Consider the following 72,089-nt stretch of genomic DNA (forward strand, 5'->3'; position numbering starts at 1 on the left):
AAGGACCTGGACCCATTGCAATTTGCCTATTGTCACAATAGGTCAATGGCAGATGCAATCTCCATGGCTCTTCACCTGGCTTTAGACCACCTGGACAACACAGACATCTACGTCAGAATGCTGTTCACTGACTATAGCTCAGCATTTAAAACCATCATTCCCACAATCCTGATTGAGAAGTTGCAGAACCTGGGCCTCTGTACCTCCCTCTGCAATTGGATCCTTGACTTTCCTAACCGGAAGACCATAGTCTGTGCGGATTGTTGATAACATATCCTCTTCGCTGACGATCAACACTGGTGCATCCCGGGTGTGGGCTTAGCCCACTGCTCTACTCTCTTTATACACATGACTGTGTGGCTAGGCATAGCTCAAATACCATCTACAAATTTGCTGGCAATGCAACCATTGTTGGTAGAGTCTCAGGTGGTGACGAGAGGGCGTACAGGAGTGAGATATGCCAACTAGTGGAATGGTGTTGCAGCAACAACCTGGCACTCAACGTCAGTAAGACGAAAGAACTGATTGTGGACTTCAGGAAGGGTAAGACCAAGGAACACATACCAATCTTCATAGAGGGATCAGAAGTGGAGAGAGTGAGCAGCTTCAAGTTCCTGGGTGTCAAGATCTCTGAGGATCTGCCTATTGATGCAGTCATAAAAAAGGCAAGACAGCAACTATACTTTATTAGGAGTTTGAAGCGATTTGGTATGTCAACAAATACACTCAAAAACTTCTATAGTTGTACAATGGAGAGCATTCTGACAGGTTACATCACCGTCTGGTATGGAGAGGCTACTGCACAGGACCAAAAGAAGCTGCAGAAGGTTGTAAATCTAGTCAGCTCCATCTTGGGCACTAGCCTACAAAGTACCCAGGACATCTTTAGGGAGCGGTGTCTCAGAAAGGCAGCGTCCTTTATTAAAGACCTCCAGCACCCAGGGCATGCCCTCTTCTCACTGTTACCATCAGGTAGGAGATACAGAAGCTTGAAGGCACACACTTAACGATTCAGGAACAGCTTCTTCCCCTCTGCCATCCAATTCCTAAATGGACTTTGAAGCTTTGGATACTACCTCACTTTTTTAATATACAGTATTTCTGTTTTTGCACATTTTTAAATAATCTATTCAATATACATAATTGATTTACTTGTTTATTTATTATGATGTTTTATTTATTTTTCTCTCTCTGCTAGATTATGTATTGTATTGAACTGCTGCTGCTAAGTTAACAAATTTCACGGCACATGCCGGTAATAATAAATCTGATTCTGATTCTTATTTAAATTTAGAATGTTTCGTTTATAAAACTTGCGCCGATGTTCATTTAATCCTGCTGACTCATGTATTAAAGGAATTTGATGTGTAAATATAGCTTTTATATCTGTGAAATATTTAGATATTGCAATTACAGTGTAATTCAGCAGCCTTATTTTTCATTGAGGAAAGGAGGGAAAACTACTGTAATAGAATTCTCTCTTATCAAGTCTGGTTTATTTAAGCACTCAAACAATAAATCAATTCAGTGTGGAAAATAAAGTGAACTGTTCAGTTTCACAAATTGCATTTTCTTCTATCTTTGTCTTATTTTGTTTACAATGTAGATTTTCCAGTCAAATGCCCATTGATGAAACAACGTATCCGGACGAAGATGGAACAACTGACTACAGTTATAATCACAGGTCAGTATTAGTGGCAAAATAAGGTGAGGCAAAGTTAGTTTATGAAGTGAAATACCTGTGTTGAAAACCATGTCTATAGTTTATAAGTATGTACAGTTTTCTGAATACCGTCTATGAAATAATTTTGGCCTTCAGAATGTGGTGAAAATCTGTAAGATCAAGGAGAAAGTACCCCATAACTGATAAGCATCAATTCTCTAAGTAGGGCTGCAGTTTGGAGAGCTCTTTTATGAATGTTCAAATCAAAATGATATCAAACTGTAAGTACTTTGCTTTGTGACGGTATTGGTTTTGCTGACTACAAAGATCTAAACTGAAACAAAGATACTGTACAGAGCTACAGCTACCCTCACTAAAGGGTAACTACCCATTTTTCAAACACTTCTCTGTTTATCCTCCAAAGTGAGTTTAGTTGCCAGTACATGCCATTTGAGTGGTGGGTCCCCCTCCTTACCAAGGAGGAAGTATTTCCAGCTAACCAAGTAAATTAAACACTGTTCTTTTTGTTTGATACAACATGCATTTAAATCAAAAGAAAATCCTTAAAACCCATTTAAAACTCACAGACTCACAAAACTTTTTAGCTTATAAAATACTTCAAAATTACAAATCACTTCTAAAACACAGAGGATTTCCAAAACATAGGTACTATACCTATAAGCTAAAAAAATGATACCAATAAACTCCTCACAGAAATCAAAGACAGAGTCTAATTCACTCTATGTTTCTGTCATTTTCTTGATGTTCCTTAACCAGTCCTAAAAATCCTGGACTGTTCTACATTTATACTGTTTCACTGCCACTTGGGTAACTTCACACACATATGATATTTTTTTCAGATACCTTTTGATACAAAAGGTCTAAAAATTCTTGAGTCAGTGTTCCAGGTACTCATAATTGATGCTGTGAAGCTGACTCCCTGATTACACAACCTTCCAACTATTAACAGATCAGCTATTTGATATACTAAGTCATTATATCAATCCAATTTGCAAGCTTCCTTGAACTAAATAACTTAGCCAGCGTTGTCTGGTTTTCTACAAGCTGAATTAAATAACACATTGTCTTTTACTGCACTTCTTCAGCAATGAGCCAGTTGCTGTGAGCCAGCAAGGCTCTGTAGCACCTTATCACCTACCATCTTGTACAACTTCCTTCCCCCCCCCCACTTTCTTGATCTGACTTCTCATCTTTTTTGCTGCCCTGATGAAGGGTCTCGGCCCAAAACGTTGACTGTTTACTCTTTTCCATAGATGCTGCCTGACTTGCTGAGTACCTCCAGCATATTGTGTGTGTTGCTTGGATTTCCAGCATCTGCAGATTTTCTTGCATTTGCTCTATAGGCAATGCTTATTTGCAAAAGTGTCCTATTAACTTCAAGGTGAGAATTGTTTCCATTTACATTAAGAACTGAAGACTGGCTCCCGTTTACAACAAGCAGTTGAACAAAAGCTATTGGTTGGAAGTTTAACTCACTTAAAAGCAACAATTTCATCTCTAGAAGTGTCTGCTGCTGTGTTTAGAAAACTGAGCTTGGCAAAAAAGAGAGGCACCCTGAATGTGGACCTGGACAGTGAATATCCATCACAGCTTTGAATTATTGTTCTTTGAGAAGTAGTGATATATGAAATGAACACAAGTTTCTTTTTTGAACAAATGTGGGAACAATCCTACTTTAAGATATTTGGAACATTGAATATAAACTTATAAATATATTTTCATGATTGATAAAATAAATACCTGCATCAGTATTCTTTCTCAGATCAGTTATACAGGCTATATGTTCTTTCCACGCATTTTTCTTTGTGTTCTATTTTATCTTCATCTTTTAGGTCTTCAAGCCTTGACACTCCTGATGAATACATGTATGAAGAGAAAGGTAGTGGATCAAGCGGCATGGCAACTTACAGGTCAGTTCCTCCAGCATTTTGTGTGTGTTTCTACTGTGTAATTCAGTGTAACTGAATTTGTACCTTATGGGCAGTTGAGATGTCTAATTTAACTCTGTAATTAATCTATCAACTTCTAAGTGCTCAAAAATAGAACACTGGTATAGTGCTGCTAAATTCAACATCATTATTTCTGTTTTCAGCCTGTGAAAGGGACACAGTAATTCAGATAGCTTAGTGAGAAGAAAGGTCTTGTATTGCATGGGCCTAATTTAGCCACCAACTCTATAACTCAAGTGGTAGTAAGAGGAGATCACACTCAAGGTCAATCCCAGAAGTGAAGCCTCAAGAACAAGAAGTGTTATGCCAATAATGGAGCTACTGTAGTTGAATCTATAACCTCTGCAGCCTCTTGCAATCCTGAACTTTGGAGGCTTCGTCTATACCAGGCTGTGACACAATCAGGATACTCTCCACTGTACATTTATAAAACTTTGTTAAAGTTTTTGATGACATATCAAATAGAGCAGCTAGCATACCTTCTTTGAGATTGCATCAATGTGTTGGACCCAGGATAGAGCCTCAGAGACATTGATACCAAGGAATTTGAAACTGCTCATCCTTTCCACCACTGGCCCCTCAATGAGGACTGATGTGTATTCTCTGGATTTCCCCTTCTTGAAGTCCATAATTAGTTCCTTAGTTTTGCTGACATTGAGTCTAAGGTTGCTTCTGTGACACCACTCAACCAGCTGATATTCTCACTTCTGTGAGCCGTCTCATCGTAATCTGAGATTCTACCAACAAAAGTGGTGTCATTCACAAATTTATTGATGATATTTGAGCTATGCTTAGCCAAGTAGTCATGAATATAAAGAGAGTAGAGCAGTGGGCTCTGAATGAACAACGGTCAGAGTTAGGTCAGAATGAACAATGCCATACACAAAACGGGTGATCTTCACTTACACTTAAAATACATGGTACCCATGTTTTTAAAAAAATGCAAGACTACCATAGTCAAAAATAGTCGATCAGCAGCTAGAACTCCATAATACAGAATCAAGTTGTATAAGATTCTATTCACAATCTTGTTTTTGTGAGTGTTTTCATGTGCATGTAAACATACATAAAATGCACACTCTGCAAGTAGAAGAGAATACACTTATTTTTATTCTAAAACTCCTCATCTACTTTCATTGAATGGTCCTGTTTTGTTCAGTATTTACAGAAAAATATAGTTGTATATTGAAGTTGTTGGGGGTCAGCCACACTTGCTGGCATCTTTCACATGAATATGATTACTGAGAGAATAGCACCTACTTAAGAATGACTCAAGATAAATGCTTAAATTCCTAAAGCAATGTTACTTTAAGTTTGTAAATTTCGCAAAATCCAACAAATACTTAATTAACGTTGTTTCCCTTTTTGTGTTTTGGAATATAGATCTCCTTTTCAAATCAGGAGTAACATAAGGCCAGTTGATACATCCTGCATGATATATGCTCCCAGGTTAGTGTAAATAATAAAGCTGGGTTTATGTAATCAGTCTTTTTGGAAGTTTAAACATGGAACAGAACAACACAGGAACAGAACCTCTGGCCCATGATCTCTGTGCCAACCAAAATGACAGATTAACAGACTAGTCCCATCTACTTGCACATGATTGGTATCCTCCTTTCGCTTCATGTTCATGCATCTACCTAAATGTCTCTTAGATACTACTATCATATCTGTTTCCACCATGTCCCCTTGTAACACATTTACATTATATGTGTAAAAAAACACATCTCCCTTAAATTTTCTCCCTATCACCATAAAGCCTTGTAATATTGACATTTCTGCCTGAAGAAAAAGACTGACTATCTACCTTATCTGAGCCTCTCATAATTTTGTAACATCTAGCAAGTCTCCCCATACTCCAGAGGAAAAAAATCCAAGTCTATCCAAACTCTTCTTATAGCTAATATTCTATCCAGGCAACATTCTGGTGAACAGCTTCTACATGCTCTCCAAAGCCTCCACATCCTTCTTGCATTGGGGTGACTAGCACTGGATGTAACACTCCAAATACAGCATTATCAATCGTAAACACAAAGTATAACATGTACAAACATGCTGGAGGAACTCAGCAGGTCGGGCAGCATCCATGGAAGCGAGCAGGCAACGTTTCGGGCCGAGACCTTAGGGTCTCAAATAGTAGAAATTAAACCTTTACCCAATGGATTCATACAAAGAAACAAATCCACAACATTTTTAATGGGTACCTCAAGAAAGTTTGGTATTAAAGGGTTGATAAAATGTCTAATTTGGAGATATCTAAAGAAATGAGTGTTAGGTAGACCAAACTTTACAGACAATTGTTCAAAAGATGCAAAGCACTTATCTATGAAAAGATCTTCAAAGCATCTAATGCCCTTTCTCTGCCAGTCCAGAAATGTTAAATCCTGCATAAAAGGCTGAAAAAGATGATTATGTAGAATAGGACTAGAGGCAGAAAAACCGTTATATTTTCTGAACTGAGCCCATATTCTCAGAGTGTGTCTGATAACTGGATTAACAATTGATTTAGGCAAATGGCAAGGAATGTGTCATTTCTCTAGATACAGAGAAAGCGTTTGATCGTGTGGAGTGGAATTATCTTTTTGCAGTTTTAGAAAAATTTGATTTTGGACAAAGCTTTATTATGTGGATTAAATTGTTATATTCACACCCCACTGCTTCTGTCTTGACTAATTCTCAGCAATCCCAACCTTTTAATCTTAAACGTGGCACCCAGCAAGGGTGTCCTTTAAGTCCCTTACTTTTTGATTTGGCTGTAGAGCCACTGGCGATTGCATTTTGAAGTTGTGCTGAATTGACGGGGAATTGGGGGGGTTGTTGAGCATGAAGTCTCTCTTTATGCTGATGATCTTTTAATTTTTATATCAAACCCGACTACCTTCTTATCCCCAGTGTTTACACTCCTTAACAAATTTAGCCAGCTTTCCGGATACAAACTTAATTTACATAAGAGCGAACTCTTTCCAATAAATAGAGAAGCACCAATTACTAGAATTTTATAACCTTCCTTTTAAAGTAGTAAATAATCAATTTACTTACCTTTGCATTACAGTAACAAGAAATTATAAGTGTCTTTTTGGAGAAAATTTTACTAATCTTTTAAATCATACAAAACAGAGTTTAGCACAGTGGTCACCCTTGTCCATGTCTCTGATAGGTCAAATTAATGTTGTTAAAATGTATATCCTTCCTAAATTTTTATACTTATTTCAATCTTTACCAATTTTTATTTCTAAAGATTTTTTTGATTCGTTAGATTCTATCATTTCATCCCATCTATGGAAGGGCAAATGTCCCAGATTAAATAAAGTTCATCTTCAAAAACCAAGAAGGGTAGGTGGTATGGTCTTGTCCAATTTTTGTTTACATTACTGGACAGCCAACATACGTCATCTTATCTTTTGGTCTTACTTTTATAATCAGTCTGATTGCCCAATATGGGTCACAATGGAGCTGAACTCTAATAAGAATCTCTCCATCTCTGCACTTCTTGGATCTGCACTTCCTTGCCATTTGCCTAAATCAATTGTTAATCCAGTTATCAAACAATTTTTAAATAGCTTTAGTTGCATGTGCTTCTTTTTAAAAAGCAGTGATTCTTGTTAATGATAGTTGGCAAGAAATAAGCAGTAAGACAATTCTGAACTGTTTTGCTCAGTGCAGTTTCAAACATTGAGGCTTGGAGATGCCAGAAATGACTGGGAGAGAAAATGAAATGATTTGACTGCTTCAACAAGTTAAGAGCTACAGAGAATTTGAAAGTATCAACAATCATCATAAATGTTACAATGTAATTGAAGATTTGAAGGATACAGTTGTTGAAAATTGAATAAAGGCAGCCAATTATCTACACTAGGTGTCTTTGCTGATTTTGTTAATTTACAGTCAATCAAAAGAGCATACACTCAGCTGTCACCTGTGGCTCCAGGGAGCTGTTTGCATGAGACAGCAGGCACAGCCTGGCACATCGCTTTGACAGCTGGGCTATAGCAGGTTAGGATAGCCAGCGGGCCTTCTACCCTGGTGAAATAGGGACATGCCTGTCCTAGCCTGCAAAGTCAGCTCCAGCAGACTGGGTAGTTGCGATCTACAATAAGATCCAATGCCAGGAAGGCAGTTCTGCAATGTCCTGTGGAGAGCAAAGGGCATGACAAGGCACAAAAGAAATCATGGTCAACCACTGCAACCAGGGAAGACCCTAGTTGTGATGACCTTTGTACCACTAGACCTGAACTTCCGAGGTCGAAAGTGTGGAACTGTCCCAATGCAATGGCATTTCCACTTTACAAACTCTCCTGCACAGGTTACCTGTCATTGTTGGATATGACGGACAACCACCAAACCAACTAATAGGAACTAATACAAAGTTTTATAGTACTGTAGTAGTATTGATAGTCTTCTAATTTGTACTGTATTTCATTTAAATACATAATTTGTTACTCCGTTAAATGGTTATTTGTCTTTTTTTATACCTTTTAACTATTTCCTTAAAACTGACTAATTGAAGCAGCTGCTTAATTGGGCCAAAATGTACTGGTCCTGATGTGTCCCAATTAACCAGAAAACACTGTATTGCCATTTATTATGTACATCAAATATATTTGTGTCCTTTATCTTTGTATTTTTCTCACTTTTCTGCCTCTATCTCATTCACTCTGAATATTATTTAAATGTTGCTGCTATCATTATGTTTTCTATTTAATCTCTGGTTGTCTTTCATAGAACATTACAGCACAGTACAGGGCCTTAGATGACAATATTGTGTCAACCTTTTAACCTACTCTAAAATCATTCTAACCCTTCCCTCCGTTTTTTCTAACATCCATGTGCCTATCTAAGTCTCTTAAATATCCTAATGTCTCTGCCTCTGCCACTACCCCTTCAATGTGTTCCATGCATCTACCACCCTGTGTAAATGACATACCTCTGACTTCACCCTGACACTTTCTATCAATCCCTTAAAATTATGTCCTCCTGTATTAGCCATTTCTGCCCTGAGAAAAGGCTGTCAAGTCAATCTGTATATATCATTTTGTATACCTCTATCACATCACCTCTCATATTTCTTCACTCCAAAGAGAAAAGCCTTTCTTCACTTAACCTCTCTCTATAAGACATGGTCTTTAATCCAGGCACCATCTTGGTAAATCTCCTCTGCACCCTCTCTAAATCTTCACACCCTTCCTATAATTAGGCAAACAAAACTAAGCACAATATTTTAAGTGTGTACAGTACTAACAGGTGGTTTTATAGAGCTGCAATTTTACTTCACAACTCAAACTTAATCCCCCAACTAATGAAGGCTAAACTCTATACGCCTTCTTAAGAACCCTATCAACTTGCACAATAACTTTAAGACATTTATGGGCATGGATTCCAAGATTCTTTTTTTCCTCCACACTGCTAAGAATCAGGCTATTAACTCTGTACTCTGCCTTCAAATTTGACTTTACTAAATAAAGTACTTCACACTTTTCTGGATTGAATTCCATTTGCCACCTCTCAGCCTAGCTCTGCATCTTATCAATGTTCTGTTGTAACCTACAACAACCTTCTACACTATCCACAACACCACCAAACTTAGTCATCAATCATTGCCAAAGACCCAACAGTCTCTTCACTCACTTTCTCTAGTAACCTTGGGTATATCCCATCTGGACCCAGGGACTTATTTATCTTAATGTTTTTCAAAAGTTCAAGCACATTCTCTTTCTTAATGTCAATATGTTTTAGCATATCAGCCTTTATTATGCTGTCCTTACAAAAATCAAGGTCTCTTTCACTGATGAATACAGAAGCAAAGTATTCATTAGGACCTCCTCTGACTCTAGGCACATGTTACCTCTTCTATTCCTTATCAGTACTACCCTTACTCTAGTCATCCTCCTGTTCTTCAGGTATGTATAGAATAGCTTGCAAAGGCCTACTCATCCTTTCAAGTCCATTCTTAAGTTCCACCCTAGCTTCCTTCTAATTCTAGAATTACTCTTTCTTTTTCTGTTCTTGTCTTATTTTTTCATCCAGTTCTTTCAACTTCTATTTTCTCCCCAGATCTAATGTAATACAACAGTTTCATAGTCCTCTATTTCCATGATACTGTTGCTAATATTTTCATATTTTTTCCACCCATTCATCAGTCTTTCTCCATATCATAATATCTTATCACTTCTCACCTTCTCTGGTGACTTAGTTTTAGAACATTTTTCCCTATTTTTCCCATGAATTGTAGTATTCAACAAATCTCTCTCACTCCCATCCCCTCCCTCCTCTCCCCGCCCCCATTGTTTTAAAATTTATTTCACAATACTCTTCTGCAAAATTTGCTGCCTTTTCTGTACTCTTTGTAGTTTTACTGTCCAACCATTTTATTCTCATATATGCTTGGCCTAAAGAGCCGAGATCATATAAGAAAATGACAGAGCATTATATGGAAAGTTGGCAATAACAGTTCCAGATTGACAAGGTCAATGAGGGGGAAGGGTTAAGTCATATGGAATAAATTTGCCATCTGCAAAATACACATTATTTTCTTTTCCATATTTTGTTGTGTTCTACACTTTAGGGCTTCCATTCTTCAGTGGCGTGATGAAGTGAACAATGCACAGAGAGACAACACTTCCATAGGTATTCCTTCTTCAGTGTAAGTAGTAAATGGAATGATCAGGTGGATAATACAAGTGCTCTTAATCCCTTTGTAATAGCATAACCTATTTTAATACAACTGCATCAAGTTAAGATTTGGCTGAATTACATTGAAGCTGTGTATGTTGTTACATACTCGTGGGTATCATGTACTTGTCACGTGACCGTGGTGTTGTGCTGCTGGAGATAAGGTAATGGTCTTGTGATGGTGGAGTGACGTCATTTTCCCGCCAGTGAGAGGTCATGTGATAGGTTTTTTTCAACAGGGTATAAAAGGAGGACTGCTCCCTGTGACGCAGAGCAGTCAGTGGTTGACTTCACCAGTGGCACCATGCTGCTGCGTATTCTGATATTATGACGCAGTTTTGTTTAAAAATGGAGTTTTGTTTTCTGCCTTAAGTTTTAAAAGGTTATTGCAGGCAGTTTCGCCATTAATACTGCCAGTTCAGCCATGGAGAGTAAAATTCACCGACATTCAGAGACCCTGAAGAATCGGGGAAGTCGATTTCGACGGGTAAAGCAGGCTCGACCTTGTTTAATCTTCATTCGGAAGAAATTCATTTGCCCTGATGACTCCTATTCTGCCAGAAGAATAGAGGGTCGGGTAAAATTTCGCCAAGGAAAGGTCAGTGCCTTTAAGCTGTTTCATTGTTCGCTTCGTAAATTCTCCGGGAAAAAAAATCTTCGACGGGAATTGACATTAACGCCACGAAAGAGAACTTAAGTTATAAAGGAAAGACTCTTGTTAATAGACTTGGTGAAACTTTGGACTTTGGTAAAACTCCAGATCATAGAAGGCCAACTCAACTTTGTCATATAAATATGATAAAGCCATATTATGAGAAACAGTCTGCTACTATGACTGTTGCAATTAATAATGAGTCTGCTCTAACTAGGAACATAATAGATGATTCATCTGAAACTCAGTCTAAATCCGACATTGTTTCTGTCAGGTTACCAAACTCAACCATTCTGGAAAATATTGGTGAGAAATTAGCACATTTACAGCCAGAGCAGAAACAGCAGATAGATAGATAGATACTTTATTCATCCCCATGGGGAAATTCAACATTTTTTTCCAATGTCCCATACACTTGTTGTAGCCAAACTAATTACATACAATACTTAACTCAGTAAAAATATGATATGCATCTAAATCACTCTCTCAAAAAGCATTAATAATAGCTTTTAAAAAGTTCTTAAGTAGTTTACTTAAGTACATTGAGTCCTAACCCCGGCAATTTAACATATCTTACTCCTGGCGGTTGAATTGTAAAGCCGAATGGCATTGGGGAGTATTGATCTCTTCATCCTGTCTGAGGAGCATTGCATCGATAGCAACCTATCGCTGAAACTGCTTCTCTGTCTCTGGATGGTGCTATGTAGAGGATGTTCAGGGTTTTCCATAATTGACCGTAGCCTACTCAGCGCCCTTCGCTCTGCTACTGATGTTATACTCTCCAGTACTTTGCCCACGACAGAGCCCGCCTTCCTTACCAGCTTATTAAGACGTGAGGCGTCCCTCTTCTTAATGCTGCCTCCCCAACACGCCACCACAAAGAAGAGGGCGCTCTCCACAACTGACCTATAGAACATCTTCAGCATCTCACTACAGACATTGAATGACGCCAACCTTCTAAGGAAGTACAGTCGACTCTGTGCCTTCCTGCACAAGGCATCTGTGTTGGCAGTCCAGTCTAGCTTCTCGTCTAACTGTACTCCCAGATACTTGTAGGTCTTAACCTGCTCCACACATTCTCCATTAATGATCACTGGCTCCATATGAGGCCTAGATCTCCTAAAGTCCACCACCATCTCCTTGGTCTTGGTGATATTGAGACGCAGGTAGTTTGAGTTGCACCATATCACAAAGTCCTGTATCAGTTTCCTATACTCTTCCTCCTGTCCATTCCTGACACACCCCACTATGGCCGTGTCATCAGCGAACTTCTGCACATGGCAGGACTCCGAGTTATATTGGAAGTCTGATGTGTACAGGGTGAACAGGACCAGAGAGAGCATGGTCCCCTGCAGCGCTCCTGTGCTGCTGACCACCGTGTCAGACCTACAGTCTCCCAACCGCACATACTGAGGTCTATCTGTCAAGTAGTCCACTATCCAATCCACCATGTGAGAATCTACTCCCATCTCCGTTAGTTTGTGCCTTAAGATCTTGGGCTGGGTGGTGTTAAAGGCACTAGAGAAGTCCAGGAATGTAATCCTCACAGCACCACTAACCCCATCTAGGTGAGAGAGGGATTTGTGCAGCAAATACGTGATAGCATCCTCCACTCCCACCTTCTCCTTATACGCAAAAAGATGAAGCAATTAATTTTTAAATATAAGGATTTGTTTCCAGATGTTCCTAGGAGGACCACAATAGCTTCACGTGATGTAGATGTTGGAGATGCCAAATCCATTAAACAATACCCATATAGGATGAACATGGAAAAATGTGAACTTGCTGAGAAGGAAATTAAATATATGTTAGAGAATAATATTATTCGACCTTCTAACTCGAATTGGAGTTCACCTTGTGTTATGGTGCCAAAACCAGATGGTAGGTTTTGTACAGACTATCGGAAAGTGAATGCTGTAACGAAAACAGATGCGTATCCAATTCCTAGAGTAGATGATTGTGTAGATAAAGTAGGAAAAGCAAAGTTCCTTACAAAGATTGATTTATTGAAAGGGTACTGGTGTGTTCCATTAACGGATAGAGGTAGAGAGATATCTGCATTTGTAAACCCATCTGGGTTATATGAATATAATGTTCTTCCATTTGGGATGAAGAATGCCCCAGGTACTTTCCAGAGGATGATTAACTCTGTGATTCAGGGATTGAAAGATACAGATGCTTCTATTGATGATTTAGTGACAGGAAATGATTCTTGGGAAGCACACATTATTGTGGTGGAGAAATTATTTGAAAGGCTTTCAAAAGCTAACTTAACTACGGTATTAATTTAGCTAAAAGTGAATTTGGACATGCCACTGTAACTTACCTTGGTTATGTTGTGGGTCAAGGTAAGGTAACTCCAGTTCAGGCAAAAGTTCAGGCAATTTTAGAGATTTCCACTCCAACTGGGAAAAAAAACTCTCAGAAGATTGCTGGGAATGGTAGGATATTATCAAAAATGTTACTCAAATTGCCCTTCCATTAACTAACCTCTTGAAGAAGAATGAGAAGTTTGTATGGACAGTGCCTTGTCAAGAAGCATTTGAAAAATTGAAAACTATGATATGTCAACAACCTGTGCTGAAGGCACCCGACTTTGGAAAACCTTTTTCATTAGATGCTAGCGATGAGACTGCAGGAGCAGTATTACTGCAAAAGGAATGAGGGTGATGAGGTTGATCATCCCATAGCTTACTTTTCTAAGAAGTTTAATAAGCATCAAAGAAACTATTCGACAATAGAAAAGGAATTGTTATCTCTTGTTTTAGCTTTAGAACATTTTGATGTATATGTTGGTACAACTCAAAACCCACTTATTGTTTACACCGACCATAATCCGTTAGTGTTTCTGAGTAAGATGAAAAACAAAAATTGAAGGCTATTAAATTGGAATTTGATGTTACAAGAGTACAATATGTTGATAACTCGTATTAAAGGTAAAGATAATGTGATTGCTGATTGTTTATCTTGATGTTGAATGTACAATGTAATTTTTTTTATGGAGTGATATTTTAACATTTGTAACACTCCTGTGTAATAATTTGTCAGCTGTTGTATGGTATAGTCAGAATACCTGAGCATAACATATAATGTGGTCATGGTATGTGATATTGTTCAACTGTATACAATATTGTTGTTGTTCCTTTCTATGCTTGTGGCACATTGGGCAGTAGCCTTGCCATTTCTTTAGCATTTGTCTTTTTTTTATGAGGCCCAAGATGCTAGTTTGATGCTCAACCCAGCACGGATAGAAATCATGCAAGGAGCCAGCCAGATTCAAACCCTGGACCACTGGCCTCAAAGTCCAGTGCGGATGTCACTAAACTATAGGCTGACACTGTATACAATATACTGTATTCTTATCGTAGAAAGTATATTCAGTCAGGGTGTGATTTACCAAATTGAGACGATGGATCCAGCATTAGTTGAAGTGAGGCTGCAGTAATACTGGAGTGGTATTTCTTAGAAGTCAACTGAGCAGACCAGAATTTACAATCTCAACTCCATTTGAGCTGATTCATTTTGACTTCCAGGATTTATATCCTTACATTATGTGGCTGACATGATGTGCATGAGACAGTCTTAGTGTATTTAAAGGAACGGCCTAGGGATATTGGAGATGCTTAGGATGAATGATTGGTTCTGTGATTAAGTTACTGCTGAGCACAATCATGAAGAGTTTACTCCAGTAGTGAGGGGAAGAAACTTGCAACTCCTACCGAGAGATATTTTTGGAAGTAGTCAAGGAGGTGAGCCCTGATCTTAGGTAAAGTATAAGAAGCATTTTAATGAACCAACTAAGCCAGAAGCACTGAAAACATTTGTTGATTTACTACTACATAGTTCAAACACACTGACTGAACATTCCATATTTGATGCCTCATTGGATCTACAAAACATTCAGCAACAACCTGCTTCAATTGTCCAGGCATTTTGATTTCTTCCTATTTACACATCTACTGCCATCATTCACAACAGTGCAGTGTGTCAGCCTCATTGTTGCCTCACTAAATGCAGTGCATGTGTCAGGTATGTAGCCAAATCATAGATTTGTTTCACTTCATGAAAGAGAGGAAATTGCAAAACATGAAGAACAGGAGCAGGAGTGGAGGTGAGCTGCTATAATTGTCCACCTTACTTATGCGGAGAAATAAACCTGGAGACAGAAATTACATCCCCTTCCCTTCCAGACGAAGGTGGAGATACAGAGAACTTAGTTTAAATGTATTGTCATATTCGTATATATCCAGGGTACAAATATCATGGAAAATTTGCCTTTTGCAGCAGCAGCATTGTACATTACAAATATGACAAACATAAATTAATGTAATTCAATAATATGACACATTAAAATAAACATAACAACATTAGTGCAAGTTGAGAGAAAACAGAAATATAGACATATAGTAGCTAGAGATAGAATTACAAATACTTCTTGCCCACACTTGATGACTATTTCATCAGTGTCTGAAATCTAAGAAGACTGAGAATTGTAATTGTCACTATTATGACTTTGCTGCAACTATATCATATCAACTTGCCTTTAATGACATACAAGTATACACAATTGTCACAGAACATACACAAAAGTAATTCTTATTCCTTCACAAGATGAATATTAGAAAACCTATCTATCATTGTTTTCTCTGGAACAGCGGAAACGGAGGACAGACCTGACAAAAGTTCATAAAAATATGAGAGGCATAGATAGAGTAGTTAGTCAGTATCTTTATCCCAAGGGCAAAAGGTCTAAAACTAGAAGGCATGCATTTAAGGAGGGGTGGGATAGGGAGAGTTCAAAGATGTGCAGGGCAGAGTTTTTATACAGTCGTGGATGCCTAGGATGGGCTGCCAGGGGTGATGTTTGGTCAGGTAGAGGTATGTAAGAGACTCTTAGATAGGAACATGAATTTGGCAAGGATAGAGTGTTATGGATCATACTGTATGTAGGCAGAGGGAGTTAAGTGTCATTAGTTTAATTAGTTTGGCACAACATTGGCTAAAGGACTTGTTGTGGTGCTATACTGTTTTATGTACCAATTTGGTAGATTGCTTATATAGTTAGGGTCTTCATCCAGTAAGTTATATTTAAAAAATGATTTGGGAATTGTCACTCACTGTAGGTACAGTTGTGCAGACTTGCCTCCATATTCTTCTCAGTTGGGCGTAGATATTGAATCTTGGAAAAGATTTAGGAACATAATGTTTGTGGTGCTTAAGAAAATTATTTAGGTACTGATAGATAAAGTCCACATATTCTCTACAATAGAGAAAGGAGGTGTCAAGCTGAATTTCAGATAAGTCTCTCAAAGGAGTTCATGAAGAGATTGATCATGTTTATACTAATTTTAGATTCCAACTTGCCTACCACTTTAATAGGATGGTACTTTATCTGTACCCTTACAATGTGTGACTGATTCACACCAAGTTGGTCTTCAACAATGTGATATGATTGGAGTGGTGTTGGCCTTGTGAAAATGAATTGTAATGCAAGGCAACGTGTAGGTGAATGTTTCCTTTTTTGCCTTTTGCTCAACCTTTAGCCAAAGCCAGTTATGTTGCCTCATTGAAAACCATTTTCCCACTATGTATCTGAAGACTAACTGATCTCAGCATACATTTGCTTATTAGAGAAGAGCAGTTTGCATTCTATGGCACAACTAAGGCTGTAAGCCAGGTATCTGACCAGCCTGCCCTTACGAGTTGAACCTACATCATATGCATCTGATATGTTCAGAAAGGATTTGACAAAGTTTTATGTTATTCTATTTATTTCTCATGTAACAATATATAAAATATATTGATTAGCACTACAGTAACATAGAGGCTAGCATGGCACTATTACAGCTCAGGGTGTTCTGGACTTCAATTCCAGCAGTGTTTGTAAGGAGTTTGTGCATTCTCCCTGTGATTGCATGGGTTTCTCCTGGGTGCTCCATTTTCCTTCCATAGCCCAAAGGTAGGTTAATTGGTCATTGTAAATTGTCCTGTGATTAGATTAGGGTTAAATAGGTGGGTTGCTGGGTGGTGCAGCTCATTGGACCAGAAGGGTCTATTCTGTACTGTAAATCTAAATAACTAAATATCCCTTATCATATCATCTTTCCACTAATTTTATGATGAATATTTCAAATATACTGCACTAATTGTCAATATAGAATAGTGCATGTAGTGCTTAGATTTTCACTCTTTCCAAAGCCTCCACATCCATCCAGTAGTGTGTTGACCAAAACTGCATTCAAAACTCCAATGTTTTCTTGACTTTTATAATCAACAACCCAACCAACGAATGCCTTTTTTTTACCACCCATCTTCTTGTGTTGTCACTTTATAGAGGCTATGGACTTGCATCCCAAGATCCCTCTGCAAATGAATGTTCCTAAAGATCCTGCCTTTCCTCTTATATTTTACCTCTCAAAATGCAGCACCTCACACTTGCTTAGATTGAACTCTGTCTGCAATTTTCATTGACTATTTCCAGCTGGTCTGTATCCAGCTAAATCATTTTACAACCTTCCTCCCTATCCACAACTCTGCCAATTTTTGTGTCATCTGCAAACTTACTCATCATCACACCTAAATTTAATCTACATATACTGTAGATTTCAGCAGTAATCATTGCAGAACACCGTGGCCACAGTCCCCCATGCACCCCTCCACCTTAGCCTCTGGTTTCTATGTACAAGCCAATTCTGAATTAACCAATTCTCCATGGATCCCATTTGCCTTAATCTTCTGGTGGACTGAAGGTCTTTTCTCTTTTAAACAGTGGCGGTTAAGAGACACATAAAATAATAAAGGTATATAAAATTATGACCTATATAGGTAGATTTGATAGCAGGAAGCTTTTCCCCATATCAGAGATAGATAAAACTAGAGGATGTAGGTCCAGAGCAAAGGGGAAGAGATTCAGACGGGGTGTGAAGGAGACCACCATCACTCAGAATGTGCTGAGTACCTTGAATGCCATGCCTGAGCAAATGGTTGAGGCTGGGTCTCTGACAGCATCTAAGAGGTGTCTTGATGAACACTTGAATCACTTTGGCATAGAGGGCAATGGACCAAGAACTGTACTTTCGGGTTAATACAGAATAATCCTCTCTGATTGTCCTGGATGAGCAAGGACTTCACAATCTTATGATCCCACTTCCAGTGTAGCTTTTGCAACCTGGGTGCCTGTTTTTCTCCATTTTCAACCATTCTCTCTTTCCCAGATCAGATGCAAAGCGATCTTAACACCCATTCCATTTACAATGCAGCTCCCTGTTAGAAGATGGAGACTGGCATTAAGCATTATAAGCTATCTTTAAGCAATGCCAGTAAGTATCAATGTTGAGCAGATGTATGTAGCCCGTCTACTGCATTAGTCCTAACTGCACTGCACGGGTTTTGCTAATAATTAGCAGCACACAATGCCATACTGCCTGTTTCAAATGATCACAAGGTAAATGGGCCTTGTGATCCTTGGATTTTTGTTTGGGGATTTTCAGTCCATCAACTTTCTATAGGCAGCATTATTATTTCAACTCTAGCCCTTATTTTAGATATAGTGTTAATAAACATATTTTGATAATTGATTTGACTTAAGAAATCAAAAGACTTCAATAGAATGTGAAGAACCCAAACACAAGATTCTCAATGTTACTTCTATGCTTTGTTTCAGCATGAAGCTGCCTTCACCCTCAATGCAGTAAGTGGTTTAGAAGCAGTTCATTCTGGACATGGCGATGTGGGATTTTTTTTAGCTAATTTAGTTAAGTTTAATTTATTGTCATATACATAAGGGTGTGCTGAAATGCCTTGTGCACATGAAGCTCACAGAGTAAACAGGATACATAATAATAAATACAACATTAAAGACAGTGACAAGTGCAAAACGGCAGAATGGTGCAAGCATGGTTGTGCAATCGGAATCAGTGCAAAATGAAATGCTAATGTGACAATGATGTAATAACCAAAAGAGAGAGAATTTAGGGAGTCTGAGAATTTGGGAGCACCGTCAGAAAGGTGATGTGATAGAGATCAGGCCTGATTGGGAATAGCATGGTTTTGTGCATGGAAAGTTATGTCAGATTAACCTTTCAGAGTTTTTTGAAAGGGATAGATGAAAGTAGGGCAATGGATGTGGACGACAGTGTAAGGCTTATGACAAGGTCCCAAATGCAGGCTGAGCTGGAAGGCTAAATTGCATGGGATTAGGGAGGAACTAACAAGGTGGATTCGGAATTTGTTAGATGCTAGGAAACAGTGATGATTGAAGGTTGATTTTTCAGTTGGAGGCCTGTGACTAATGGAGTGCCCCACTGGGTCAGTGTTGTATCCTCTGTTAATTCATTTCTTATGTAAATGATTTGGATGTGATCATTATTTAGATGACACAGTAAGCAAGTTTACTGACGATTCAAAATTAAGGTGTCTTGTTCCAATGAAGCATGTTGACCTTCAACAGTCAGGGCATCAATATTAGGAATAGGGCATTACATTGCAGTTATACAAGTCATTTGAGAGGCCACTCTTGGACTTCTGTGTATAGTTTTGGTCACCCTTTTATAGGGAAGACATTGTCAAGTTTGCAGAGTGTGCAAGAAAGATATACAAGAATGCTGTCTTGGACAAGAGGGCCTGAGTTACAGGGAGAGACCACACTGGATCTTTATTCGTTAGAGCACAGGAAAATGGGGGATCACATCATAGAAATCTTATAAAATCATGAGGGGTATGGATAAAATCAACAGGCGTGAATGGTCTTATGTACCATGGCACCTGTTTCTAAGACTCAACCTGCAGATTCAGTTCAATCTTTGGTTGAGAGTCAGACCACTTGACCAGGACAGGACAAAGGCTCCAGCTCCCTTCAATGGTTGGTGTGCCACTGTTGTTACAGATAGGCCTTCAGCAGGGCTGCCGGGTTTCCTCCACTTCTGCTGGCAATGACACACCAGCTGCTCAGGAAAAGACTTCTCTTGTATGACAGATGTATCCAGGTTTTGAAATGATAATTGCTTCAAGTGTAGCCTAATGGATGTTTTGAAAACTACTGCCAAACTTTCATCTAGGATAGTTACAATATAAGGTTAAAGTATCCCTAGGTGATTGTACAATATTTAATCTCATTTGCAACCACACTACAAATGAAGTCACAGTAAGTCTCCATATAGCACAACCTTGATGGTATTCAAACAGAGGGTTTGGAAAGAAAGTGGAAAACTGCAATAACATGCTCCCAGTGATCTGGCATGATTCGGGAATATATCGTGCCAGTTTCATGAGAATTATTTAGAAAAACATGTCATTCTACAATGCACACTGGTATTCTTTGCATAAGCCTTTGCATAAACTGTTGTCTGTATGTTATCCCTTATCCTTTAAAATAATGTTTTACATGACAATTATTTATTTCAAAGCTAAAGAATGTAACATGCAGGAAAAAATAAATCCAATGAATGATTACACTCAGCATTATAAATTTCAAAATAAATTTATTATCCAATTACATATGTGTCACTAAATGCAACCCTGAGATTCATTTTCTTGCAGGCATAGTCACAAAATCAATAATAGAATAGTAACAATAATAGAATCATACCAACTTGGGCATTCAACCAGTGTGCAAAATGCAAAAAGCTGTTCAAATACAAATAGAAATAAATAATAATAAATAAATAAACAATAAATATTGGGAACATGAGATGATGAGTCCTTGAAAGTGAGTCCATAAGTTGTAGGAACATTTCAGTGACTGAACAGGTGAAGTTGAACTAAGTTAACTCCTTTGGCTCATGACCTGATGGTTGAGAGGTAATATCTGTTCCTGAATCTGGTGGTGTGAATCCTGAGGCTTCTGTACCTTCTTCCTGATGGCAGCAGAAAGAAGAGAGCATGACCTGGGTGGTGATATATGCGACTTTTCTGCAACAACACGTTGTATAAATGTGCTCAGTGGTTGGGAGGGCTTTCCCTGTGATGGACTGAGTCAAAACCATTACTTTTTGTAAGATTTTCTGTTGAAGACCATTGGTGTTTCCTTACCAGGCTGTGCTGCAGCCAGTCAATATACTCTTCACTACTTGTATATAGAGGTTTCTCAGAGTTTTCGATATCATGCCGAATCTACACAAACTCCTAAAGAAGTAGAGATGCTGCTGTGCTTTCTTCATTATTGCCCTTATGTGTTGGGCCCAGAACATGCCCTCTGAAAAGTTAACAATGAGGAATTTAAAGTTGCTGACCCTTTCCACCTCTGATCATCTGATGAGGATTAGCTCATGGACCTCTGGTTTCCTCCTTCTGAAGTCAATAATCAGCTTCCTTGGTCTTGCTGACATTGAGTAAGAAGTTATTGTTATGGCACCACTCAGCCAGATTTTCAATCTCTGTCCATGCTGTCATCAGTAAACTTGAATATGTCATCGGAGCTGTGCTTAGCCACATAGTGATAAGTGTAAAGCAAGTAGAACAGGGGGTTAAGCACACAACTTTGTGGTGCACCTGCGCTGATGGAGATTGTGGAGGAGATATTGCCGAGGTTCCAATTGCACAAGAGTGTATTGAAGCCAAGGTCTTGAAGCTTATTGATTAATTTTGAGGGGATGATGGTATTGATTGCAAAACTGTAGTTGATGAAGAGCTGATGTAGTTGATATATGCATGCCAAGTGCCAAACCTTCATAGAGGATGTTACATTTTGCGTAACACGAAATAAAATTCACTATTTGAGCTTATTTCCATAAAAATTTTGCTGTTTGCTCAATAATTCCAAATGTATGATTACTGGATCAATGAGAGTTTACTGTTTTGAGAATAAAGGATCAATCATTACTATATCAAATGGTAGGAATGACTCAAAGGTCTAAATGGCCTACTGCGATTTATCTTTGTTTCTGTTCCGCACTCAGCTGGTAGAAACAGTCAGGTTTGTTTTCGGAATGCCTGAGGGTGACTGAGGATCAAACATCTTTATAATGGATGCTTCTCAACATGGCTGAGTTCAGTTTATGGTGATTGGGTAGATTAGCATGTGACACAAGAGACTGCATATACTAGAATCTGGAGCAACAATCTTTATGATATCAGGTGACAATAATATAATTAATGGATCCATGTGCTGCTGAATAGCAACTGATCCTCTTCTTCGAACCAGTAGTTCCAACTGAGTAGATAGGGATGTCAGCAAAACAATTAATTGTGAGCAGATCAGCAGCTTCAACATGCCTGAGATCTGGGAAGAAACAAATACAAATTGAAGAGATAAACATTGGTTCAGTAATGCAGTGTGTTTTGAACACTATCCAAATGTGAAAATATCATAGTGTTCAATTTATTTTTCTCTCATCTGTCTCAATTTCTAATCATACACATCAAGGTACTTACATGAAGCCAACATAATTTAATCAGGTCCAATATTTCTTCTGTAGAAATTTCTAAAGTGACACCTTATGACCTGCATTCCAAAAGGAAACCCTTCTTACTCCTTTACTGCCAGAACTGAGTAGCATCTGGAAAACTTGAATGTGGAACATAATGCAGGTCAACTCATTGCAAAAAAAAGGCATTTTAAGAGCTTCTCTTGTCAATCTTAACATGCACCCGACCCATTCATTCATTTATTTATAGAGACTCATGCATCTTGTAAATTACACCCTCCAGGTGCATTGTACCCTGCTAAGACAACTACTCTTCCCGTGACCACAAGAAAACAGCAGAGTCTTGGACACAGCTCAGCACATCACAGAAACCAGCCTTTTCCCCATGGTCTCTGTCTGCACTTCTCACTGCCTCTGTAAATCAACCAACATAATCAAAGACCTCACACACTCTGGACATTCTCTTTTCTCTTCCCTCCTATCAGGCAAAAGATACAAAAGCCTGAAAGCGCATACCACCAGATTCAAGGACAGGTTATTTCCTGATGTTACAAGACTATCACGATAAGATGGACTCTTGACCTCACAGTCAATTTTGTTATGACCTTGCACCTTATTATCTACCTTCACTGTACTTTTTCTGTAACTGTAACACTTCATTCTGCATTCTATTATCGTTTTACCTTGTAGTACCTCAATTCAGTGTTGTAATGAAATGATTTAAATGGACGGTGTGCAAGACAAGTTTTTCATGTATTGTATACATTTGTCAATTGTAATCTAATTTACTATTGGGAAAAAAGTAATTGGTATTATCACTGTCATGAGATAAATTTCAGTAGATTAGAGATTAGATATATGAGGGGACAGCTGATATGTTTACAATGATTGGGTAGACATTTATTTTGCTAAAAGAATTCTAAAAATTAAATTGCAAATGTTTGAAGTATTCAAGAGTGGGATCGATATATTTTTGTTAAGTGTTCAAGAGAAAAGGCACAGAAAAGGAAAATTAATGAGATAAAAATTACATTTAATTTAATGTAGGTTTGTGATACAGAATTAGTCATTCCTGCTCCCATATTCCTACATTTCCTAGTCATCATCTTATTGTATTTATGGTTGAAATTCACTGGTGAAAAGTACTTCTTTCAATTCTGGCATGCCATAAAAAGCTGAAGTGGCATGCTGCTATGAAAGCCCTTTGTTGCCTTGGGATGAAAGCCAAAGGACTTTTAACTGTGCTCATTGCCACTGCACTACATACAGCATCAGGTTAAGAATTCCAATTTATAGGCATTCAGAAGTGATTATTTATAGGCTTTTTTTAGAGTAATCTATTATAAAATTCCAGAATAACTCAAAGTCTGTACAAAGTATGTGTATGTCACATACTACACTGAGATTAATTTTCTTGCAGGCTTTCACAGTACAATCAATTCAATGAAAAGCTGTACACAAACAAATACTGACAAGCAAAAGAAGACAAGCTACAAATACAAAAGACTAAATAATAATAATAAAGTAAATAATACTGAGAACATGGGTTGTAGAGTCCTTGAAAGTGAGTCCATAGACTATGTTCAATGATCAGTCTAGTGTTAAGGTGAGTGAAGATGCCTGTGCTAATTCAGGAGTCTGATGGTTCCTTAGAATACATTTAAATCAAAACAGTGATTCAGATTTTACTTTATTGAAGGACCATGTTTGACTGTCAAGGTGAAAATTATTTATTTTAAGCCAAGAAATTCTGCAGATGTTGGAAATCCTTGCTTAATGGCAGCAAAGACAGAACCAATGTGACCTCTTCAGGCTGTTGTTATGGAGAATCATGGAGTAAAGAATTTATGTGCACATCAGAATAAAAACTGTCCTAAGCACTTTTAAATCTTCTTATTCCACTTCCCTGACTTCTACAGGTCACCTGATTAGGTGCCAGCACCACACACATCACCAAAAGAGACTCCAATTTCTTGGCATCTATCCTAAGGGTGCAACCTCCCATATCCTGTGAATGCTTTTAATAAAAATAAAAACAAATAAGTTTAAAAACATACAAAATTCAGATTTTATAAATGTAAGGACCATATTGAATAACAAGTGAAAGTATTATCTGCATCTGATGAGGAATATTAAGCAATACTTTTGAATAAGACTGGAAACTGAACTAACAAATGGATGAATATATTTATTGAAAAAATTAAAATAAAATTTTTTAAAATATTTAATTCTTGTACCAGGATTCCGAGAGAGTCTCCACCTTCATTCCATAGGCAAGTATCTTCCTTATTCCAAAACAAATATTGTTTCCAGAAAGAATGATTGTTCTGCCATTGGCACAGAGATCAGAAGTTCTTATTTCTAAGCTCAAAATATGTAGAAACTGAAATTCTGAAATAAAAACAGAAGTTCCTGAAACTTACAGCCAACAAAATACCATCTGTGAGAGACTGAAACAAAGTTAATGTCTCAGCATGATAAGCTTTTATTAAGGCCTTTCACTGTCCTGAAATGCTTATTTTGTTTATCTCTGGAGATGCAGCCTCATCTTCTGAGTGTTTCTAGCACTTTCTTAATAATTATCATTTACAGACAATACTCATCTTTGTGAAAAAAAGAGTATAACCATCTTCCCTTGACAGTCAGTGCTCTTATGGCTGCCTGCTGCCATAACAGAGCAGTGATAACAGAGTAAGTGTGACCTCTGCAGGCTGCAGCTGTAATGAAACATGTTGACGACATTTTACATATGTCAGAAAGGAAACCTAGCCCAAACACTTAAAACTGTTCTTTATGCCATTATCCTAAAATTTGCATGTCACCTGACAAGGTTATTGCACCAAGAAAGTCTCCAACTTCTTGACCTGTGTCTTAGAGGCATCAGGTGATAAATGCCGATTTTAACAGAAATCCCCATATCCTGAGAACACTTGTAATAAAAATAAAGTCCAAGTAGACCGAAAGACAAAACTACAGATTTCTTTTACCTCAGCGCCATTTTTCAATACTCAAGGTGTATTATGTCACTGTTGCATACTAAGCAATTTGCCTTTACTGTATTATCTGCATGTAATAAGGAATACAAAATAATGCCAATGGATGAGACTTCAAACTGAATGAATGATTAAATAAAGTTATTGCAAAATTGAAACATAAAATGTTTTTCATTCTTTTGACAGGACTGTGAGACAACCTCCACCTTTATTCGATAATCAGTAAGTATTTTGTTTAGGTTTTAAAGTCATTTATATTTAGAAAGAATAAACTTCTGGTCACTTCTTGCCCATGAGCACAGAGGCTAGAAACTCTTCTAAACACTGAAATATGTAGTTCCTGGAAATTTGAAATAAAATCTGCATTTCTGGAATAAATAAGACCATAAGATATAGGAGCATAATTAAGCCCTTTGACCGTAGAGTCTGCTCTGCCATTTCCCTTAACACCATTCGTCTGCCTTCTTCCCAATAGTCTTTCATGTCCTGACTAATCAAGAATCAATCAACCTCCACCTTAAATGCACCCAGTGTCCTGGCCTCCACAGCTACCTGTGGCAATGAATTCCACAGATTCACCACCCTCTGACTAAAGAAATTCATCCTCAACTCTGTTCTAAATGGACATCACTGTGTTCTGAGGCTGTGCCCTCTGAATCTAGACTCCCCCACCAAAGGAAACATCCTCTTCACATTCACTCTATCTAGGCCTTTTAACATTCAGTGGTTTGAATGAGGTCCCCCCTCATTCTTCTAAATTCTAGAGAGTTCAGGCCTAGAGGCTTCAATCACTGTTCATATAATAACCCTTTAATTCCCAGAATCATTCTTGTGCATCTCCTTTGACTCCTCTCCAATGTCAACACATCCTTTCTTAAATAAGGGGCTCCAAGTGAGGCCTCATTGGTGCTTTATACAGATTCAGCATTATGTCCTCGCTTTTATATTCAAGTCCTCTTGAAAGGAATGCTAACATTGCATTTGCCTTCCTCACCACCGATTTCAGCCTGCAAATTAACCTTTAGGGAATTCTGCATGAGTACTCACAAATCCCTTTGCACTTCAGATTTTTGAATTTTCCCTCATTTTGGAAATAATCTATGCTTTTATTCATTCTACCAAAGTGCATGACAACACACTTCCTGAAACTGTATTCTATTTGCCACTTCTTTTGCCTTTTGGAGAATCATTCATGTCTTTCTGCAACCTAACTGCTTCCTCAACAATGCCTGCACTCCACATACCACTTTCATATTGTCCACAAACTTGGCCACAAAACCATCGATTCTGTAATCCAAGTCATTGACATGCAAGGTGAAAAGCAGCAGTCTGAATGCCAATCCCTGTAAAGCAGCCATTCAGAAAAGACTCCCTTTATTCCCACCCTTTGTATCCTGCTAACCAGCCAATCCTCTATCCATGCTACTATATTTCCTGTAATACCCTGGGTTCTTACCTTGTTAAGCACTCTCATGTATAGGCCTTCTGAAAATCCAAGTACACAATATCCACTGATTCTTCTTTGTCTATCCTGCTTGTTATTTCCTCAGAGAATTCCAACCTATTTGTCAGGCAAGATTTTCCCTTGAGGAATTCATGTTGACTTTGAAGTTTTTGTCATCTACCTCCAAGTACCCCGAAACTACATCCTTCACATCAATTCCAACATCTTCCCAACTACTGAGGTCAGGCTAACTGGGCTATAATTTTCTTTCCTTTGCCTTCCTCTCTTCTTGAAGAGTGGAGTGACATTTGCAATTTCCAGTCCTCCAGAACCACACCAGAATCTATTGATTCTGGAAAGATCATTACTAATACCTCCACAATCTCTTCAGCTACCTCTTTCAGAACACTGGAGTGTAGTCCATCTGGTCCTTCAGACCTTTTAACCTTCACATCTTTCAATTTCCCATGTATGTTTTTCCTAGTAATAGCAACTGCACTCATTCTGCTCCCTGACACTCTGGAACTTGCTAGTTTCTTCCACAGTGAAGACTGATTCAGTTAGTCCACCATTTCCTTGTCCTCCATTACTTTCTCTAGAATATTATTTTCGGTCCAATATCTATTTTGCTTCTCTTTTACTCTTTATATGTCTGAAAAAAACTATTTGTATAATTTTTGATGTTATTGACTAGCTTACCTTCATATTTCACCTTTTCCCCCTTTATGGATTTTTAGTTGCCTTATTTGTTTTTAAAAATAGTCAATCCTCTAATTTCCCATGAATTTTTGTTCTACTATGTGCCCTCTCTTTTGCTTTTATGTTAGCGTTGTTTTCCCTTGCCAGTCACAGTTGCTTCATCCTGCTTTTAATACATTCTTTGTAATGTATTACAACCTGCGCCTTCCGAATTTCTCCAGAAACTCCAGCCATTGCTGCTCTGTTGTCATCCCTGCTGGCATTCCCTCTCATACCTCTAAAATTCCCTTTACTCCACTGTAGTACATTTGACATTAGCTACACCCTCTCAAATTGCAGGGTGAATTCCATCATATTATGATCACTGTAACCTCCATTACCTTAAGCTCCATAATTATACCCAGTTAATTACACAACACCCAATCCAAAAGTGCTGATTCCCACAGAAGAGTTCAACCATAAGCAGCCATCTCGGAGGCATTCCAAAAATTCTTGCTCGTGGTATCAGCATCAACTTGATTTTCTCAGTGTTTCTCCATATTGAAATTCCACAACTAACATAACATTGCTTTTTTGACATGTTTTTTCTATCTCCCATTGTAATTTGAAAACCCCAACCTGGCTACTTTTCAGAGGCCTGGAAATAACTTAAAAACATAGAAAACCTACAGCGCAATACACCCCATGCATTCAGGTGCATCCCATCCCTTTTCTACAGGTCATACCTACCCCAGACAAGATCCCACTAATCTAGAAATCTGAAACACTACCTCCTGTGCCAGTTCTCAGCCACAAATTCACAAATTCAAATCATCCAAATCTTCTCACGGAAGATGAAATGTCTGCAAGCTAATGGCCAAGCTCAGTGAGCACTGCAACATCGAACGCCTCAACATGAGCTCCCAGTATTCACCACCAGTTAAATAGAGTTATTCAGAATTGAAAAAGAAACTACATTTGATTCTGTTACCAGGATCCTGAGAGGTTCTTCACCTTCATTCCATGATAAGTAAGTGACTTCTAATTTTATGAAATTTACAGAATGAAAACTATTCTAAACAGTTTTAACTTTTTTTGCGACTTTCCTTGCATTTCCCAGTCACCTGGTTAGATGTGAGCATTACACACATGTCTTTTAAAGCATCGGGCAACAATTTGCTACGGTTACCAGTATTCCCTAAATCCTGAGAATGTTTTAATAAAAATAAACAACCAAGATGTTAGAACCCCCAAAAATGTGGATTTCCTGTATCAAGACTTTGTTCAATAACGAGTGAAAGTATTATCTACATGTGGTAACAAATATCAATTATCGCTGGAGCAACAGTTATTGAATGGTACAACAGTTATTGAAAAATTGTGAAATACATTATATTTGATTCTTTCACCAGGATTCTGACAGATTCTTCACCTTCATTCCATAAGTAAATATCTTCCTTATTAAGTGAAATCATTTGCAAAATGAAAAGTATCCTAAAGATTTTTTAACTGGTCTTTTTGCCAGTTTCCTAAGGTTTGTATATCACCTGTTTAGATACCGGCACTACACGCAGCAGCTGTTTAGTGCAACATGAAAGAACTCAATTTCTTGTTCTGTCTTAGGGGCAACACATGATAAGTGTCAATCTTACTAGAAATCCTCATATTTTGAGAATGTTTTTATTAAAAATAAAAGCAAAGTTAGAACCCCAAACTCTTCACATTTGTATGTCAGGACTATGTTCAATTATATAATCTGCATGTAATAAGGAATATCAAGTAATGCTGGAGCAATGTTTCTAATTGAGACTGGAAACTGAACCTGCAAACAGAATTACTGAAAACCTGTAAAGAAAATATATTTGTTTCTTTTACCAGTAATCTGAGAAATTCTTCACCTTCATTCCATGATAAGTAAGTATCTTCTTATTCTGAGAAATGATTCTGGAATGTAAACCATTCTAAATAGTTTTTAACATTTTTTTGCCACTTTTGCCCTAATTTCTGCAGGTCACCTGATTAGGTGCCATCACCACATACATCACCCTGTTTAGTGCACCAAGAAAGACCCAAATTTTTTGGCATCTCCCTTAGGGGCAATGGGTGATAAGTAGCAGTCTTACCAGAAGTCCCCATATCCTGAGAATGCTTTTAATAAAAATAAAACAAAAGTGTTAAAAACATGAAAAATACCTATTTTGAATGTCAGGACTATATTAAATAACAAGTGAATATTATCTGTGTCTGAATCAGAATCAGGTTTGTTATCACCGGCATCTGACATGAAATTTGTTGACTTAGCAGCAGCAGTTAAATGCAATACATAATATAGAAGAGAAAAAATAATAATAATAAATAAAATTACTACTAATAATAAATAAATAAATTACAGTATGCATATATTAAATTGATTAAAAATCGCGCAAAAAACAAATGCTGTATATTAAAAAAAGTGAAGTAGTGTCCAAGCATTCAGTGTCCATTTAGGAATCGGATGGCAGAGGGGAAAGAAGCTGTTCCTGAACGGCTGAGTGTGTGCCTTAAGGCTTCTGTACCTTCTACCTCATGGTAACAGTGAGAAAATGACATGCCCTGGCTGCTGGAGGTCCTTAATAATGGACGCTGCCTTTCTGAGACACTGCTCCCTGAAGATGTCCTGGGTACTTTGTAAGCTAGTACCCAAGTTGGAGCGGACTAGATTTACAGTGCTCTGCAGCTTCTTTCAGTCCTGTGCAGTAGCCCCCACCCCCCATACCAGACAGTGATCAGCCTGTCAGAATGCTCTTCGCAGTACGTCTATAGAAGTTTTTGAGTGTATTTGTTGACATGCCAAATCCCTTCAAACTCTTAATGAAGTATAGCCGTGTCTTGCCTTCTTTATAACTGCATTAATATGTTGGGACCAGGTTAGGTCCTCAGAGATCTTAACACCCAGAAACTTGAAACTGCTCACTCTCTCCACTTCTGATCCCTTTATGAGGATTGGTGTGTGTTCCTTTGTCTTACCCTTCCTGAAGTCCACAATCAGCTCTTTCGTTTTACTGACATTGAGTGCAAAGTTGTTGCTGTGACACCACTACACTAGTTGGCATATCTCATTCCTGTACACCCTCTTGTCACCACCTGAGATTCTATCAACAACAGTTGTATCATCAGCAAATTTATAGATGATATTTGACCTATGCCTAGCCACACAGTTATGTGTATACAGAGAATAGAGCAGTGGGCTAAGCACACACCCCTGAGATGCACCAGTGTTGATCGTCAGCGAGGAGGATGTGTTATCACCAATCCACACCAATTATGGTCTTCCGGTTAGGAAGTTGAGGATCCAATTGCAGAGGAAGGTACAGAGGCCCAGGTTTTGCAACTTCTCAATCAGGATTGTGGGAATGGTGGTATTAAATGCTGAGCTATAGTTGATGAACAGGATCCTGACGTAGGTGTTTGTGTTGTCCAGGTGGTCTAAAGCTATGTAGAGAGCCATTGAAATCATGTCTGCCATTGATGTATTGTGGTGATAGGCAAATTGCAATGGGTCCAGGTCCTTGCTGAGACAGGAGTTCAGTCTAGACATGACCAACCTTTTAAAGCATTTCATCACTGTAGATGTGAGTGCTACTAGGCCATAGTCATTAAGGCAGCTCACATTATTGTTCTTAGGCACTGGTATAATTATTGCTGTTTTGAAGCAAGTGGGAACTTCTACCCGAGGCAGTGAGAGGTTGAAAATGTCCTTGAATTCTCCCACTAATTGGTTGGCACAGGTTTTCAGAGCCTTACCAGCTACTCCATCTGGACCTTCTGCCTAGTGAGGGTTCACTCTCTTTAAAGACAACCTAACATCGGCCTCTGAGACAGAGATCACAGGGTCATCAGGGCAGCAGAGACCTTCACAGCTGTAGTTACATTCTCCCTTTCAAAGCAGGCATAGAAGGCATTGAGTTCATCTGGTAGCGAAGCATCGCTGCCATTCAAATTACTGGGTTTCACTTTGTACAAAGTAATATCTTGCAAACCCTGCCAGAGTTGTCGTGCATCCAATGTCGCCTCCAACCCCATTCAAGATTGTCGCTTTGCTCTTGAAATACCTGGTTCTCTGGTACAAGCCTGGGTCACCAGACTTGATTGCCACAGACCTAGACTTCAGCAGACTAGGTACCTCCTGTTTTATCCACGGTTTTTGGTTTGGGAATGTATGATAAGTCTTTGTAGGCACGCATTCATCCACACAGGTTTTAATGAAGTCAGTAACAACTGCAGCATACTCATCCAGGTTTGAAGATGAATCCCGAATACAGTCCAGTCCACCGATTCAAAGCAGTCCTGTAAGAACTCCTGTGCTTTCCTTGTCCATATCTTCTTGGTCCTCACTACTGGTGCTGCAGTCTTTAGTCTCTGCGTATACTCAGGGAGTTAGAAATACAGCCAAGTGATCAGAGTTCCCAAAGTGAGTGTGTGGAATAGCACGGTAGGCATTCTAGATGGTGGTGTAGCAATAGTCCAGTGTGTTGTTTCCTCTAGTATTGCAGGTGATCTGCTGATGGTCGTTCCTTAGTGACTTTTTCAAACTGGCCTGGTTAAAATCTCCCAGAACAATGGTGAAGGTGTTAGGATGCTCTGTTTCATGCATGTTGATCCCATTGCTCAGATCATCTAAAGCCTGATTGATATTGGCCTGAAGCAGAATGTATACCTCTGCCAAAATGACCCTGGAGAACTCTTGTGGTATGTATGAAGGACGGCACCAAGGATAAGGATAAGGAATACCAAGCAATGCTTCTGAATGAGACTGAAAACTGAACAAACAAATGGTTGTATATATTAAGACGTACAAAAAAGCTGGATGAACTCAGCAAGTCGGGCAGCATCCATTGAAAGGAGCAGTCAACATTTCGGGTCGAGACCCTTCGTCAGGTCTCGACCCAAAACGTTGACTGATCCTTTCAACGGATGCTGCCCGACCCGCTGAGTTCATCCAGCTTTTTTGTACATCTTGATTTGACCACAGCATCAGCAGTGCACTTTGTGGTTGTATATATTTATCAAAGAAATGAAAAGAAAATTTAAAAAGTATTTAATTCTTTTATCAGGATTCCTGGACAATTTTCACCTTCATTCCATATGAAAGTATCTTCCTTGTTCCTAAATAGGTATCATTTTCAGAAAGAATGAATGTTCTGCCATGGACACAGATATCAGAAGCTCTTATTACCAAATACAAAATATGTAGAAACTGAAATTCAGAAATAAAATGTGGAAGTTCCTGAAACTTTCAGCCAGCAAAATATCATCTGCTGGGAGAAAATACATTCAGTTGAGATATTGAAACAAAGCTAATGTCTCAGCTTGATGAGCTTTTATTAGAGCCTTTCACTGACCTGAAGTGCTAAAACTGTTTATCTCTCCAGAGATGCAACCTGATCTTCTGAGTGTTTCTAGCATTTTGTTAATAATTATAATTTACAGACAATACCCATCTTTGTGAAAAGAGTATAACCATCTTCCCATGACAGTCAGTACTCTTTTGGATGTCTGTTGCTCCATGGCAGCAATAACAGAGTAGATGTGACCTCTGCAGGCTGCAGATGTAGTTGAAGACTATTTACATGTCAAAATGAAAATCTAGCCCAAACACTTAAAACTGTTCTTTATGCCATTTTCCGAAAAATTTGCATGTCACCTGAGAAGGTTCCAGCATTACACATAGCACCCATTTAATGCACCAAGAAAGTCTCCAAATCTTGCCCTCTGCTTTAGAGCTAACAGGTGATGTGCCAATTTTAACCAAAATCTCCATATCCTGAAATACCTGTAATAAAAAGAAAGAAATAAGTCCGAAGGACAAAACTGTGGATTCATTTTACCTCAGGGCCATTTTCAATACTCAAGGTGAAAGTATTATGTCACTGTTACATTCTAAGCAATTTGTCTTTATTGTATTATCTGCATGTAATAAAGATAATCAGATAATGCCAATGGATCAGTCATTAAACTGAATGTCTGAATGATTGAATAAAGTTATTGCAAAATTGAAACATGAAATATATTTCATTCTTTTGACAGGATTCAAAGGGAGCCTTCAGCTTTACTCGATGAGAAGTAAGTATCTTCCTTACTTAGTAAAATTATTTGTTTCCAGAAAGAATAAACTTCTGGTCACTTCTTGCCCATGAGCACAGTGACTAGAAATACTTCCAAACACTAAAATATATAATTGATGGAAATCTGAAGTAAAATCTATATTTCTTGACTAAGTAAGACCATAAGATATAAGAGCATAATTAGGCCATCTAGTCTGCTCTGCCATTTTATCATGCCTGATCCATTTCCCTTAACCCCATTCACCTTGCCTCTCCCCATAACTTTACATGCCCTGACTAATCAAGAACCAATCAACTTCCACCTTAAATGCACCCAGTGACCTGGCCACCACAGCCACCCGTGGCAACGAATTCCACGGATTCACTCGCCCTCTGACTAAAGAAATTCATCCTCATCTCCCTTCTAAATGGACATCACTCTATTTTGAGGCTGTGCCTCTGGAACTAGACTCCCCACCAAAGGAAACATCCTCTTCATATTGACTCTGTCTGAGCCTTCTACTATTCAGTAGGTTTCAATTAAATCCCCCCTCATTCTTCTAAATTCCAGGGAGTACAAGCCCAGAGCCTTCATTCACTGTTCATATGAATCAGACTCAGGTTCATTATCACCAGGATGTGTTGTGAAATTTGTTGACTGCAAATTTGTTAAACTGCAGCCGTTTAATGCAATACATAATATAGAAGAAGTGATACCAGTCCACTAGTTGCTATATCTCCCTCCTGTACACTCTCTTGTCTCCATCTAAGATCCTACCAACAACAGTTGTATCATCAGCAAATATATAGATGGTATTTAGCTATGCCAAGCCACGCAGTCATGGGTATAGAGAGAGTAGAGCAGTGGGGTAAGCATACACCCCTGAGGTGCACCAGTATTGATCGTCAGTGAGGAGAAGATAGTATCACCAATCCACACAGATTGTGGTCTTCTGGTTAGGAAGTCGAGGATCCAATTACAGAGAGAGGTTCAGAGGCCCAGGTTCAGTAACTTCTCAATCAGGATTGTAGGAATGATGGTGTTAAATTCTGAGCTGTAGTCAATGAACACGTCCTGACATAGGTATTTGTATTGTCCAGGGGTCTAAGGCTGTGTGAAGAGCCATTGTGACGATAGGCAAATTGCAACGGGTCCAGGTCCTTGCTGAGACAGGAGTTCAGTCTAGTCATGACCAATCTCTCAGAGCATTTCATCACTGTAGATGTGAGTGCTACCAGGCAATAGTCATTAAGGCAGCTCATTTGGCGCGTGGCCTAGTGGGCAAGACATCAGACTAGTAACCTGAAGGTCACTGGTTCGAGCCTCAGCTGAGGCAGCGTGTTTGTGTTCTTGAGCAAGGCACTTAACAACACATTGCTCTGTGACATCACTGGTGCCAAGCTGCATGGGTCCTAGTGCCCTTTCTTTGGACAACATCGGTGGTTTGGAGAGGGGAAGGCCAGCAGCTTGGGCAACTGCCGGTCTCCCATACAACCCTGCCCAGGCCTGCGCCCTGGAAACTCCAGGTGCAGATCCATGGTCTCTCAAGACCGACGGATGCAACAATATTCTTCTTAGGCACAGGTATAATTGTTGCCTTTTTGAAGCAAGTGAGAACTTCCGCCCGTGGCAGTGAGAGATTGAAAATGTCCTTGAATATTCCCGCCAGCTGGTTGGCACAAATTTTCAAAGCCTTAGCAGGTACTCCATCGGGACCTTCCACCTTGCGATGATTCACCCTCTTTAAGGACAGCCTAACATCGGCCTCTGAGACAAGAGATCACAGGGTCACCAGGTGCAGTAGGGATCTTCACAGCTCTAGTTATATTCTCCCTTTCAAAGTGAGCATAGAAGGTGTTGAGTTCATCTGGTAGTGAAGCATCGCTGCCATTCATGCTATTGGGTTTCGCTGTGTAGGAGGTAATGTCCTGCAAACTTTGCCAGAGTTGTACATTCAATGTTGCTTCCAACCTCATTCAAAATTGTCTTTTTGCCCTTGAAATAGCCTTCTGTAAACCATACCTGGTTTTCTGATACAGACTTGGGTCACCAGACTTAAATGCCACAGGTCTAGCCTTCAGCAGATGACGTACCTCCTGGTTCATCCATGACTTTTAGTTTGCGAATATACAGTAAGCCTTTGTAAGCACACACTCATCTACACAGGTTTTAATGAAGTCGATAACAACTGCAGCAAATGAAGATGAATCCCTGAATACAGTCCAGTCCACCAATTCAAAGCAGTCCTGTACGCGCTCCTGTGTTTCCCTTGTCCAAACCTTCTTGGTCCTCACTGCTGGTGCTGCAGTCTTCAGTCTCTGCTAATACTCAGGGAGTATAAGTACAGCCAGTTGATCAGACTTCCCAAAGTGAGGACATGGTATAGCACGGTAGGCATTCTTGATGCTGGTGTAATAGTGGTTTAGTGTGTTGTTTCCTCTGGTATTGCAAGTGATCTGTTGATGGTAATTGCTTAGTGATTTTTTTCAGACTGGCCTGGTTAAAATCCCCCAAAACGATGATGAAGGTGTTAGGGTGCACTGTTTCATGCACGTTGATCTCATTGCTCAGATCATCTAAAGCCTGATTGACATTGGCCTAAAGTGAAATGTATGTCGTTACCAAAGTGATCCTGGAAATCTCCCATGGCAGGTAAAACGCACGGCACAATATTCCAGGTCTGGTGAGCAGAATTGGGACAGCACTGGTATACTTGTGCACCAAGAAGAGTTGATTATGAGGCATACTCCTCCACCTCTGCTTTTGAGAGACTATAGGTCTATCCTGACTGTGTATAGTAAACCCTTTGATCAGAATCGCTGCATCCAGTAAGAAGGGGTTAACCAGGATTCTGTGAAACAAAGGACACACACGGTCCTAACGTCCCTCTGATTCAGCACCCTAGCTCTGAGATTGTCGATTTAATTCACCAGAGACTGCATGTTCACCGGCAAGGTAGTCGGTATTGGGAATTTAAAACCCCGTTTCCTTAAACGCACTTGGATCCCTAACCTACAGCCACATTTCCTGCATGGAATCGACTAGGAATCTATCCACAATTGGCATGGGTTCTGATGCACCATCAATAACTCTCTGAGACGTAAGGCGAGATATCGGCTTTTTTGACTGGAAGAAAGAACAAGCAGTAGTTGACCACCATACTACATCCTGGAGACTGAGGGCAGGGCTCCGGCCTCAATCGCCTTTATACCGGGGTCTGTGGGAGGAGCCACAGGAGCAGTCAGCGGGGGGGCGTGTTGAGACAGGTATATGTAGTTCACCACATTCACCCCCACTTTGTTTTAAAAGAGAGTCCCCATGGGGCGGAGTTTCTTACAAATATATTTACAGGTTAAGTCTATCAGGTGGTCGAATCTGTCGCTGCAATCTACATAGCACCGGCTGTGATTGCACAGGTGCCGGTGGTGATTGCACCGGAGACGGTGGTTGTGCTGGTTCCGGCCTAACTGGAGGTGTCAGCCCACTAGGCTTCAGTGATCCCTCATGCGTGTGCGAGGCGCCTGGTATATGCGCATGCGAGACGCCCGGTATAGGAGTGTCGTGAGCAGTTTGTGTAGGGCTCGGTGTGCGCGGTGTCACCTCAGGTACAGGGTTCATAGTTACCATGGAGTGTTCGGGGTAGTGGTCTGCTGCTCCTGCGGGCGCCAGGTCACGGACGGAGACCGTGTCCTCCCGCCCATCAGGTAGAACCACGTAGGCATACTGGGGGTTCGCATGTAGTAGGTGAACCCTCTCAACCAGCGGGGAGTATTTATTGCTCCGCACATGTTTCAGGAGCAGCACTGGCCCTGGGGATGTCAGCCAAGCCGGTAGGGTGGTCCCAGTGGCATACTTCCTGGGAAAAGAGAATAGGCGCTCGTGAGGGGTGGCAGTGGTGGACGTACATAACAGGGAGCTGATAGAGTGCAGTGCCTCGGGGAGGACCTCCTGCCATCGAAAGACTGGCAACCCTTTTGACTTAAGGGCTGAGTGTGGCCTTCCACACTGTGGCATTCTCCCTCTCCACCTGTCCATTTCCCCGGGGATTATAGCTCGTGGTCCGACTAGTAGCAATGCCCCTAGCCAGCAGGTACTGGTGCAGCTTGTCACTCATAAAGGAGGACCCTCTATCACTGTGGATATAGCAGGGATATCCGAACAGAGTGAAGAGCTGGCACAGGGCTTTTATGACGGACGTGGCAGTGGTGTCGGGGCAGGGGATGGCAAAGGGGAACCGTGAGTACTCGTCGATAATGTTGAGAAAGTAGACATTGTGGTCGGTGGAGGGAAGGGGGCCCTTAAAGTCAGTCGCTCAAAGGGGCAGGTGGCCTTGATAAGTTGCACCTTTTCAGGATGGTTGAAGTGCGGTTTGCACTCAGCGCAGACTTGGCAGTCCCTGGTCATCGTCCTGATGTCCTCAAGGGAGTACGGCAGGTTCCGGACTTTCACGAAATGGTAAAATCGGGTGACCCCCAGGTGGCAAAGATGTGCATGGAGGAAGTATAGCTGGTCGAGCTGTGCGCTGGCACACGCTCCCTGGGATAGGGCATCAGGGGGCTCATTGAGCCTTCCAGGCTGGTACAGGATATCATAGTTGTAGGTGGAGAGTTCTATTCTCCACTGCAAAATTTTATCATTTTTGATTTTGCCCCACTGTTGGTTGCTGAACATGAACACAACTGAGCGCTGATCGGTCAGCAAGGTGAACCTTTTGCCGGCAAGATAGTGCCTCCAGTGCCTAATAGCTTCCACTATGGCCTGGGCTTCTTTCTCCACCGTGGAGTGCCGAATTTCAGGGCCTTGAAGGGTACGAGAAAAGAATGCTACCGGCCTTCCTGCCTGATTGAGGGTAGCAGCCAGCGCGAAATCGGAGGCATCACTCTCTACTTGGAAGGGAATGGTCTCGTCCACCGCATGCATCGTTGCTTTGGCAATGTCCCCTTTAATGCAGCTGAATGTCACGCAGGCCTTGGCTGAGAGGGGAAAAGTAGTAGACTTGACCAGGGGACGGGCCTTGTCTGCGTAATGGGGGACCCATTGGGCGTAATAGGAAAAGAAGCCCAGGCACCGTCTGAGGGCTCTGAGGGTGGTGGGAAGAGGGAGTTCTAACAGGGGGCGCATACGGTCGGGATCAGGGCCAATGACCCCGTTTTCCACGACATACCCGAGGATAGCGAGTCGGGTGGTTCCGAACACACACTTGTCCCTATTATAAGTAAGGTTCAGGGGTTTGGCCACTTGGAAAAATCATTGGAGGTTGGCGTTGTGATCCGGCCAGTCGTGACCACAGATGGTGATGTTATCCAGATAGGGAAATGTGGCCTTCAGTTGGCACTGGTCCACCATCCGGTCCATTTCCCTCTGGAAGACAGAGACACCATTTGTGACACCGAAGGGGACGTGCAGGAAGTGATAGAGCCTGCCGCCCGCCATGGGGTCATTGGCCCTGATCCCGACGGTATGCGCCCCCTGTTAGAACTCCCTCTTCCCACCACCCTCAAAGCCCTCAGACGATGCCTGGACTTCTTTTCCTATTACGCCCAATGGGTCCCCCATTACGCAGACAAGGCCCGTCCCCTGGTCAAGTCTACCACTTTTCCCCTCTCTGCGGAGGCCTGCGCGGCCTTCTGCTGCATTAAAGGGGACATTGCCAAAGCAACGATGCATGCGGTGGACGAGATCATTCCCTTCCAAGTAGAGAATGATGCCTCCGATTTCGCGCTGGCTGCTACCCTCAATCAGGCAGGCAGGCCAGTAGCATTCTTTTCTCGTACCCTTCAAGGCCCTGGAATTCGGCACTCCACGGTGGAGAAAGAAGCCCAGGCCATAGTGAAAGCTATTAGGCACTGGAGGTACTATCTCACCTTTATACCGGGGTCTGTGGGAGGAGCCACGGTCAGTGGGAGGAGCCACAGGAGCAGTCAGCAGGGGGGTGTGTCCAGACAGGTATATGTAGTTCACCACAGGTTCCGTCAATGTTAAGCAGTAATAGTTTGTTTAAACACATTAAGACATCTTTGTTGACTGTACTGACCTTGGAAGCAGTTGTCCTTTTTACTGTATCAGACTGAAACGAGAATATTTAATTGTATCCATTGAGAGTTCTGCTGCCACACGAGTCGCCTCGAGGCACCCTGGAAGTCAAATACTTTAATTCCCAGAATCATTCTCGTGAACCTCCTCTGAAACCTCTCCAAATCAGCACATACGGGGCTCTAAGTGAGGCCTCACAGGTGCCTTATACAGACTCAGTATTGCGTCCTTGCTTTTATATTCAAGTCCTCTTGAAAGGAATCCTAACTTTGCATTTGCCTTCCTCACCACCAATTCAAGCTGCAAATTAACCTTTAGGGAATTCTGCACGAGGACTCCCAAATCTCTTTGCACCTCAGATTTTTAAATTTTCTCCCCATTAGAAAATATTCTATACTTTTATTCCTTCTACCAAAGTGCATGACAATACACTTCCTGAAATTGTACTCCATTTTCCACTTCTTTGCCTATACTCCTAATCTGTCCAAGTCCTTCTGCAACCTACCTGTTCCCTCAACACTACCCGCCCTCCACCTATCTTCATTCTGTCCGTAAACTTGGCCACAAAGCCATCAATTCCGTAATTTGAATCATTGACATACAATGTAAAAAGACACGATCCTGATGCCAAACACTGTGGAACACCTCTCATCATCAGCAGCCAATCAGAAAGTGCTCCCCCTATTCCCACCCTTTGCCTCCTGCCAATTAGCTACTCCTCTATCCATGCTACTGTCTTTCCTGTAATACCCTGGGTTCTTACCTTGTTAAACAGCCTCATGTGCAACACTTTGTGTAAGGCCTTCTGGAAATCCACAACCTCCACTGATTCTCCTTTGTTCTGCTTGCTGCTTCTTCAAAGAATACCAACAAATTTGTCAGGAAAGGTTTTTCCTTGAGGAAACCGTGCTGACTTTGGCCTAGTTTCTCATCTGCCTCCAGCCTTAACAATCAGCTACAACATCTTTCCAACCATTGAGATCGGGCTAACTGGCCTATAATTTTGCTTCTGGCTCCATTTGAAGAGTGGACTAACATTTACAATTTTCCAGTCCTCTGGAACCATGCCAGAATCTATTAATTCTTGAAAGATCTTTACTAATGCCTCCACAATCTCCTCAGCTACCTCTTTCAGCACTTTGTAGTGTAGTCCATCTGGTCCAGGTGACTTATCTACCTTCACACCATTCGGTTTCCCAAGCACCTTCTCCCTAGTAATAGAAACTGCACTCACTTCTGCTCCCTGAACACTTTTGAACTATACTGCTAGTGTCTTCGACAGTGAAGACTGAATCAAAATACTTATTCAGTTCATACACCATTTCCTTGTCCCCCATTACTATCTCTTGAGTGTCATTTTCCAATGGTCCAATACCTACTCTTGCCTCTCTTTTATTCTTTATAGATCTGTAAATACTATAGATACAATTTTTGAAATTATTGGCTAGCTTACCTTCATATTTCATCTTTTCCCCCTTTATGGGTTTTTTAGTTGCCTTGTTTGTTTTTAAATATAGTCAATCCTCTAACTTCCCATGAATTTTTGTTCTACTATGTGCCCTCTCTTTTGCTTTTATGCTAGCGTTGTTTTCCCTTGCCAGTCACAGTTGCTTCATCTTGCATTTTGAATACTTCCTCTTCTTTGGAATGTATCTATCCTGCGCCTTCCAAATTTCTTCAGAAACTCCAGCCATTGCTGCTCTGCCATCATCCCTGCTGGCACCCCCTACCAATCAACTTTGTCTAGCTCCTCTCTCGTACCTCTGAAATTCCTCTTACTCCACTGTAATACTGATATATTTGTCGTTAGCTACTCCCTCTCAAATTGCAGGGTGAATTCCATCATACTATATCACTGTTACTTCCATTATTTTAAGCTTCATAATTATATCCACTTCATTACACAACACTCAATCCAGAAATGCAGATCCTCTGGTACGTTCAACCATTAGCTGCTCCAAAAAGCCATCTCTGAGGTGTTCCAAATATTCTCTCTCATGGCATCTGCTTCAAATTGATTTTCTCAATATATCTTCATATTAAAACCACCATGACTAACATTATATTGCCTTTTTGACATGCTTTTTCTATCCTCCATTGTAATTTGTAAACCATATCCTGGCTACTTTTCAGATGTCTATATATAACTCACATCAGGGTCTTCTTACCCATCCAGTTTCTTAACTCTACCCCCAAGGATTCTACTTCTGATCCTCTGTCAGCTTTTTCTAAATTTTGTTTCATTTTTTTACCAGCAAAGTGCTTCTCCTGCTCTGCCTGGCTTCCTGTCCTTTTGATAGATTGTGTATCCTTGGATATTAAGCTCTGAACTACAATCGTCTTTCAGCCATGGCTCCATGATACCCACATCATACCTGCCTAACTCTAACTGCGCCAAATCATCTACCTTACTTTATGTACTGCATGCATTCAAATATAAGACATTCAGTCCTGTCACCCTGTTCATTTTTGTCCACGTTACATTGTAGCCTATCCCACTGAGTGCAATTTTGCCGTATTAACTCCCTCTCCTTCCTGACCATCTCGGTATACATTGCCTCTGCTTATAAACCAACATTCCTATAATCAGCCCCATCACTCCAGTTCCAATCCTCTTGACAAATTAGTTTCAACCCTCCCCAACACCTCTAGGAAGTCTGCCTGTAAATATATTGGTCCCACTTGGGATCAGGTGCAGCCCATCCCTTTTCTACAGATCATACCTACATCAGAAATGATTCCACTAATCCAGGAATCTGAAACGCTGCCCCCTGTGCAGATTCTCAGCCACCCATTCATCTGCCAAGTCAACCGAATCTTCTTACAGAAGATAAAATGTACACAAACTAATTGCCAAGCTCAGCGAGCATCACAACATCAAACGCCTCAACTTGATCTGCATTTGATTCTCTTACCAGGATCCTGAGAGATTCTTCACCTTCATTCCCTAATAAGTATCTTCTAATTTTGTGAAATTTACAGAATGAAAACTATTTTAAATAGTTTTTTACTTGCACTTCCATTCACCTGGTTAGGTGTGAGCATTGCACACACACCTGCTTAATGCACCAAGAAAGACTCCAATCTCTTGGCATTGGGCAAAAATTGCCGAGGTTCCCAGTATTCCCCAAATCCTGAAAATGCTTTTAGGAAAAATAAAAACCAAGATGTTAGGAACTCTGAAAATATGGATTTCATATGTCAGGAAGTGAAAGTAATATCTGCATGTGATAACAAATATTAGTTATCACTGGAGCAATGCTTCTGAATGAGGCTGGGTACTGAATCTACAAATGGTACAACAGGAATTGAACAATTGTGAAATAAATGATATTTGATTCCTCTACCAGGATTCTGAGAGGTTCTTCTCCTTCATTCCATGATAAGTAAGTATCTTCTTATTTTGTGAAATTATTTTCAAATGTAAACCATTCTAAATAGTTTTAACTTTGTTTGCCACCTTCCTAACTTCTTCAGGTCACCTGATTAGGTGTCATCACCACTCACAGCACCCTGTTTAGTGTACTAAAACAGACCCCAATTTCTTGGCATCTCCCTTAGGGGCAATGGGTGATAAGTGGCAGGTTTACCTGAAATCCAATATCTTGAGAATGCTTTTAATAAAAATAAAAACCAAGAAGTTAAGAACATAAAAAAACTGATTTTTTAAATGTCAGGACTATATTCAATAACAACTGAATATTATCTGCATCTGATAAAGAATACCAAGAAATGCTTCTGAATGAGACTGAAAACTGAATGAACAAATGGTTAAATATATTTATTGAAGAAATGAAAATAAAAAATAAAAAAGTATTTTAATTCCTTTACCAGGGTTCTGAGAGAATCTGCACCTTCATTCCACAGGTAAGTATCTTCCTTGTTCCTAGACAGATATCATTTCCAGAAAGAATTATTGTTCTGCCATGGGCACAGAGATTAGAAGATCTTATTTCCAGACTCAAAATATGTAGAAACTGAAATTCTGAACTAAAAAGAGAAGTTCCTGAAACTTTCAGCTAACAAAATACCATCTGTTGAAAGAAAATACAATTGAAATCTCCATATCCTGAAAATACCTGCAATAAAAAGAAAGAAATAAGAAGTCCAAAGGACAAAACTGCGGATTTATTTTATCTCAGTGCAATTTTTCAATACTCAAGGTGAAAGTATTATGTCACTGTTGCATTCTAAGCAATTTGCCTTTATTATATTATGTGTATGTAATAAAGAATACCAGATAATGCCAATTTATGAGATTTTAAACTGAATAATTGAATAAAATTATTGCATAATTGAAACATATAATAAATTTCATTCTTTTGACAGGATTTTGAGAGAGTCTCCACCTTCATTCGATGATAAGTAAGTATCTTCCTTACTTTGTAAAATTATTTGTTTCCAGAAAGAATAAACTTCTGGTCACTTGCTGCCCATTAGCACAGGGAGTGGAAACTCTTTCAAATACTAAAATCTGTAATTGATGGAAATCTGAAATTAAACCTGCATTTCTGGAATAAATAAGACTAAGATATAGGAGGAGAGTTAGGCCATTTGGCACGACGAGTCTGTCCACCATTTCATCACCTTGTCTAAGGGTTTCTAAAAATCCAGGTAGACAACAACACTGCCTCTGCTTGTAAACCAACATTCCTATAATCAGCCCCTTCAGTCTGCTTCCCATCCCCTTGCCAAATTAGTTTAAACCCTCCTCAACACCCCTAGTAAATCTGCCTGTAGTGATAATGATCCCTCTTGGGTTCAGGTGTGGCCGATCCCTTTTCTACATGTTATACCTACCCCAGAACATCAAACACCTAACATGAACTACCAATATTCACCACCAGTTAAATAGAGTTATTCAAAATTGAATAAGAAACTGTATTTGATTCTCTTACCAGGATTCTGAGAGGTTCTTCACCTTCATTCCATGATAAGTAAGTAACTTCTAATCTTGGGAAATTTACAGAATGAAAACTATCATTCTAAGGTTACCAGTATTCCCCATATCCTGAAAATGTTTTAATAAAAATAAAAACCAAGAAGTTAGAAACGCCAGAGACTATGGATTTCCTGTATCAGGACTTTGTTCAATAACAAGTGTAAGGATTATCTGCACGTGATAACAAATATCAATTATTGCTGGAGCACTGCTTCAAGTGAGACTGGAATCTGAACCTACAAATGGTACAACTGCCATTGAAAAATTGTGAAATAAGTTATATTTGATTCTTCTGCCAGGATTCTGACAGATGCTTCATCTTCATTCCATGATAAGTAAGTATCTTCCTTATTAAGTGAAATCATTTACAAAATGAAAAGTATCCTAAGGATTTTTAACTGTTCTTTTTGCCAGTTTCCTAAGGTTTGTATGTCACCTGTTTAGATGCCAGCACTACACACAGAAGCTGTTTAGTGGAACAAAAGCGAACTCAATTTCTTGGCTTCCGTCTTAGAGGCAACAGTTGTTAAGTGTCATTCTTACTAGAAATCCTCGTATTTTGAGAATACTTTTTGTTATGTACCCGTGGGTATCTTGTACCTGTCACGTGACCATGATGTAATTGAAGCTATGCTGGAGATGAGGTAATGGTCTTGTGATGGGGGAGTGATGCCATTTTCCTGCCATTTTCCGCGCAGGCGCGTGAAGGAGGCCTGGGAAGGAGGGAAGATATAAAAAGGAGAGAAAGAGTGAGGTAGTTCTCTTTTGGAAGAAGACAGCGAGGCTTTGAGTGGAAGTGCGGCGGCGGCCATTTTCAAATTTCTTCTCAGATCGGAGTTCTGAGAGGCAGGACTGCGCAGGCGCGTGAAGGAGGCCTGGGAAGAAGGGAAGATATAAAAAGAACGCAGCCTTAAACAGCGGGCAGCTTCGTTTGCGGGCAGCGGAGTGAGCCGGGAGCAGAGTGTAGGGCTTGGGCTCAGAGGGCTTAGGCGGAAGAGGGCACAGTAGGCTTATCTTTTAGTTCTCCTTGTTATTTTCAGTTATTCGGGAAGTATGAGTGTGAGGGCAGCTTGTTGTTCTCGGTGTTGGATGTGGGAGATCCTGGAGTCTCCGAGCCTCCCGGACGTCCACATCTGCACCAGGTGCGCCAAACTGCAGCTCCTGAGGGACCGAGTTAGGGAACTGGAGCTGCAGCTCGATGACCTTCGCCTGGTCAGGGAGAGTTAGGAGGTGATAGAGAGGAGTTACAGGCAGGTGGTCACTCCGGGGCCATGGGAGACAGATAGGTGGGTCACGGTCAGGAAGGGGAAGAGGCAGGTACTAGAGAGTACCCCAATGGCTGTACCCCTTGACAATAAGTACTCATGTTTGAGTACTGTTGGGGGGGACAGCCTACCTGGAGGAAGTGACAGTGGCCGGGCCTCCGGCACAGAGGACGGCCCTGTAGCTCAGAGGGGTAGGGATAGAAGAAAGAGGACCATAGTAATAGGGGACTCGATAGTCAGGGGTTCAGACAGGTGGTTCTGTGGAGGTGATCGGGAGTCCCGGATGGTATTTTGCCTCCCTGGTGCCAGGGTTCGGGACGTTTCTGATCGCGTCCAAGATATCTTGAAGTGGGAGGGTGAGGAGCCAGAGGTCGTGGTACATGTAGGTACCAATGACATAGGTAGGAAAGGGGAAGAGGTCCTGAAACGAGAGTATAGGGAGTTAGGAAGGCAGTTAAGAAGAAGGACCGCAAAGGTAGTAATCTCGGGATTACTGCCTGTGCCACGCAACAGTGCGAGTAGGAATGGAATTAGGTGGAGGATGAATGCGTTGCTGAGGGATTGGAGCAGGGGGCAGGGATTCAAGTTTCTGGATCATTGGGACCTCTTCTGGGGCAGGCGTGACCTGTTCAAGAAGGACGGGTTACACTTGAATCCTGGGGGGACCAATATCCTAGCTGGGAGGTTTGCTAGGGCTACAGGGCAGACTTTAAACTAGTAAGATGGGGGGGCGGGAATCAATTTGAGGAAACTATGGGAGAGGAGGTTAGTTCACCAGAAGAGCAAGTAAGTAGACAGTGTGTGAGGGAGGAAAGGCAGGTGATGGAGAAGGGATGCGCTCAGCCCGAAGATGTAGGGGAGAAGAAAGAAAAGGATAATAAATTTGAATGCATTGTTAGGGATGAAAAGAGAGGAGGAGGTGGAGAGTATCTTAAATGTATCTATTTTAATGCTAGGAGCATTGTAAGAAAGGTGGATGAGCTTAAAGCGTGGATTGATACCTGGAATTATGATGTTGTAGCTATTAGTGAAACATGGTTGCAGGAAGGGTGTGATTGGCAACTAAATATTCCTGGATTTAGTTGCTTCAGGTGTGATAGAGTAGGAGGGGCCAGAGGAGGAGGTGTTGCATTGCTTGTCCGAGAAAATCTTATGGCGGTGCTTTGGAAGGATAGATTAGAGAGCTCCTCTAGGGAGGCTATTTGGGTGGAATTGAGGAATGGGAAAGGCATAGTAACACTGTTAGGAGTGTATTATAGGCCACCTAATGGGGAGCGCGAGTTGGAAGAGCAAATGTGTAAGGAGATAGCAGATATTTGTAGTAAACACAAGGTGGTGATTGTGGGAGATTTTAATTTTCCACACATAGATTGGGAAGCTCATTCTGTAAAAGGGCTGGATGGTTTAGAGTTTGTGAAATATGTGCAGGATAGCTTTTTGCAACAATATATAGAAGTACCGACTAGAGATGGGGCAGTGTTGGATCTCCTGTTAGGGAATGCGATAGGTCAGTTGACAGATGTATGTGTTGGGGAGCACTTCAGGTCCAGTGATCACAATAGCATTAGCTTCAATATAATTATGGAGAAGGACAGTATTGGACCTAGAGTTGAGATTTTTGATTGGAGAAAGGCTAACTTTGAGGAGATGCGAAGGGATTTAGAGAGAGTGGGTTGGATCAAGTTGTTTTATGGGAAGGATGTAATAGAGAAATGGAGGTCATTTAAGGGTGAAATTATGAGGGTACAGAATCTTTATGTTCCTGTTAGGTTGAAAGGAAAGGTTAAAGGTTTGAAAGCGCCATGGTTTTCAAGGGATATTAGAAACTTGGTTTGGAAAAAGAGGGATGTCTACAATAGATATAGGCAGCATGGAGTAAAGGAATTGCTCGAGGAATATAAAGAATGTAAAAGGAATCTTAAGAAAGAGATTAGAAAAGCTAAAAGAAGTTACGAGTTTGGTTTGGCAAATAAGGTGGAAGTAAATCCGAAAGGCTTCTACAGTTATATTAAAAGCAAGAGGATAGTGAGGGATAAAATTGGTCCCTTAGAGAATCAGGGTGGTCAGCTATGTGTGGAGCCGAGGGAGATGGGAGAGATTTTGAATGATTTCTTCTCTTCGGTATTCACTAAGGAGAAGGATATTGAATGGTGTAAGGTGTGGGAAAAAAGTAAGGAAGTTATGGAACCTATGACAATTAAAGAGGTGGAAGTACTGGCGCTTTTAAGAAATTTAAAAGTGGATAAATCTCCGGGTCCTGACAGGATATTCCCCAGGACCTTGAGGGAAGTTTGTGTAGAGATAGCAGGAGCTCTGACGGAGATCTTTCAGATGTCATTAGAAATGGGGATTGTGCCGAAGGATTGGCGTATTGCTCATGTGGTTCCATTGTTTAAAAAGGGTTCTAGAAGTAAGCCTAGAAATTATAGACCTGTCAGTTTGACATCAGTGGTGGGTAAATTAATGGAAAGTATTCTTAGAGATAGTATTTATAATTATCTGGATAGACAGGATCTGATTAGGAGTAGCCAGCATGGATTTGTGCGTGGAAGGTCATGTTTGACAAACCTTATTGAATTTTTTGAAGAAGTTACGAGGAATGTTGACGAGGGTAAGGCAGTGGATGTAGTCTATATGGACTTCAGCAAGGCCTTTGACACAGTTCCACATGGAAGGTTAGTTAAGAAGGTTCAATCATTAGGTATTAATGCTGGAGTAATAAAATGGATTCAACAGTGGCTAGATGGGAGATGCCAGAGAGTGGTGGTGGATAATTGTTTATCGGGTTGGAGGCTGGTGACTAGCGGGGTGCCTCAGGGATCTGTTTTGGGCCCAATGTTGTTTGTAATATACATAAATGATCTGGATGATGGGGTGGTAAATTGGATTAGTAAGTATGCCGATGATACTAAGGTAGGAGGTGTTGTGGATAATGAGGTGGGTTTTCAAAGCTTGCAGGGAGATTTATGCTGGTTAGAAGAATGGGCTGAACGTTGGCAGATGGAGTTTAATGCTGAGAAGTGTGAGGTTCTACATTTTGGCAGGAATAATCCAAATAGAACATACAGGGTAAATGGTAGGGCATTGAGGAATGCAGTGGAACAGAGAGATCTAGGAATAACAGTGCATAGTTCCCTGAAGGTGGAGTCTCATGTAGATAGGGTGGTGAAGAAGGCTTTTGGAACCCTGGCCTTTATAAATCAGAGAATTGAGTACAGAAGTTGGGATGTAATGTTAAAATTGTACAAGGCATTGGTAAGGCCAAATTTGGAATATTGTGTACAGTTCTGGTCACCGAATTATAGGAAAGATATCAATAAATTAGAGAGAGTGCAGAGACGATTTACTAGGATGTTACCTGGGTTTCAGCACTTAAGTTACAGAGAAAGGTTGAACAAGTTAGGTCTCTATTCATTGGAGCGTAGAAGGTTGAGGGGGGATTTGATCGAGGTATTTAAAATTTTGAGAGGGATAGATAGAGTTGACGTGAATAGGCTGTTTCCATTGAGAGTAGGGGAGATTCAAACGAGAGGACATGATTTGAGAGTTAGGGGGCAAAAGTTTAAGGGAAACACGAGGGGGTATTTCTTTACTCAGAGAGTGATAGCTGTGTGGAATGAGCTTTCTGTAGAAGTAGTAGAGGCCAGTTCAGTTGTGTCATTTAAGGTAAAATTGGATAGGTATATGGACAGGAAAGGAGTGGAGGGTTATGGGCTGAGTGCGGGTAGGTGGGACTAGGTGAGATTAAGAGTTCGGCACGGACTAGGAGGGCCGAGATGGCCTGTTTCCGTGCTGTGATTGTTATATGGTATATGGAGAGGTCATGTGATAGTTTTTTTCAACCGGGTATAAAAGGAGAACCCCACCCTGTGACGTGGGCAGTCCATGGTTGAATTTGGTAGTGACTCCATGCTTCTGCATATTCCAAAGTTATGACGCAGTTTCATATAAAAGTGGAGTTTTACTTTCTGCCTTAAGTCAAAGGTTATTGCTGGCAGTTTTGCCATAATACTGCCAGTCCAGTCATTGGAGAGTGAAGATTTGAAGTTCGGGAAGTTAATGATTGAGGAAAGTTGATTTCTACGGTAAAGCAAGTTCGACCTTGTTTGATTCTCATTTGGAAGGAATTCATCAGCTATGCCCATGATAACTCCTGTTCTGCCAGAAGAATAGAGGGTTGGGTGAAGTTTTGCCAAAGAAAGGTCAGTGCCTTTAAGCCGTTTCATTTTCTTCATCGTGAATCCTTTGATCAAAGCATACTTCGTCTGGGAACAGCAGTAACACGACGTGAAAGAGAATTTAAATTGTTTCAAGAAGTCTCCCCTAAGCGACTGGGTAAAACTTTGGACTTCCGCATTACTACTTCTAAGAACTGTTTTCGCATTCTCGCTTTAAGAACTGTTCGAGCTGCCGTATCGCAGCCGACTTCCAGTTAAGTTAGTCATTTGTTTACTTTTGGGTTTTTTTAAGCAGTGTTTAATAAATGTTTTACTTGTTATAAAAGACCTGTCTCAATCATATATTCATTGTTGTAACATTTTAATAAAAATAAAAGCAAAGTTAGAAACCCAAACTCTTCACATTTGTATGTCAGGACTGTGTTCAGTAGTATATGAAGCTATTATATTATCTGCATGTGATAAGGAATATCAAGTAATGCTGGAGTAATGTTTCTGAATGAGACTGGTAACTGAACCTGCAAATTGTTAAACGGAGTTACTGAAAAACTGTAAAGAAAATATATTTGATTCTTTTACCAGTAATTTGAGAAATTCTTCACTTTCATTCCATAAGTAAGTATCTTCTTACTTTGAGGAATGATTTTAGAATGAAAACAGTTCTAAATAGTTTTAACTGTTTTTGCCACTTCCCTAATTTCTGCAGGTCACCTGATTAGGTGCCATCACCACACACATCACCTTGTATAATGCAGTAAGAAAGACCCCAATTTCTTGGCATCGCTCTTAGGGGCAATGGGTGATAAGTGGCAGTCTTACCAGAAATCACCATATCCTAAGAATGCATTTATTAAAATTAAATATAAAGAAGTGAAAAACATTAAAAATACAGATTTTTTAAAAATGTCAGGACCATATTCAATAACAAGTGAAGTATTATCTGTATCTGAATGAGACTGGAAACTGAATTAACTAATGGTTCTATATACTTATTGGAAAAACGAAAAGTAATTTTAAAAAGTATTTAATTCTTCTACCAGGATTCTGAGAGAGTCTTCACCTTCATTCCATAGGTAAATATCTTCAGTGTTCCCAAACAAATATCGTTTCCAGAAAGGATGAATGTTCTTCCATTGGCACAGAGATCAGAAGTTCTTACTTCCAAACTCAAAATATGTAGAAACTGAAATTCTGAAATAAAAACAGAAGTTCCTGAAACTTTCAGCCGACAAAATACCATCTGTTCAGAGAAAATACAAGCGGTTGAGAGACTGAAATAAAGTTAATGTTTTAGCTCGATGAGCTTTTGTTAGAGCCATTCTCTGAACTGAAATACTAACTCTGTTTATCTCTCCGGAGATGCACCCTGATCTCCTGAGTGTTTCTAGCACTTCATTAATTATTAACATTTGCAGACAATACTCATCTTTGTGAAAAGAGAGTATAACCATATTCCCTTGACATTCAGTGCTTTCACGGCTACCTATTGCTTCATGGCAGCAATAGCAGAGTAGGTCTGACCTCTGCAGGCTGCAACTGTAGAGACATGTGTTGAAGACTTTTTAGCTATGTCAAAATGAAAAACTAGCCCAAACGCTTGTAACTGTTCTTTAGGCCATTTTCCAAAGATTTGCATGTCACCTGACAAAATTCCAGCATTACACATAGCACCCATTTAATGCACCAAGAAAGTCTCCAACTTCTTGCCCTCTGTCTTAAAGATAACAGGTGATAAGTGCCAATTTTAACCGAAATCTCCATATCCTGAAAATATCTGCAATAAAAATAAAGTCTAAGAAGTCAGAACAACAAAGCTGCAGATTTATTTTATCTCAGTGCCATTTTTCAGTGCTCAAGCTGAAAGTATTACGTCACTGTTGCATTCTAAGCAATTTGCCTTTATTATCTGCATGTAATAAAGAATACCAGATAATGCCAGTTTCTGAGATTTTAAACTGAATGATTGAATAAAGTTATTGCAAAATTGAAACATAAAATATATTTCATTCTTTTGACAGGATTTTGAGAGAACCTCCACCTTCATTCGATGATAAGTAAGTATCTTCCTTACTTTGTAAAATTATTTGTTTCTAGAAAGAATACACTTCTGGTCACTTCTTGCCCATGAGTAGAGAGAGTGGAAACTCTTCCAAGCACTAAAATATGTAGTTGATGGAAATCTGAAATAAAATCCGTATTTCTGGAATAAATAGGAGATATAGGAGCAGAATTAGACCACTTGGCCCATCATGTCTGCTCCACCGTTTCATCGTGGCGGCTGCATTTCCCTTAACTCCATTCTCCTTGCTTCTCCCCATAACTTATCATGCCATGACTAATCAAGAATTGATCACCCTCCGTCTTAAATACACCCAGTGATCTTGCCTCCACAACCACCTGTGGCAATAAATTCCACAGATTCTCCACCCTCAGACTAAAGAAAGTCATCCTCATCTCCATTCTAAATGAATATCCCTCTACAGTATTTTGAGGCTGTGCCCTCTGGACCTAGACTTACCACCAAAGGAAACAGCCTCTTCACATCCACTCTATCTAAGCCTTTTAACATTTAGTAGTTTTCAATGAGATCCCCCCCCCCATTCTTCTAAATTCCAGAGATTGTGTGCCCAGAGCCTTCAGTCGCTGTTCATATGATATCTCTTTAAATCACAGAATCATTCTTTTGCATCTCCTCTGAACCCTCTCCAATGGTAGCACATCCTTTCTTAAATAAGGGGCTCCAAGTGAGGCCTCACCGGTGCCTTATACAGATTCAGTATTACGTCCTTGCTTTTATATTCATGTCTCTTGAAAGGAATGCCAACATTGCATTTGCCTTCCTCACCACTGATTCACCCTGCAAATTAACCTTTAGGGAATTCGACACAAGGGCTCCCAAATCCCTTTGCACCTTAGATTTTTAAAATTTCTCCTCTTTAGAAAATAGTCTGTGCTGTTATTCCTTCTACCAAAGTGCATGACAATACACTTCCCAAAACTGTATTCCATTTACCACTTCTTTGCTATTCCCCTAATCTGTCAAAGTCCTTCTGCAACCTACTTCCTTCCTTAATAATAACTGCCCTCCACCTATCTTCATATTGTATGCAAACTTGGCCACAAAGCCATCAATTCCATAGTCCAAGTCATTGATATACAACATAAAAAGGAGCAGTCCAAGTGCTGACCCCTGCAGAACACCTCTAGTAACCCTTTATTCCTACCCTTTGCCTCCTGCCAATCAGCCACCCTTCTATCCCTGCTGCTATCTTCCCTGGGTTTTTACCTTATAAGCAGCCTCAAGTGCAACACCTTGTCTAAGGCTTTCTGAAAATCCAAGTTCACAACATCCACTGATTCTCCTTTGTCTATCCTCCTTGTTATTTCCTCAAAGACTTCTAACAGATTTGTCAGGCAAATTTTTCCCTTTTGCTACTTTTCAGAGGACTGTAAATAACTTCCATCAGGATCTTATTCATGCGGTTTCTTAACTCTACCCCAAGGACTCTACATCTGCTTATCCTATGTCAGCCCTTTCTAAAATTTCACTTAAATTTTTACTAGCAGAGCCACTTCTCCCCTGTCTATCTACCTGTACTTTCGATAGATAGTATATCCTTGGATATTAAGCTTCTAACTACAATCGTCTTTAACCATAACTCCATGTACCCACAACATCATACTTGCCTATCTCTAACTATGCTATAAAATCACCTGCCTTATTTTGTGTACTGCCTGCATTCAAATATAAGACCTTCAGTCCTGTCACACTTTTCATTTTTGTCCCTGTACATCCACTGACTGCAATTTTGCCCTATTAATTCTCTGCCCTTCTGATGCACCATCAATAACTCTCGGAGATGTGAGGCGAGATATAGGCTTTTATTAGCTGGAAGAGAGCAGTCAGCAGCAAGAGACCATCACACAACATCCTGGAGACTGAGGGAGGAGCAGTGCCTCCAATCGCCTTTATACAGGGGTCTGTGGGAGGAGCCACAGGAGCAGTCAGCAGGGGGGGCGTGTCCAGACAGGTAAATGTAGTTCACCACACCTTCCTAACAGTCTCGCTACACACTGTCTCTGCTTGTAAACCAACATTCCTATAATCAGCCTCATCACTCCGCTTCCCATTCCCTTGCCAAATTAATTTAAACCCTCCCCAACACCTGTAGTAAACCTGCCTGCAGGGATATTGGTGCCCCTTGTGTTCATGTGCAGCTGATCCCTTTTCTACATGTTATACCTACCCCAGAACATCAAACACCTAACATGAACTACCAATATTCACCACCAGTTAAATAGAGTTATTCAAAATTGAATAAGAAACTGTATTTGATTCTCTTACCAGTATTCTGAGAGGTTCTTCACCTTTATTCCATGATAAGTAAGTAACTTCTAATCTCGGGAAATTTACAGAATGAAAACTATTCTAAACAGTTTTAACTTTTTTGTTGCAACTTTCCTTGCATTTCCCAGTCACCTGGTTAGATGTGAGCATTACACACGCATCTGTTTAATGCACAAGAAAGACTCCAATATCTTGGCATCTGTATTAAAGCATCGGGCAACAATTGCTACGGTTACCAGTATTCCCTAAATCCTGAGAATGTTTTAATAAAAATAAACAACCAAGATGTTAGAACCCCCAAAAATGTGGATTTCCTGTATCAAGACTTTGTTCAATAACAAGTGAAAGTATTATCTACATGTGGTAACAAATATCAATCATCGCTGGAGCAATGCTTCAAGTGAGACTGGAATCTGAGATTACAAATGGTACAACAACTATCAAAAAATTGAAATAAATTATATTTGATTCTTTCAACAGGGTTCTGACAGATTCTTCACCTTCATTCCATGATAAGTAAGTATCTTCCTTATTAAGTGAAATCATTTGCAAAATGAAAAGTATCCTAAAGATTTTTAACTGTTCTTTTTGCCAGTTTCCTGAGGTTTGTATGTCACCTGTTTAGATACCAGCACTACACACAGCAGCTGTTTAGCGTAACATGAAAGAACTCAATTTCTTGGCTTCTGTCTTAAGGGCAACAGATGATAAGTGTCAATCTTACAAGAAGTCCTCATATTTTGAGAATGTTTTTATTAAAAATAAAAGCAAAGGTAGAAACCCAAAATATACAAAATATTATGTTAGAACCCTGTTCAATAACAAGTGAAGCTATTATCTGCATGTTATGAAGCTTATCAAGTAATGCTGGAGCAATGTTTCTGAGTGAGACTGGAAGCTGAACCTGCAAATTTTAAACAGTTACTGGAAAATCATAAAAGAAAATGTATTTGTTCCTTTTCCCAGGATTCTGGGAGATTCTTCACCTTCATTCCATGATGAGTAAGTATCTTCCTTATTTTGTGAAATAAATTCCTGACCGAAAACTATCCTAAACAGGTTTCACTTTCTTTTTTTCCTTTTACCTAATTTCTGCAGGTTACCTAATCAGGTGCCAGCATCACACACACCAAGAAACACTCCAATTTCTTGGCATATCTCTACAGGGCAAAAGATGATGTAGTTGTCTTACCAGAAATCCGCATATCCTGAGAATGCTTTAAAAAATAAAAAGCAATGTTAGAAACGTGAATATAAAGGTTTTTGTGTCAAGACCACATTCAAAAATGAGTGAAAGCATTATTTTATCTGCATGGGATAATGAAAACCAAATATTGTTGAAACAATGCTTCTGAATGAGATTGGAAACTGAACCTACAAATAGTTGAATAGTTTTTGAAAATTGAAAAAGAAACTGTATTTGATTCTATTACCAGGATTCTACGAGATTCTTCTCCTTCATTCCATGATAAGTAAGTATCTTCTAATTTTATGAAATAATTTGCAGAATGAAAACTATCCTGAACATTTTTAACATTTTTTGCCACTTTTCTAACTTCTCCCAGTCACCCAGTTAGGTGTTGGCATTAGACACGTATGTTTAAAGTACCAAGAAAAACTCCAATGTCTTGTCATCTGTCTTGTGGCAACAGGTGACAATTGGCAATCGTACCAGCATTTCCCATATTGTGAGAATAGTTTTCAAAAAAATGAAATTAAGAATTAACTCAAAAATACAGACTTTTAAATTTCAGGACCTTCTTCAACAACAAATGGAAGTATATTACCTGTATGTGGTATGAAATTACAACTATTACTGGAGCAATGCTTCTGATTGTGACTGGGCATTGCCTACAAATGGTTAAATATAGTTATTGAAAATTTGAAAAGGAATGTAAATAATATGTGTTTCTTTCACCAGGATTCTGAGAGACTCTTCCCTTTCATTCCATGATAAGTGAGTGACCTGATAGATGCCAGCACCCCGTTTAATGTACCAAGAAAAACTCCAATATCTTGGCATCTGCCTTAAGGGCAAGTGCTGATAGCTGCTGAACTTAATTCCAATATTCTGATAATGCTTTCAATAAAAAGAAAAACAAAGCTATTGTAAAACCATTAATTACAGCTTTTTTCATGTCAAGACCAAGTTCAGTCATCAAACTGAATGTATTTTCTCAGCACACCAATTAGAGCTATTTGCCTTAGTTATATGATCTGCATGTAATATTGAACCAATGCTGCAACTACTATTGAATAAAACTAAACTGAACCTCTGAATGATTAAATACATTTTTTTTGGAAAAGTTGAAAATAAAATATATTTGATTCTTATGTCTCAGGATTTTGAGAGAGCCTTTACTTTCATTCCATGATCAGTAGGTATCTTCTAATTTTATGAAATAATTTGCAGAATGAAAACTATCCTAAAATATTTTAACTTTTCTTTTTGCCACTTTTCTAACAGTTAGGTATGAGCATTTCACACATACCTATTTAATGCACCAAGGAAGACTCGAATCTCTTGGCATCTGTCTTAGTGCAATGTGATCTAGCAGTGCAGTTTATTGTCATTCAACTGTATACATGAATACCGCCAAATGAAACAACATTCCTCTGGACCAAAGTACACAACACAGTACATATAGCTTACACACGTAACACATCAAGTAATATTACCACTAGTAAATTAACAAATAATAAGATGCATTTATGACACAAGTTAAGAAATTAATAGTATAATGCTGCTGGAGCTTTATGCGTGATGAGACCTGGATGGTGACAAGGGAGTTCAGTAGTCTTACAACCTGGGGAAGAAGCTGTTTCCCATCCTAACCGTTCTTGTCCTAATGCTATAGTATCTCCTGCCTGGTGGTAGAGGGTCAAAGAGGCTGTTGAATGGATGGAAGGGATCATTGATGAAGTTAAGGGCCCTGCATATACAGCACTCCTGATAAAGAGGGGTATAAGAGAGACCCCAATCATCCTCTCAGCGGTCCTTAAAATCCTTTGTAGGGTCTTCTTTAAAAATTGGTTAGAATGCTGGTATGGAGGCACACTCGCCTCACTCTCCGCCGGAAGTGAAGATGCTGCCGTGCTTTCTTGACCAAACATGGTGTTGATGGACCAGGTGAGAATGTCCATTGTGTGCACTCCTGGAAACTGGGTGATCCTAAGACTCTCACTGAGGAGCTGTGCAAATGCAGTAAGGAGTGGTCAGGCTGCACCTTCCTAAAGTCCACAATCATCTCTTTGGTCTTGTCTGCATTGAGACTCAAGTTGTTTGCTCTTACCATTCTACCTGCTCTCTGTCTGCCATCTCATCATTGTTGATGAGGCCAATCACTGTTGTATCATCAGCAAACTTGATGATTTGGTTTGAACTGCATCTAGCAGTTCAGTAATGCATCAGCAGCAGACTGAACATGCAACCATGGGAAGCACCAGTGATCAACATAATGGATCTAGAGATGTTTACGACAAAACGGACTAACTGTGACCTTTCTGCCAAGAAGTCCAGGATCCAGAAGAGACGTTGAGACCCAACAAGGACAGTTTACTTGCCAGCTTCTGAATGACGATCGTATTAAATGTCAGGCTGAAGTTGATAAGCAACATCCTGGTATATAAGGCACCATTTTCCAGGTGGTGCAGGATGGAATGGAATGCAGAGGCTATGGCATCATCAGTGGACCGATTTGAGCGACGTAAACTGGAAGGGTCCAGAGTAACAGGAACATGGGATTTAATGCAATCCATAACCAGCCACACAAAGCACTTCATTGGTGTTGAGGGCTGTGCCAATCTTACTAAAAATCCCATCCTAAGAATGCTTTTTAAAAAAATAAAACAATTTGTTTTACACAAAAAATATAGATTTTTTTTAAATTTCGAGACCTTATTCAATCATAAATGAAAGTATATTTTGGTTCCCAAACCAAAAGCCGTGAATGAACCAAGAGGTGCGTCATCTGTTGGGGGTTATATCTGTGGCATTTAAGTCTGGTGACCCAGGTCTGTACAAGAAAACCAGGGTTGATTTGCAAAGGGCTATCTCAAGAGTGAAGAGACAATTCCGAGCAAGGTTAGAGGCAACATCGGATGCACGTCAACTCTGGCAAGGTTTGCAGGACATTACTTCGTACTAAGTGAAACTCAATAGCATGCATAGGAATGGCAGTGATGCTTCACTACCAAATGAGCTCAACACCCTCTATGCCTGTTTGGAAAGAGAATAAAATTACAACTGTGAAGATTCCTGCTGCACCCGGTGACCCTGTGATCTCTGTCTTAGAGGCCAATGTTAGGCTGTTGTTAAGGAGGGGGAATCCTTGCAAGGCATCAGGCCCTGATGGAGTACCTGGTAAGGCTCTGAAAACTTGTACCAACCAGTTGGCGGGAGTATTCAAGGACATTTTCAACCCCTTACTGCTACAGTCAGAAGTTTCCACCTGCTTCTAAAAGACAATAGTGTGAGCTACCTTAATCATTATCGCCCAGTAGCACTCACATCTATGGTGCTGAAATGCTTTGAGAGGTTGATCTTGATCAGAATGAACTACCTCAGCAAGGACCTGAACCCACTGCAATCTATCACCACAATAGGTCTACAGCAGATGCAATCTCAATGGCTCTTCACACAGCCTTAGATTACCTGGACAATACAAACACCTATGTCCGGATGCTGTTAGACCATAAGACATAGGAGCAAAATTAGGCTGTCTGGCCCATCGAATCTTCTCCACCACTCAAATCATAACTGATCCATTTTTTCTATCTCCTCCTCAACCCAAGTTCCCGGCTTTCTCCGTAACCTTTGATGCATGTCCAATCAAGAACCTATCAGTCTCTTCCTTAAATATGCCCAAGGACCTGGCTTCCACAGCTGCATGTGGCATCAAATTCCACAAATTCACCACACTTTGGCTAAAGCAATTTCTCCGCATCTCTGTTTTGAAAGGGCGCCCCTCTATCCTGAGGCTGTTCCCTCTTGTCCTAGACTCTCCCATCATGGGAAAAATCCTTTCCACATCCACTCTGCCTTTCAGCATTCGAAATGTTTCAATGAGATACCGCCCCCCCCCCCATCCTTCTGATTCCAGTGTGTACAGCCCCAGAGCCATCAAACGTTCCTCATATGATAACCCTTTCATTCCTGGAATCATCCTTGTTAACCTCCTCTGGACCTTCTCCAATGCCAGCATATCTTTTCTAAGATGAGGGGCCCAAAACTTCACAATACACAAGGTGAGGCATCACCTATTCGTTAACTACAGCTCAGCGTTTAACACTGATATTTCCATAATCTTGATTGATAAGTTACAGAATCTTGACCTCTGGTCCTCCATTTGCAGTTGGATCCTTAACTTCCTAGCTGGAAGATCTCAATCTGTGCGAATTGGTGATCATACCTCCTCCTTGCTGACAATCAACAGCAGTGCACCTCAGGGATATGTACTTAGCCCACTGCTCTACCCTCTCTATTACCATGACTGTGTGGCTGGGTATAGCTTAACTACCATCTATAAATTTGCTGATGATACAACCATTGTTGGTAGAATCTCAGATGGAGATGAAAGGACATACAGGAGTGAGGGATACCAGCTAGTTGAGTGGTGCCAGAGCAACAACCTTGCACTTAACATCAGTGAGACAAAAGACCTGACTGTGGACTTCAGGAAGGGAAAGACGAGGGAACACGAACCAATCCTCAGAGGGCTCAGAAGGGAAGAGGGAGTGAGCAGTTTCAAGTTTCTGGGTGTCAAGATCTCTGAGGTTCTAACCTGGTCCCTACATATCAATGCAGCTATAAAGAAGGTAAGACAGCAGCTATATTTCATTAGGAATTTGAAGAGCTTTGTCAACTAAAACACTCAAAAACTTCTATAGATGTACCACAGAGAGCATTCTGACAGGCTACATCACTGTCTGGTATTGAGTAGTGACGGGGGGGCAACTACACAGGATCGAAAGAAGCTACAGAAAGTCGTAAAATTAGTCAGCTCCATCTTGGGTACTAGCCTCCATAGTATCCAATATGTCTTCAAGGAGCAATGCCTCAGGAAGGTGATGTCCATTATTAAGAACGCGCATCACCCAGAACATGTCCTCGTGTCATTGTTCCCGTCAGGAAGCAGGTGCAGAACCTGAAGGAACATACTCAGCAATTCTGGTGCAGTTTCTTCCCCTCTGCCATGCGATTCCTAAATAGACATTGAACCCATGGGCACTACCTCACATTTTTTTAATACTATTTCTGTTTTTGCACTAGTTTAATCTACAATATACATATGTATACCATATATACTTACTGTAATTGATTTTTTTCCCTTCTATAATGCATTGCATTGAACTGCTGCTGCTAAGTTAACAGATTAAACAAAACATGGTCAGTATAAGTGTCGGCACAGACTAGAAGGGCCGAGATGGCCTGTTTTCGTGCTGTAATTGTTATATGGTTATAATAAATCTGATTATGATTCTGATTCTATTTTATCTGTGATCAGGAATATCATAATGCTGGAGCAATGCTTCTGAATGAGACTGAAAACTGAACTTACAAATGGTTAAATATAGTTATCAAAAAGTAAATAATATGTGGTTATTTCACCAGGTTTCTGAGAGACACTTCCCTTTCATTCCACGATAAATATCTTCCTAATTTTGATAAATAATTTGCAGAATGAAAGCCATCCGAAACACTTTCAACTGTTGTTTTTGCATCTTTCCTAACTTGTGCAGTTCACCTGATAAGGTACCAGTACCACATGCAACACCTGTTTAATGCACCAAGAAAGAGTCCAATAGCTGCCAAACTTACCAGAAATTCCAATATCCTGAGTATGTTTTTAATAACAATTGGAAACCCACAAATTACACTTTTTTAAATGTCAGGACCATGTTCGGTAGTCAATATGAAGGTATTTTCTCAGCATTGCAATTACAGCTATTTGCCTTTATATTATCTGCATGTCATATTGAAACAATGCTGCAACTACGATTGAATAAAACTATAAACTGAACCTATGAATGATTAAATGCATATTTGAAAAAGTTGAAAATAAAATACATTTGATTCTGATGTCTTAGGATTTTGAGGGAGCCTTCACCATCATTTCATATTAAGTAAGTATCTTCCTTATTTTTTGCAATAATCTTTTTCAAAAAAAGTGAATTTCTAGCCATTTCTTGTGAAGAGATTAAGAGTTTGTATTTCCATCTCAGTGAATTAGTTTTTTTGATAGCCATTATATATCTTCACTATCTGTCCTTGTAATTTGTAATACTAGTTATTATCCCAAATATAGAACTCAACCAAAACAGATAGGACCCAATGTGGAACCATTGTTTAAATTGGAAGAAGGATATACCAAGCAGCTACACTGCAATTAATCTAACAAAGGATTCTGTAAAGAGGATTTGAGAGATGTATAGCAATGAGAGACTGGAGCAGGCTGAATAGGAACAACCCATTTGAGTCAGTGGAGAGAATGTAAACACGGGATTCTGCAGATCCTGGAAATCCAGAGTGTGCACACACACAAAATGCTGAGGAATTCAGCAGGTCAGGCAGCTCCTATGGAGAGGAATAAAGAGTTGGTGTTTTGGGCCGAGACCATCATGACTGTAAACACTCTCTATACCTCTTATGTTATTGTGCAACATTTTCAAATTTGCTTTTGACTTTCTGTAGTATTTTTAGGACTTTTTGATGGCTGGAGGTGGGCCTAATACTGTAGTTGTGAGTTAACCAGTGCTTTATAAAAATTCAAATTGACCTTATTGCTTTTGTAGACTGTGCCTTCACTTAAAGCTAAGGCTCCATCATCCTGGTAGTGGTGTACATTCAATCTCAGGCAGGCAGTGGAGGAGCTGAGCACCATGATCAGCAACCATAAAACAGCACACCCTGCTGTCTTCCCTGTTATTGCAGGGGATTTCAAACCAGGCCAGCTTGAAGAAGTCTGAACAACCACCATTAACATATCACCTGTTTAACCAGCAGACCAATGCACTTGACCACAGTTATACCACCATCAGGAACATTTACTGACGGCCAAGAAGGCATGGTCAAGAAATATGGTGGTGGGATTAGAGGACTGCTTTGAATCAGTGGACTGGACTATTGGGATCTGAATGAATACACCTAACTTTACACTGACTTCATCAAGACTTGTGTGAATGAGACCCATAATCCAGAACTATACAAAAAGTCCAGGTACAACCTACAGATGGCTACTTAAGAGGGAGAAAACAATTCCAATTGAGGTTAAAGACAGAATAGGATGCACGTCAGCTCTGGCAGGGTTTGCAGGCCATTACTTTCTCCAAGGCAAAACCTAACATCATGAATTTCCACAACACACACAAAATGCTGGTGGAACGCAGCAGGCCAGGCAGCATCTATAGGGAGTAGCGCTGTCGACATTTCGAGCCAAGACCCTTCGTCAGGAGTGCTTGAATTTCCAGCCATCTGCAGATTTCCTCGTGTTTGCATCATGAATTTCAGAGATGTTTCACTCCCAGAATTGCTAAATACTTACTATTCACACTTTAAAAGAGAGTATAAAACCACAACTGTGTGAATCCTGCAGCATCTAGTGACCTTGTAATCTCTGTCTCGGATGCCGATGTCAGAACAGATTTCATGAGAATGAACCCTCACAAGGTGTCAGACCCTTATGGTGTACCTGGGGGCACTGAAACTCTGTTGCAACCAAGTGTTTAAGGAAATCTTCAGTCTCTCACAGCTGCAATCAGAGGTTCCTATCTGCTTCTAAATGGCGACATTCATACCAGTGCCCAAGAAGTGCTGGTTGAGCTGCCTCAGCAACTATCACTGAGTTGCACTCACATCTACTGCAAAGAAATGCTTTGAGAGGTTGATCATGGCCAGAAATAACTCCTGCCTTAGCAAGGATCTGGACCCACTGCAATTTTTCTATCACCACAGTGGTTCTACAGTGGATGCAATCTCACTGACTCTTCACTCAATCTTGGATGTCCTGGACAATACAATACCTATATCAGGCTGCTGTTTATTGATTACAGCTCAGCATTCAACACCATCATACCCTCAGTACTAATCAAGTTCTGAGTGATGAACAGACCTGATGGACAATGAGGTGAAGGGTTAACCATTCCCAATCCCCCTCCTGAGAACCACGAACTATTACTGTTGTTATGTTGACCATGAGAAAGAGAGACGAAAAATAAGCAAGAACATCTGCAACAGATAAGAGAGAGGGGGAAATTGCTGATTAACCATATTGTAACTCCTTTTTTGAATTATTTACTGTTTCGCTGCAAGGACAATAGTTTGCTCATAAACATTCCTCAGTGGACTGAAGGAGTGGCCTTATTTGATGGACACAGTCATTCAGGAGTGATGGATAGCTGAGTAAGCTGTGAGTAGGGATAAAAAGACAGATCTGGAGAGACACCCTCCAGACACGCCAATGGACACTGATTGAGTGTTGGAACCCACAAGAAAGGTGGGGGCTTCAGAGACAGAACCAGGAGATCGGTCAGTAAAACTCACAGTGTTAAAGCAGGGCTGGTGGGGACTTGTGTGTGTGTCCACTCATGCCAGAGTGACGAGTCCACCACAGAAGAACGGTCTGGCTGAAGACCAGAGGGATCATAACTGAATGACCACAAAGATACGACGGATTAAGAAAGCAAAGGAAGGTTTGGCTGCAGTAGCTGTTACAACTAGCTCGCTCGCTCTCTCTCTCTCCAACGATTACAATACAACAACTATAACTACATCAGCACTCATGAACTGAACTGAACTTTATACTTTTCTATGACAATTTATTTACCCCTGGACATCGATAGAGCTTGTTTATTATTGATTATTATTATTCCTACACTTTTAGGTTTATTACTGCTAACTGGTTTTATATGTATATTTGCATTATTGATATGGTTTTGCTTATTTTTATTAATAAACACCTTTAGTTTGGTACCACCAGACGCCAATGGATTCTTCTTTCTCTGCTGGTTAAACACCCAGTTACGGGGTACGTAACAGTTCCAAAACCCGGACCACTGTATCTTCTTCTGCAACTAGATCCTTAACTTCTTCATCGGGAGACCACAGTCAGTGTAGTTTGCAAATAATATCTCCTCCTCACTGACAGTAAACATTGTCGTACCTCAAGCATGCATGCATAGCCCATTGCTCTACACCTCTACACACATAACTATGTGGCTAGGCAAAGCTCAAACACCATCAATAAATTTGCCAATGATACAACTATTGTTGGCAGATTTTCAGATGGTAACAAGGAGGCATAAAGGATTGAGATAGATCAGCTGGTTGACTGCTGTCATAACAGCAACCTTGCACTCAACTTCAGTTAGATCAAGGAGTTGATTGTGGACTTCAGGAAGGGGAACATGCAGCAGTCCTCAATAAGGGGTCAGCAGCAGAAAGGATGAGAATTTTCAGGTTCCTGGGTGTCAACATCTCTGAAGAACTATCCTTGGGCCCAACATATTGATACAATTACAAAGAAGGCTTGAAAGCAGCTATTTTCATTAGGAGTTTGAGGAGATTTGGTATGTTACCAAAGACACTTGCAAATTTCTAGATGTAATGTGGAGTGCATTCTAACTAGTTGCATCCCTGTCTGGTATGGAGGTGTCACTGCACAGGACGCAAAAAAGCTACAGAGAATTCAAATTCAGCCAGCTCCATCATGGTCACTAGACTCCGCAGCATTGAGGACATCTTCAAAAGGATGCCTTAAAAAGGTGGCATCTGTCATTAAGGACCCTCGTCACCCAGGACGTGCCCTCTTCTCATTGCTACCATCAAGGTGCACGAACGTGAAGACACACACTCATTTCATTTTTAATCTTTGTTTATTGATTTAAAAATATATAAAGACAAATACAAATCAGAGGAGAAGTTATATCAAATACATATTCCAATGGAAGTACAAACAACAAAAAAGGAGTGTACACTGTCAAAATCATATATAGTATAATATTGAGCTCCTCAATATCCACAACTCCTCTTAACAATTCAAATAAAAAGATCAAAATTGCCAGTATTAAGAAAAAGAAAAAAAAACACTAAACTAACCTAAAACAAAAAAAAAAGACTGGGCATTCCATTTGAGGATATAATTACAAAAAAAGGGGGAAAATTCCTTACGATCAAATCTGAAAAGTCACCAAGAAGAAAAAAATTACCTAAAAAAGCAGAAGACACACACTCAACGTTTTACGAACAGCTTCTTCCCCACCGCCAATAGATTTCTGAATGGTTAATGGACCCATGAACACTACTATTTTTTCCTTTTCTACTCACTTTTTGCACTACTAATTTAATATAAGTTTCTTATTGTAATTTATAGTTTTGTAATGTATTGCAATATACTGCTGCCACAAAATATTAGATTTCATGACATACAGTATGCCAGCGATAGTATACCTGATTCTGATTCCATGTGTTTCACTGCCCACTCTATTTCATTTTACCTATATTGTTCTTATTGTCACAAAGCATCACTTCGCATTTCCCTGCTATCACTATTATTTATTTCCATTGATGTTTTGCCAGCAGTCCTCTTCCTTGATAAATGTCTGTTCTTTTTCCCAGTCCATTGATGTTGTTTGGGCAACCTATTAACAGCTGCTTGCCATAACTTGAAGCATGGTGTTGCATGCAGATATCAAAAATGCATTCAGCAGATCCATGCCTTAGTCTTTACTATATCAAAAAATAACAATAATCCCTGTGGAACATCAAGTCTGTAAAACTCTGCCTTCTGTCCTTGAGGCATATTGTATCTTTATTTTTCAACCTATGTTTTCACTGACTTCTTTGTTTCTTTGGCTTCATTTATGCTAACTGTCTGGGACTTTGCCAATTGTCTTCTTAAAATCTATATAGATAACATCTCATGTAGGGCATTTAGCAGCCATTTCTGTTACCTTATCAAACATTTACTCAGGTTAATCAAACTAAATTTGCTTTTAAAATGTTGGCTCCACTATAGTAGCTCAAATTTCAGAAAAATCTTTTAATTTAGTTCTGAACATTGGTTCTAATAGCTTCCCTAATACTGAGGTTAAACTATTATGCCCTTATACAGATTTCTGTGCAACAACATCATATTTGCCGTTCCCTAGTCCTCTTGCATATCATCTGTAACTACTGGAGATTGAAAGCTTATGGCAAACTCTTTTGCAATCTCCAGAAAATATTCCTTCATCACATCAGAACCAGGTGACTACATTACTTCAGTATAGCCAGTCTTCCTAATACTTTCTCCTTAGTCTAATATTTTAGGGAAAACATGAGAGTAAACAGAACAAATTACGCCTCTTATGGTATCATAGTTGTTATGTTTTGTAACTTCAAAACATTAAACTAATTCAAAGGAAGACACGGGAGTCCAAAATGTTGGTCTAACTTCAAGTTTGCTTTAAATGGGCCATGCATATATCACATGGTAGCGTGATGACACTCCTCCCGGCTTAGGTATAAGCCCCAACTCAACAGAGAATGCATTTCAACCATATACACAGTATACTATATATTACAACTACTATATACAGACATCCACAGCATAGTAAATTTTAAGCTGTCCCATTCAGGTCTAAAGATTTAGTTGCTTTGGAGGATTTTTTACTTTTGTGGGATAATGTCCTTCCTGACAAGGGGGATCACTCTGCTTAGCAGGTGAGACCTGTGGCTGTGAAACAATCTCAGACTCTGAGACTGTAGGAAGTGGTTCTGACAGTTCTGGACACCTTTCTTCTCCTTTTCTCTCTCTGGATCCACTTCGATCCCTTTCTTTCTCTCCATCTTTTCCCTCCTTTTGCTTCTTCAAGTTTGTGTATTTTGATCTCGGGAAGGTCCATTTAGTTCACTGGAGCATTCTCTTATTAATCTATCTATTTCTCCATTTACAATCTGATGTCTCCTCGGTTTCCTCATCCACAACATCAGCTGACACATCTTCTGATTTTGTATCTCCATTGACTCCTTTTTGGCCTTCCATTCATCCATCTGAGCTTTGGTCTTTGCATCCATTTTTACAAGCAGCTTTTTGTCTACCACTTGAAGTTCATACAATAACATTAATGCACACAGATTCTGATACTCACAAAAGCTGAATACTTGCAACTTCCTTGAAGCTCTTTGAACTCTCTTCTGGCTTAAAACATCACAAGTAACTGCCTGATTAACATACCAGAAGCTTTCTCAGTTATGTTACCTACAAAGACTGTTGTAGTCGAACCCCAGCTTTCAAACACTTTCACGATCCCTTTGAGCTGCATGGTCATACCTTGGTCCAATGTGCTTTCTAACCTGAGGCAAAGAAGTTACACCAAAACCTGTTTGTCCTCTGTTGGGCAATGGTTCATGATGTTCAGCATGGGGATAGTTATGTATAAGATGATGAGAGGCATTGATCGTGTGGATAGTCAGAGGCTTTTTCCCAGGGTTGAAATTGCTGCCACAAGAGGGCACAGGTTTAAGGTGCTTGGGAGTAGGTACAGAGGAGATGTCAGGGCTAAGTTTTTTACGCAGAGAGTGGTGAATGCGTGGAATGGGCTGCCGGCAATAGTGGTGGAGGCGGATACGATAGGGTCTTTTAAGAGACTTTTGGACAGGTACATGGAGATTAGAAAAATAGAAGGCTATGGGTAACCCTAGTAATTTCTAAGGTATGACAAGTTCAGCACAACTTTGTAGGCCGAAGGGCCTGTATTGTGCTGTAGGTTTTCTATGTTTCTATCATCCAGTAACATTCATTTCAAGAGGTCTTGGATACAAGAGCAAGGATGTGATGCTGAGGCTTTATAAGGCACTGGTGAGGCCTCGCCTTGAGTATTGTGAACCGTTTTGGACTCTTCATCAAAGAAAAGACGTGCTGGCATTGGAAAGTCCAGAGGTGGTTCACAAGAATGATTCCAGGAATGAAAGGGTTATCTTACAAAGAACATTTGATGGCTCTGGGTCTGTACTCGCTGGAATTCAGAAGGGTGAGTGGGAATCTCATTTAAACCTTTCGAATGTTAAAAGGCCTAGACAGAGTAGAAGTGGGAAAGGATGTTTCCCATGGTGAGGGAAGTCTAGGATGAGGGGACACAGCCTCAGGATATCTATTCCATTTCCATTTTACATTACTTTTTAAGCATCTGATGAAGCAGTGACTCTGAACAGTGGTAAAAGTCTTCAGTAATATTTAACCAGGTCCATTAAGGATATGAGCTCTGCCATGCTGGTTCTTTGCATTTACAATGAATTAAGTTTGTCTTTTACACATTGTAAATCCTGTAAACCCTTATTGCCTACTTTTAATCTAAAGAGACAGCTTCTGGTTGAATGAAAGTGCATTGCCTAAAACTGAGTTCACATGTAACATCATCTAAGATGCAAAGATCATCCTTTTTAGTGCTATTGACATAGAGAAAGTCATTCTGATTACATAGGCAATGGCCTGGTACCTTGCAGGATCTTACTCATTCTCAACCAGAAAATCTTTGGGAGGCTTTAACAATTTTACATGAGATTTACTTATATATTTATTTATAGTAAGGTAATATTGCTACTCTTCAATAACAGTTGAATGAAATCATGTGATATGTTCACTTTGTGAAGTATTTGTTTTCCACCAATTATGTGTAAAGTTTTTAGATGTTGAAAGAACAGCGACAGTAGCATCAACACACACACACCCCCCCCCAAAAAAGATCACCCACACGCCAATCTGCAACAAGAAAGAAAATGCCAAAAACCTGAAGGAGACCAATCTAAAGAGCAGTCCAATCACATAAATCTCAGAGCATTGAATAGTCCATCCTTCCGTGACTCATGACCCTCACCTGGTCTGACTGGTGGCCTCCATTGGGAGTGATCGCTGACCCACTCTGCATTCACCTCAGTGGCCTCCGTAGTGAGCAATCGCTAACCGGGTCCGAAAGCTGCCAACCCAGTGGCCTCTATCAGGAGCGATTCATGACCCTGTGTCTCGTCTGTGGTCTTTTCCACGAGTTGGCTTGTGTTCTTGGTCCTATACAGATCCCTGTCTCTGATATCCACGAGCCAGCTCTCCAGACACAGCATAGCACTATCATTCAATCGTTGGATCGAGTTCCAAGCTGTATGTCACATGCTCCAACAGTATCCATAACACAAACATGACAAAAAGAACAATTCCTATTGGAAATCTAAATTATATCTATTGGCTTGGTGAAACATTGACTTACAATATAACACTAAACACTCACAAACAGCTTCAAATTAAGAGATTCTCACATGGAGATAATATTGCATTTGCATAAGATCAGAGTAATAGGGAACACTGATCTATTGTTATTTTAGCAAAAAAAAATATACATAACTCAAATGTTTTCCTTTAACTTCATCCTAGTCCTCAAAGTGACTACACCAGCAGAATTCTGAAACAATCAAATTCTCTTCATGAATTGCAGATGTCATCACAGTGAGTAAAGTAGATCTTTTAATCTTCTCAGGTTTTAAATTCTAATGATGATGTCGCCTGGTATATTCATGTAAAAACTTAAAGTGTTCCAGCCAAATCAAGTCATTTAGCCTACTTGTTAAAATACACCTGGCTCAATAATACATTCGGTATAGTAAATATTGTTGGGATCATTAAAGTTGCTGAATAACAATCAGACACAGAAGTAATTTCTCCAGTACCTTGCAGAGCAGCTAGTAACTGGTTCAGTTTTCCTGCCCTGGCTTCAGCATACTCGTGTATAAGGAGAATGTGCTTGAGTGATTAAGGCCAATTTGCATTCCCACTTATCGTTGCATCATTAGTGACTGTGAAGGGATTATGTTTAATGAGGACATGACTGATACAGCCAGAAAAAAAAAAGCTTCATACCTTCAGAAACCTGAAGGCTACAGTGTGGGGATGACTTTAAATGGAAATGTTAATTGCTTTTCCATCACCGCTTGTGCAATTGTATCTCTGCCTCAGTCACTCCACCACAAACCCGCCTCCCATTCCAAGTAACCAGAATCTTCCCTATGTAAACACAGCTTCCACCCTGCCCCTTTTTTGAATTGAACTGAACCCCTGTATGATCAGGTTCACCTTCCTTAAATATGAATACTACCCACCAGCATCCCCACGAATGTTATCACAATGGGGTACTATGGCACAGGTGCTCGTGGTTATTGAGATTCAATTAGAACATTAGAAAAATTAGCAAAATTGGGCTTTGGTGATAAATTGGTCTCAATTCCATTTCTTACCTGACCGTGACACACCTTGATTCTTCCATAGTCCAAAGATATATCGATCTTTGCTTTGCATATTTAATAGTTCAACATCCTCAGTTTTCTGTGGTGGAGTATTTCCACAAGCCATTAAGAGCAAAAACAATTTCCTTGTCTCAGTCACAAGGTTTTCTGCTGTTACAGGTATGAAGCTTTTATCCTGAGACCATGTCCCTACTTCTAGATATTCATTGGATAAGGACAGGTTGCATTGACTGGACTTCTATACTATTTTAGCTTCTAAGCTTAACTCTGTAATCATCATTGATTGGATGCTACAGAAGACAAATTGATCCCCATGGATTAATTATTATACATCTACTTTCATACTGCATGTTGTGTCAGTTGCAATAGCAAAGGCACTTTCAATCTCATTGCTACAGTCAGAAGTTTCCACCTGCTTCAAAAAGGCAACAATCGTACCAGTGCCAAGAGCAGAATAAGCTGCTTTAGCGACTATCATCCAGTAGCACTCACATTTACGGTGATGAAGTGCTTTGAGAGTTTGGTTAAGGCTAGAATCAACTCCTGTCTCGGCAAGGACCTGGACCCACTACAAATTGCCAATCTGCAGCAGATGCAATCTCATTGTCTCTTCACACGGCCTTAGATCACCTAGACAATACTAATATTTAAATCAAACTACTGTTTTTGCCTACAGCTCAGCTTTTAACACAATTGTTCTTACAGGTATGATCAAAAAACTCCAAAACATGGGCTTCTGTACCTCCCTCTGCAACTGGATCCTCAACTTCTTCACTGGAAGACCACAGTCCGTGCAGATCAGAAATAATACTTCCACCTCACTGATAATCAACAATGGCACACCTCAAGAATGTGTGTTTAGCCCACTGATCTAATCTCTACACTATGACTGTGTGGCTAAGCACTGCTCAAATGCCATCTATAAATCAGCTGATGATACAACTATTGTTGGCAGAATTCCAGATGGACACAAGAAGACGTACAGGAGTGAGGTATTTCAGCTAGACGAATGGTGTCACAGCAACAACCTTGCACCCAATGTAAGATTAAAGAACTGATTGTGGACTTCAGAAAGGGTAAGATGAGGGAACACATACCAGTCCTCATTGAGGGATCAGAAGTGGAAAAAGTGAGCAATTTCAAGTTCCTAGGTGTCAACATCTCTAAGGATTTATCCTGACCCCAACAAATCAATACAGTTACAAGGAAGGCACAACAGTAGTTATATTTCATGAGGAATTTGAGGAGATTTGGTATGTCACCAAAGTCACTCACAAATTTCTACTGATATACCATGGAGAGCATTTCAACTGGCTATTTCATAGTCTGGTATGGGTGGGACAGTGCACAAGATCAAAAGAAATTGCAGAAAGCTGTAAACTAAGTCTGCTCCATCATGAGCACCAGCCTCTGTAGCATCCAGGCCACCTTCAAAGAGCAATGCTTCAAAAGGGTGGCATCCATCATTAAGGACCCTCATCACCCAGAATGTGCCTGTGACAAGAGTCTTTGATGAGAATGGCTTGGACCCAAGGCTGGA

At 40.0% G+C, this 72,089-nt stretch overlaps 1 protein-coding gene across 1 annotated transcript; it reads left to right on the plus strand.

Annotated features, from left to right (window-relative positions):
- The first annotated feature begins 1,619 nt into the window (after nt 1–1,619).
- On the plus strand, nt 1,620–56,505 carry LOC140730158 (uncharacterized). Its single transcript, XM_073050288.1, has 16 exons — nt 1,620–1,684; nt 3,517–3,594; nt 25,497–25,532; nt 28,427–28,462; nt 29,311–29,346; nt 33,499–33,534; nt 42,900–42,935; nt 43,384–43,416; nt 43,879–43,914; nt 44,451–44,486; nt 44,791–44,826; nt 51,953–51,988; nt 54,763–54,798; nt 55,249–55,284; nt 55,719–55,754; nt 56,204–56,505. Exons 1-16 carry the CDS (start codon nt 1,620–1,622, stop codon nt 56,241–56,243), a joined length of 648 nt encoding a protein of 215 aa, XP_072906389.1. The 3' UTR covers nt 56,244–56,505.
- Nucleotides 56,506–72,089: the final 15,584 nt, after the last annotated feature.

Source organism: Hemitrygon akajei, chromosome 7, assembly GCF_048418815.1.
Source record: "Hemitrygon akajei chromosome 7, sHemAka1.3, whole genome shotgun sequence".
Classification (NCBI taxonomy): Eukaryota; Metazoa; Chordata; class Chondrichthyes; order Myliobatiformes; family Dasyatidae; genus Hemitrygon; species Hemitrygon akajei.

Bases quoted from the DNA above. Each gene is read 5' to 3' on its own strand.
- LOC140730158 (XM_073050288.1), top strand. From the start codon at position 1,620: ATGCCCATTGATGAAACAACGTATCCGGACGAAGATGGAACAACTGAC. The intron at 1,685-3,516 runs GTCAGTATTAGT...TTCATCTTTTAG, and splicing joins GACTACAGTTATAATCACAG to GTCTTCAAGCCTTGACACTC. The intron at 25,533-28,426 runs GTAAGTATTTTG...TTCTGTTACCAG, and splicing joins CCACCTTTATTCGATAATCA to GATCCTGAGAGGTTCTTCAC.